The sequence below is a fragment of the Triticum aestivum genome, chromosome 4D, assembly GCF_018294505.1.
Source record: "Triticum aestivum cultivar Chinese Spring chromosome 4D, IWGSC CS RefSeq v2.1, whole genome shotgun sequence".
In the NCBI taxonomy this organism is placed as follows: domain Eukaryota; kingdom Viridiplantae; phylum Streptophyta; class Magnoliopsida; order Poales; family Poaceae; genus Triticum; species Triticum aestivum.
In genome coordinates this window covers 189,344,754-189,416,842 of record NC_057805.1, presented here as the reverse complement: position 1 = coordinate 189,416,842, position 72,089 = coordinate 189,344,754, and positions in this window count along the sequence as shown.

The window sequence follows — 72,089 nt, the reverse complement described above, 5'->3', positions numbered from 1 at the left end:
ATGAACAAAGTGTTTATGGAATTTCTGGATAAGTTCGTCGTTGTGTTCACTGATGATATTTTAATCTTTTCCAAGAATGAGGAAGAGCATGAGGAGCATTTACGATTGGTACTTGAGAAGCTCAGAGAACATCAGTTATATGCCAAGTTCAGCAAATGCGAATTTTGGCTGAAGGAAGTTGGATTCCTCGGACATGTTATTTCTGGAGAAGGAATAGCAGTAGACCCTGCCAAGGTTGACACAGTGACAAGTTGGGAATCACCCACGACAGTTGGAGAAATCCGGAGTTTTCTTGGACTTGCAGGATACTACCGGAGATTCATCGAGAATTTCTCGAAGATTGCTAAGCCCATGACTGAGCTATTGAAGAAGGACACCAAATTCAATTGGACTGAGGAATGTGAAGCTAGTTTCCAAGAGTTGAAGAAACGATTGGTTACCTCACCAGTGTTGATTCTGCCAGATCAACGCAAGGATTATGAAGTTTATTGCGACGCTTCTCGTCGAGGACTTGGAGCAGTGCTTATGCAGGAAGGAAGAGTTGTGTCATATGCTTCACGACAACTTAAACCCCATGAGAAGAATTATGCTACGCATGATTTGGAATTAGCAGCCGTGGTGCATGCATTGAAGACATGGAGACATTTTCTCATCGGAAACCATTGTGAGGTGTACACGGATCACAAGAGTTTGAAGTATATTTTCACGCAGAAGGAGTTAAATCTCAGACAGAGGAGATGGTTGGAGCTCATTAAGAACTATGATATGAGATTGCATTATCACCCAGGAAAGGCTAACGTAGTAGCAGACGCGTTGAGCCGCAAGAGTCATGTCAACACCCTCATGACAGGAGAGTTACCTCAGGAGTTAGCCGAGGACCTTCGCGAGCTATGTTTGGAGATAGTCCCAAGAGGCTATTTAGAGACATTGGAGATTCAGTCTACCTTGATGGAAAGGATGAGAGAAGCTCAGAAGACAGACAAGGAGATTGACGAGATAAAGGAGAAGATGAGCAAAGGAAAAGCCAAGGGATTTCGTGAGGATGAGCACGATACCTTATGGTTTGAGGACCGAGTATATGTGCCAAATGATCCGGAGATCAGGAAGTTGATTTTGCAAGAAGCCCATGATTCACCGTACTCGATACACCCAGGAAATACGAAGATGTATTTGGATCTGAAGAATACTTTCTGGTGGACCGGAATGAAGAAGGATATTGCAGAATATGTAGCAGTTTGTGATGTATGTCAGAGAGTGAAGGCAGAGCATCAGAAGCGAGCAGGATTGCTACAACCATTGCCGATACCCGAATGGAAGTGGGATAAAATAGGCATGGATTTTATCACAGGATTACCCAGGACTCGTTCAGGCTATGACTCAATATGGGTTGTAGTCGACTATTTGACGAAAGTGGCTCATTTCATTCCAGTGAAGACCACTTACACCAGTGCTAAGTTGGCAAAGATATACATGACCAGGATCGTATGTTTGCATGGAGTTCCGAGGACCATTGTATCAGACAGAGGAACGCAATTTACCTCGAAGTTTTGGAAGCAGTTACATGAAACATTGGGAACCAGGCTGGAATTTAGTACAGCTTTTCACCCACAGACTGATGGACAGACCGAGAGAGTCAACCAGATTTTGGAGGACATGTTGAGAGCTTGTGCACTAGATTATGGATCTAGTTGGGACGACAACCTGCCATATGCGGAGTTTTCTTATAACAACAGTTATCAAACCAGTTTGAAGATGGACCCTTTCGAAGCTTTGTACGGAAGGAGGTGTAGAACACCGTTGTTATGGGACGAAGTTGGAGACCGTCAGTTGTTTGGACCAGATTTGATTAAGGAGTCTGAACAGAAAGTAAGGTTGACTCGCGATAGGCTCAAGGTAGCCCAGTCCAGGCAGAAGAGTTATGCTGATTCTAAACGAAAGGAGACAGTTCACGAAGTCGGAGACAGAGTGTATCTTCGAGTATCACCACTTCGAGGAGTGAAGCGCTTCGGAGTTAAGGGAAAGTTAGCGCCCCGTTTTATCGGACCATACAGAGTTGTGGAACGTATGGGAGAGGTTGCCTACAAGCTGGAATTGCCCGAAGGATTGTCTGGAGTTCATGATGTATTTCACGTTTCCCAGTTGAAGAAGTGCCACGCAGAGATGGCTGAGATACCACTGAGAGATACTGTGCCACTGGAAGCGATTCACCTGGAAAGTGATTTGACCTAAGAGGAGAAACCAGTTAAGATTCTTGAGTATGCCAGCCGAGTTACCCACAGTAAGGTTATCAAGTTTTGCAAAGTCCAGTGGAGTCACCACACGGAAGATGAAGCCACCGGGGAACGAGAGGAAGATCTATGGAAGGACCACTCCCACCTGTTTTCTATCCAACCCGAATCTCGAGGGCGAGATTCATCTTAAGGGGGGTAGGTTTGTAACATCCCAAATTTTCAATTTGGTATGTTATACATAGATCATCATTGCATATCATATTTTATTGCATTTTGGCAAATCCTCGATAAATCCTAAGCAACTCAAGGACCCTCGGAGAGAGTTGGGGATTTTCTCGAATTTTCATATTTGATTTTCATCAAATAATAAGACAACGATTTTGGTTTTAATTATTATTTTCTCCGGAAAAATATTTCATTAAACAAAATAAATGAGAGGAGAAAATATGACTTCTCCAAAACAATTGAAATACTGGAGGAAAAACGTTAAAATCATCTATTGGATTTTATTCGGATTTTATTTGAAATTTTTATTGCATTAAAAATATTGCATGTTTTCAAAATATTTATTTTGTGTTAAAAAATGTTCACCCTATTCTAGATTTTCTAACTAGACGGGGAAAATTTATTTTATCTTTTTTGGACTTTTATTTATTTTTCTACGAATTATTTTCCGCGGAACGTTTTTTTTTTAAATTTGCGCCGCCCGACTGGGCCGAGCCAGGCCGCCGGCCCATCCCCGCGTCGCCCTCCTCGCGCACGGGAGCCGCCGCCGAGTCCCGCTCGCAACGGGAGCCACCGCCGCCGAGTCCCGATCGCACACGGGAGCCGCCGCCCGCCCCTTCCACAAGCCACCTCCACCCCCCATATAAATACCGCCCCCCCCCTCTTCTCTCACCCCTGCCGCCGCCGCACTTGCCCGCCCTGCCGCCGCCGGAGTCGAGCACGGGAGCCGCCGCCGCCGCCGTTTGCCGCCGCCCCTCGCCCCCCCCCCCCCCGAGCACCCCCGCACCCCGCCGCCCTCGCCGGAGCCGGCCAAGCCCCGCCGGAGCCCGCCCCCGACGAGGTACCTCCCCGCCGTTCGTCGCCGGTTTTTGTTTAAAAAAACTCTAGATCGGTTTTTTCGGTTTTGTTATTTTGCGAGTGTTCACCGAACCGTTCGTTTTAACGAACGCGTTCATCGGTTTTTCTCTGTTAACGAACGTCCGTTCTTTAACCGTTCGTCCGTTTTTCTTTTTCGTCGGATTTTTCCGCGATTATCTCAGATTCGATTTCTGATCGAATCTTCGTTTCTGTTTAACTTCTCGCTCGTTTATCGAAATCAGGCGATTCAAGCGCCTAGAGTTTCGTTTTGAAATTCTCTTTCCGTTAACCTACTCAAACAATTTTTTACTACAGTAAAATTTGACCTAGATCCAGATTAGTAAACTAAGCTTGTTTCTTTCGCCGTTTGACTTTCGTTGCTTCTTTCGAGTTGATTCTTTTTGCAAACCGGAGTTCTTAAGTTGAACTTTCTGGTTGGATCTTTCATTCGAGTTTTACCTGAGATGAGTACTTATTGTTTGCTTGTTTGTTTGCTATAGAGTACCCGGAGTGTGCCGCTTGTTACTTCGAATCGCTAGGTTTTGCGGATCATCAGCAAGGCAAGTAACACTTTGATCATACTTTCCATACCCAGTTTTATTGCATTAGATCTATTCCTCAAACAATTGCATGATTAGGATCTGATTAAATTGTGGGAACTGGGAAGTAGTTGAGGTAGTACCTATTACCTGTTTTCTTCTCAAACCCTTGGGAGTTACTTCTACGTTGCTATTATATTGCCATGCTATGCTCGTAGACGTGGATTGGGTTTTGAGAGATATTCATGACAGATGTGAGATGTTTATTAATGGTTCAACTTAAGGTGGCAACTAAAACTCACATCTGGGTGGATTGAGGCACCTGGAGAACCCAGTGTTTGATTTTATAAGGTCCGCCACCCAGGCTCAAAGGGGTCATAAGATTGTTCATGCTAGAAACTTCCATGTGCAGCCACAAGCTATTATGGGCTCTAGCATAGTTGAGTAGGTTACATGATCTCTTGAAGAGGTGGGCTAGCAGATGTAGGGGAAAGTAGGTGTACGGGTCCATCCAGAGTAAAGAGTGATTGTTTCTGAAAGACTGTGTCTCGGTCATCCGTTTCTCAAACACCATGCAGTGCGAGAAATAAAACGGAGGCGATCGAGTCTTGTGGGGAACAGTGCGCAAACCTCTGCAGAGTGTACAAACTAATCGTGGTTAGCCGTGTCCCCGGTTATGGACAACTTGAGTATCTAGTACCTGGATTATCATTTGAATCTCATCACCATGTTACTTTTAATTAATTTTGTTGGGTTAATGATGACACTTAATTGGGATTGAGTTGGAGGTACCTTCTCAATGTTTAACAACCACCATGATAGTTAAATAAAATTTATTCCTTTGCAGTAGGGAAAAATTGGCTTTACGCATAAACTTTAACCGTAGAGCTTTCCACCAGCCATATATGCATGTAGTATAGCATTATTATTGTTCATTACTCTCTATGTGTTACATTGACAGCATATTCTATGTGCTGACCCGTTTTCGGGCTGCAACGTTTCATGTTGCAGACTTTTTAGACGACGTGTAAGGTGCCTTAGGTCGTGGTCTTATACTCAGTGATGCCGCTGGAGTTGATGGACTCACTTATCTTCCAAGTCTTCCGCTGTTATCGTTTTTAGATGGCCTTAAGCCATGTTTATCATACTTAATCTCTTCGGAGATATTCGATGTAATAAGTGTGTGATTGCTACTCTGTTATAAATCCTCCATTTGTACTGTGCGTGTCAGCATTACTGATCGAGGGATGACACTGGTGCACAGCAGCACAGACCATTTGAGGTCTGGTCACTACATTATGCACATTGCCCATGGTGTTTGCTTCATTGATTCGGTGGACTGCTCCCGTGACAGAAAAGATGGCAAATACATATTTGACTTGGTGGAAAATGCATAGAAGATATAGGTGAAGAAAATGTTGTGCAAGTGGTGACTGATAATACTAGTGTGAATGTATCAGCAGCTAGTATGCTAACAACAAAGAGACCATCCATATTTTGGAATGGATGTGATGCTCACTGCCTAGATCTCATCCTGGAGGATCTTGGGAAGCTTGGACCAGTTGCAAAAACTATTTCAAGTGCAAGAGAAGTGACTAGCTTCTTGTATGCTCATACAAGGGTATTGGATTTGATGAGGAAATTTCTTGGGAAGGACTTGGTTCGCTCTGGTGTTACTCGGTTTGCCACTGCTTACTTAAATCTGAAAAGTTTGCTAGACAACAAGAAGGAGTTGAGAAGGCTCTTCAGATCAGATGAGATGAATGAACTAGGTTCATACTTGAAAAAGGCAAAGGGGAAAAAAGCACTCAAAGTGGTGCAATCTGAAGTTTTTTGGAAACATGTTGACATGGCTGTTAATTTCTTCGAGCCAATGGCTAATGTGCTTCGCAGAATGGACAGTGATGTTCTTGCAATGGGATTCTTCCATGGATTAATGCTTGAGGCAAAGAAACATATTGCTGAGAGGTTTGATAATGATGAGAGCAAGTACAAAGTTGCTTGGGACATCATTGATAAAAGGTGGGACAGCAAGCTCAATACTCCTCTCCACTTGGCTCGCTACTATTTGAATCCTCACTATTATTACCCAAACAAGTTAGAGATTGAGCATGATGGATCATTTAGACCTGCTGTTATTACCTGCATTTGCAAGATGATTGAGGACGAAGAAACCCAAGACATTGTAATTGAAGAACTCAACATGTATCAAGATCAACAAGGATCTTTCAGCCATGAGATTGCTATAAGGCAAAGGAGAAACAAGAATTTTAATCCAGGTTAGTTATTGTAGCTAATATGCTTGATGAATAAAATGCTTCTGTTTCCATTTCTTGAACTATTAACTTGTATAATGTGCAGCAAAATGGTGGCTAAACCATGGCACCAGCACACCAAAGTTGAGAACTTTGGCATCTAGGATTCTTAATTTGACATGTAGGTCATCAGCTTGTGAGAGGAACTGGTCAGCTTTTGAAGAGGTAACAAATTATATGTTTGCAGTTTATACAATTGGGTTTTCTGTCTTCTACATTTGTTATAAGTATTTAATTTTTATGAACTTTTAGGTTCATACAAAGATCCCATAGAGAAAGGAACAAGAGATGACAGGATGAAAGGAACAAGAGAAGAAAGGAACTTTTAGGCTGCTGCATGACAGGATGAGGGATCTTGTGTTTGTGAAATTCAACTCTAAACTAAGGAACAAGAGAGAGAACAAAAACAGAGATCCCATAGAGAAAGAAGTAGATGATGTTCTTGCTGATTAGGAAAATGAGTTTATCACTGGGAAAGAACCAACTTCAGAAGCTGATCAAGAACAAGAGAAAGCTCATGAAGATGCATCAGAAGAGGCACCAAACAGGGCATCATCATCACAGGGACAAGCCAAAAGGAAGAGGAGTTCTCGGCCTAGTAAGAAAATCAAGACCGTGAGCCTGCAGTCCTTGATGGCTATGCGTGTTGAAACAATGCCGCAAGCTTCTTCTTCTTCTGAATCGGAGTCTGATAAGTCTCCTTCAGACTCTGGAGAAGAATAGAAGAGAATGCACCATTACCTTTATGGATTATTTATCTGCAAAAATTACTAGTTCATCTTTTTGAGGTAGTCAATGCTCTGTTATATAGTATGTCAGTCTGTGTCCAGTGTCGAACTATTTTCTTTGTCGCTTGAGATGGTCCAATGTCTACCGAACTATTTGCTTTGTCATTTGAGACAATTGCTGAATGTTGGCTTAATGGATTATCTTATGGTTCAGTTATTATGTTCCTGTTTGTCTCAACTATTTAATCGATGCTGAATTTCTGTAGTTTGACATGTATCTTGCAATTATTTCTTGCATGTATTCTGCAAAACTGCTATTTGGCATAGCGGAAGCTATTGCTAGCAATAGCTGCTCATTGCTGCCGCTAGTGGGTGGCGCTTTTTTCAATAGCTGGCAATTTTAAACATTGGTGGTCCCCCTCTATAACAGCCCCAAAATTGGGTTATCAATTTTTGTGCTGTTATTCCTTCCTGGCAATCATTTTTCAAATTTTTCTCCTGAGTTTGCTGGATTACTCTGACAATTCTTCTCATTTTGAACCCTTCAAAACCTTGCTCATGTCTTTGTTACACGGCAAGACCCCATTTGCATCATCTCCAATCCATCAAAACCCTAATTCCAATTTTTGGAATTTGAATATTTCCTTTGTTCTTACAAAGGAGCCATCATTTCTCTTGATCTGTTGATCCTCCCAATTGTTCCTAGAAACCCACGTACCTTTCCGAACCTTGGGTATGCAAAAATATTGCTAAGTCCTATGCAATATTTTTCATTTGTAATTTATTCCTTTTCTTGTCTATCTGAGGAATAAAATCCAAAGGCATAGCTAGTCATCTCCTAAATTCATGAAAATTGGTGGAGATGATATTTATGTCTAATCCTAGCTCTGGCAAAAATATTGGGCATAATTAAATAAGTAAAATTGCCTTTTCCTATTTTAAGCCAATATTGCATTTCTGCCATTTTCCAAAGGAGCTACCATTTTTATAGTAAGGAAAATTCCCAAATAATTGGTGCAGCTTGTACTTGCTATATATTCACCATTTCCATCTAAACCCATGCTTCAAAGGTCATAATTTGAGCCCATGATCCAATGCAAGTTTCTGCCCCTGTCTGAAATTGTTGCAAAGGAAGTGCTTGAACCCTTGATCCATTTGAGCTGAAATTGGTGATTAACATTGATAAATCACGTCTGGATAGCAAAATCCAGCTCAATCCATCTATCCAATCTTCCTTGGCAATTTTCTCAAGTTTCTGTTCAGATTGCTTGTCTATGAAGGAAGTAGCCTCATAGATGATCAAAATGAGCGGAAACTTTTCCAGCACACTCTAATGACCATATCATCACCCTCCTCGAAGATTCATCTCATTCCATTGAACTATGTGAGCACAGGAGCAATTCTTTGTTTTTTGTCCAAATTTTCAGTTTGTGAAGCAAGTATATTTTATCTTGCTCCATTATGTCAGAAAGTTTTCCCAAGTCTTCTCCTACCCATATAACCTATCTCCACAAAATTTTGGCTCATTTCAGTTAGCCATTTTTCCTGAGGATTTCTCTCAAGTTTCTGTGCAGAAATAATAGTTGTGAAGGAAGTACCTTTTTCGAAAGTATATTTGGTATGATATTTGTTCAGCATCTATATATATATATATATCCAAATCATCAAGATGTGCCAAGTTTCAGCTCAATCCATCACAACTGGTGAGTGCCCCTTCCTCATTTTGTTTCTGGACCAGAATTAGTAGTTGCAAAGCAATTATGCTAAGAACTTGCCGAAACCAGCTCAAAATTAGCAGGACCGTAGTCCTTCCAACCCTAAACCTCCCTGAAAACAATTTTACTTTTTAACCTCCCTGGTTTGATCTACAGTGCGCTCGTGGCGTCCTACAGCACCTCGTGGCGTCCTCTACTCCCTGGACCTCTCGCCCCCTCCATTTTCTTCTCTGGCGAGTCGTTCCAATGGCCACATAGTGCGCTCCCGTGGCCATCGTCTGCTTCCTCCCCTCTGTCCTCTTCATCCTCTTGTCCGCGAGCTTTGCTCTTCTCCATGAGCCTCTGCGCCGCGACCGCTTCCCCCTCGTCGGCTTCCCGTGCCTCCCCGTGACCTCTGGGCATGACTAGAGTCGCGGCTAGACGCGCTCGGCGGTGCCCGGCTCGGGTGCTCCTCGTCTGGCTATAACACTACAAAAAAAGACACTTCCGTGATGATACGTGTTTGTCACAGTAGGTCACGTTTTCTGTCATGCATGTACATCCATGAAAAATTTATGACAGAGTCAAGATAGTCATACCTATGTTGTCATACAAGTGTCCACTTCCATGATGATGAATCACGCGTCATAGATGTGCTTTCGTCAAGGGTGTCCGACATGTGGCATCCACCGTAACGGGACACCGTTAAGTTATCGGGTCCGATTTTGGATCCGATAACCCGCTAACAGCCATGACCAATGATGATTTTCCACGTGTAAAATTCTCATTGGCTGACGGAACCACGTGTCAGCTCAGCGTTGGCACATCCAAGGGGCGAGATGCGCCTATGATACGTTGACACGTGGACCAACCCAAAAGTGGCACATAAAGATTAAATGGGCCGGCCCAACAAAAGTCCCACAAGATTTAGCGGGCCATAATGGGCCAGCCCAGCTAAAGGCCCACAAGATTTTGCAGACCATAATGGGTCGGCCCAGCTAAAGTCCCCAGATTCTCAGTTAAGGCCCGTACATCTAGTGTCAAATCGGCCCGTCAACGGCCCGTCCTAAACTTGTCATCATCGCGGCCCATGGTCACTTCTGGCCCGTTATAGTTCACTAAGAATTTGGGACAAATTACGGCCCGGTGTGTTTCCGGCCTGTTAAAGTTCCTGCTTCATTTGGGCCCATTTATAGGCCATCGAAACTTTCGGCCCATAGACGACCGTGAAGGATATGGGTCATATTCGGCCATGTCTGACATCCGGCCTGTTAGAGGCCCACTACAGATTGGGGCCACTTTCAGCCTATTGTGACTTTCGGCCTGTTAACGTCGGACGAAATCCATGGGCCATATGTGGCCCAATGCCACATCGGGCCTACTAACGGCCCATATAAAAATGACACTAATCAAGCCCGACCGAACTTCCGGCCTGTTAAAGGCCCGTGTAGTAGGTCGGCACATTTATGGCCCGTCTGAATTTCGGCCTATGGACGATCCGCATTGTAAATGGGTCACCATTTAGGCCTGCTAAGACCAGTGGGTTATTTGGCACAATCAGGGCCCAATCTTAATTTTGGCCTATTAAAGGCCCATGTTTTTTATGGGCTCGTGATATTTACATATGTAAACGGCCTATTATTACTGAGGGCCCAAATTATGTTTAGGCCTGTTAAAGGCCCACTATGGGCACAGGCCTACCAGAAAAATATGAAAGCTTATGCTGATTTAGGCCCAGATATTTTTAGTGGGCTACATGCAAATTTCAGCCCAGAATTGTTTTTAGCCCAATTGGAATTGGCCCGACGAATGTTGGCATGTTGGGCTCCTACGAAGCTTTCAGTCCAATACATTACTAAGATAAACCTACACTATACAAAAATAGCGTCGTAAATACTACAACCTTTGGCAGCATCATAAATGTTGTATCACAACAAAATAAATTCCAAACATACAACAAAAGGCCCGTTGGCATAAAGTTTACAGTCCTTGCAGATAAAAGCACCATCAGATGTATAGAAGCGCAGATCATTTGACCTGAGTGCTGATGTTTCAGGCTGTAGGATCTGATGGAGCAGCACGATCTTCCCCTTTTTTTCTACCAATGCTCTTGAACAACGAAGCAAATATCTGATAGTCTGGTTTCAAAACCATTCATATCTTCACAACATTTGTCAACCACTATTTTTGTTTCCGACACAATGTCCATTACGGATTGGACTTGTGTCTGGAGCACAGATATATCACTTTTTCTAGCCGGAAGATTTTGTTCAGCAGGCGATTTGAACAAGGTTACCTTGACAACCAACCTAGAATTACGCAGGAAGGTGCTTTTTGCACTGTTAGTGGAGAGATACTGACGCACTGCAGCAAGAGGTGACATTGTGCTTGTGGTAGCCTCATCACCTTCAGGTGGTTGTGGCTGTTCAATCATTTGTTCCATAGCTTGCAGAAAGTTTGAACTTGTAGATTAGTGTACCAGATAAGTTACTAATGAGACAAAAACAAACAAAGTAGGTTTCACGTTTATACATAACTTATTTTGGTGAACTACTGTAATACATTAGCATGTATTGTATTGCCAACTACATAATAAAATCACTTTCGGAACATATGTCCATGTAGCATGCCTACTGTATTGTCTATTTCCACACATTCGTTGACATCTAAGGATAAAGAGACATGGTTTAAAGTAGGATGAACATAGTATGACATCATTCATATCATGGGCAAACAGATATAAAACAAACAGGCTATTGTATCATTGTGTGCGCACGTGAACATCACAACTAGAATACAGATCAAGACCAAAAGAATATCCTTCATCTCTTTTAAACCATGTAAGGTGAAATGATACGTTAAGACAACTACGTATAAAAGTGAACAGAGTAACTGACATTGGCTGCAAACCAAGCAGTTAAATGAACACATCACAGTACCAATCAGTTCAAAGGCAGGAGTAATGACTTACAACTGCAGCCTGAACTGGTGTGCTAATGCCCTTCATCTTGCTGGTGTGGCAATCCTTGAGGATTTGCACTACATTAGGTTCAGGTTCTTTTTGGTCTGCACGGGTTTTCCTCTGTATTTGGAACAAGCCAATATAGATACAATAATATGACATAGAAAAAAGAAGGAAGTAGCACCTATTTATAAGAGCCTCGTAGTGTGCAATATAGCTACGAGATCCTGTTGTCTGTTGGAATTTCACTTTAGAAAGGTTGGTCTTGTTCTTCAAACAGATAGCCTAGAAGAAGATACACTTGTAAGGCACATACATAAATACAAGTTCAATATGTGGCATGATCAAATACATATACCATACCTGATACTTTGGATTAGACCAGTGTTTAACAAGGGATGTCTAGTCTTCATCTGTAATATATTCCACTTGAGATGCTTGGGCGACTTCATTGTTAGCCTTGCCGTCAAAGTGAGATTTTCTAAGGTGCTACCGATACTGTCGCAGAGCAAACTGAAAAACATGAGTGCATGCTTATTTAGTTGCATAATCTTTCGGATCCAACTTGAACCTCATCTGTTGAAAAAAGAATGTGAGTCTTATTAGGAGGAAGCTAGAAAATATGGCACAGAGCAAGACAATGTTACAAATTGCGATGAATAACATTACTTACGGATAAATGGTCAAGGAAGGTGTTAAAATGGGTATTGTCTTTCTCATTCCTATACTGGATCCACGTTGGGAGGATACGTGCATGACACCTAACGGCAATGGTTGCCTCTGATACTAACTTGGCTGACTCTGTAGCATCACGTGGCCTTTTTAAACCTGCCTCAAAATGGATCTCCATTCTTCCTCCTTTAGATTTTGATAATCTGTCAAGCATTATCCCTTATGTCTATTTCCGCTTGCGCCGTGGTGCTAGTTCAACAAGGAATATGGAAAGTGTTAGTGCATATCAAACTGTGAGAGTACATATAAAGGAGCATGCAACTGCAACTTTACTCGGTCATGTACCATCTTGGTGTTGATACTCATGAGGTTCATCTGATCTTGCCAAGTCCTGTTGTGTCAGCAGTGCTACAGAAGTAGTGTTAGGTGTGAATGCAGCTTGGGAACTGGCCAGTTCCGGAGCAAACGAACGAGTAACTCGTTGAGATGCTGGTACAGTTGAAGCGGATGCTGCAGCTGCTGGAGCAGGTGATACTGTGTTTGTAGATTTAGCCGGTGGACTTGGACCTTCTACTGCACTATAAGTACCAGCAGAATCTCGAGGGCAGATCCTTTTCCGTTTCACCCGACGAGTAACACCATTCCCTACTATATTATTTTCCTTGCTCTTTTTTGACTTTGCCATGTCAAGGCATACCCACAACACAAAAGAATAAAATCGCTCTTTAGAACTCATTGATGCATGATACAGACAAGCAATACTTTGATGTAAGAAAACCGTACGAGGATGTAATATGTAAGAAAAACAGGACGGCGTGACATATTCACAGCTACGATGTGTAAACTAAGTAGAAGGATTTTCAAGAAAATAGAAGTAAGGCAAGCTAGGCACCATATGAAAGATGCAACCAATATCACTCTACCTAGTTAAAAGTGTCTTGTCATCAGTGGCATTTCGAAAAATTAGAAGCAGTACAACGTAGAAATCAATGCAAGATGCAACCACTATCAAAGTGCGATGTTAAAAGCGCCCAATCATGAGTGACCGATGTGGGATACACAACAGTAGTACTTTGATGTAAGAACATGAAATGATTGATAGATGAAGTGTATTCTAGACACAGAAAGGCATGTCATATGCACATGTATAACGTATAAACTCAGCAGGTGCAATTTAATGAAAATAGAAGAAATATAGGCTAGACAACATATGCAATATGAAACCAATTATCACACTGTCAACTTAGAGCAAGCACCTGCGATGGTGGATTACGGGAGATGAACTCATGTAGACTTGGGACTTCAACTTCATTAGCAGGAGAAGTGGCAAATCTAGAGAGTCTCTGTTTGCGTCGGTCTAGAGGACCACCAACATCCCCTAACTTACTCTTTTCCTTCCTATTTTCTGATATTGCCTTATGAAGTCAAAACCAAAAGAAGATGAATAAAATTAGCTCTGCATAACTGGTTGATGCATGATACAGACGAACACTACTTTGATGTAAGGCAAGCGCAGGATAGGAGGATGTAATATACACAAAAAAAGACAACATTGCATATTCAGACGTACGATAGGAGGATGGAATATGTATGGAAAAAAGTAAGCAGAAGGCATTGCAACAAAATTAGAAGAAATGAAAGCTAGGCACCATATGAACATGCAACCAATATCACTCTATCAGGTAAAAAGTGTCTCGTCGTAAGTGCCATTTCAAGAAATAAGAAGCAGTACAAGCTAGAAGACAATGCAAGATGCAACCTACATCACAAGCCCAAGTTAAATGTGTCTTACGGGTAAGTGAATGTTGCAGGTATAAGTTGTAAGCTACGCACATGCAATTCAACAAAATCCGAAGCAATATAAACTAGACATCATATGGAACACGCAACCACATATAACAGTTCCAAGTTAGAGCAAGCACCTATGATGGTGGAGTAGGGGAGATGTGCTCATCATCTACACGTATGTTGTAGAAATAGGAACAGGTGTCATATTCACTGGATTATGTGTAAAGTAAGCAGATGCAATTCAACAAAGTTAGAAGCAATACAAGCTAGACATCATACACAATATGCAACCACATATAATAGTGCCAAGTTAGGGCAAGCACCTGTGATGGTAGACTAGGGGAGATGTACTCATCATCTACACAGCTACGTTGACTGTACAAGCTTGTGTTGTCTTGCGAATCTTGTTGGTAGGACAGCGGAGTAGAATTTGTAGAGACCCTCTGTTTGAGTTGCTCCAAAGGACCACCATCATCCACTGCCGGACTAATTTCCTTCAGCTGTATTGATTTTGCATTGTGAAGTAAAACTGATTAGAAAAAGGAATAAAATTCGCTCTTCAGAACTCATTCATGCATGATACTGACGAACACTACTCGGATGAAAGGAAAACACATGATACGAGGATGGAATATGTACGAAAAACAGGACGGCGTGACATATTCACACCTATGATGTGGTAACTAAGCATAAGGCATTTCAACAAATTAGAAGCACTGTAAACTAGACACCATATGAAAGGTGCAACCAATATCACTCTGCCAAGTTCAGACTGTCTGGCGTTTCAACAAATTAGAAGCAGTACATGCTAGAAATCATATGCAAGACACAACCAATATCACAGTGGCGACTTAAAATTGCCTTATCATAAGTGACTGATGCGCGATATGCAAGAACACTAGTGTGATGTAAGAACATGGTGTGATCAGATATAGTATGTTCTAGAAATAGGAACACGTGTCATATTCATAGGCATTATGTGTAAAGTAAGCAGATGCAATTCAACAAAGTTAGAAACAATACAAGCTAGACAGCATACGCAACATGCAACCACATATAATAGTGCCAAGTAAGAGCAAGCACTTGTGATGGTGGAGTAGGGGAGATGTGCTCATCATCTACATAGCTACATTGACTATCTAGCCTTGCATTGTCTTGCGAATCTTGTTGGGAGGATGGTGTAGTAGAATCTGTAGAGACCCTCCGTTTTAGTTGCTCAGAAGGACCACCATCATCCAATGCCTTACCAATTTCCTTCCGCTTTATTGATTTTGCATTGTGAGGTCAAACTGACAAGAAAAAGGAATAAAATTCGCTCTTCAGAACTCATTCATGCATGATACTGACGAACACTACTCTGATGAAAGGCAAAGTCATGATACGAGGATGGAATATGTACGAAAATCTGGACGACTTGACATATTCACACCTCTGATGTGGTAACTCAGCAGAAGGCACTTCAAGTAATTAGAAGCACTGCAAGCTAGACACCATAAGGAAGGTGCAATCAATATCACTCTGCCAAGTTAAAACTGTCTCGTCATGGGTGGCGTTCATCAAACTAGAAGCACTACATGCTAGAAATCATATTCAAGACGCAAACCAATATCACACTGCCAACTTAAAGGTGTCCCATCATATGTGACTGACGCAGGATACACAAGAAGAGTAGTTTCATTTTACAACATGGTGTGATCGACAGATATAGTATGTACCAAAAACAGGAAAGTGTGTCATATTCACACGTATCATGTGTAACCTAAGAAGATGCAGTTTACACTAATTAGGAGCAATACAAGATAGACACCATATGCAACATGCAACCAGATATCACACTACCAAGTTAGAGCAAGCGCCTTGGATGGTGGAGTAGGGGAGCGTAGACTTGGAACTTGTAATGCACTAGCAGTATAAGGAGAATCCGTACAGATGCTCTGTTTACGTTGCTGCAAAGAACCACCATCATCGCCTTCCTTACTCTTCTCCTTCCTCACTTTTGATTTTTCCTTGTCAAGTCAAACCCACAAGAAAAAGGAATAAAATTTGCTCTTTAGAACTCATTGATGCATGATACTGACGAGCACTACTTTCATGTAAGACAGCCGCATGATAGGAGGATGGAATATGTATGAAAAACAGGACGGCATGACATATTGACATGTATGATGTATAAAGTGTAATCTAAGCACAAGGTATTTGAAGTAGTTAGAACCAATGCAAGCTAGAAACCATATGAAATATGAAACCAATATCACTCTTCCAAATTAAAAGGGTGGCCTAACAAATGTATTTGACCAAATTAGAAGCAATACATCGCAACATGCTTGAAATAATATGCAGTATGCAACAAATAAAGGTGTCTCATTGTATGTGATTGATGCAGGATACAGAACAGAGGTAGTTTCATGTAAGAACATGGTTAACACATAGATGTAGTGTGTACCAAAAATAGGAAGGCATGTCATATTCACAGGTATAATGTGTAAACTAAGCAGATGCAATTTACCCTAATTAGAAGCATTACAAGCTAGACACCGTATGCAACATGCAACCACATATCACACAGCGAAGTTAGAGCAAGCACCTACGATGCTGGTGCAGGGGAACAGCGGTCTTCAAGTACAGAGCTACGTTCAATATCTTCATCTAGGCTTGCTGTTTCTTGAGAATCATGTGGAGAGGATGAAACTGCACTCTTTATAAGAGTAGCGCATCTCATACTAACCCACGGGCGTGACTGTCTCATCATAAGCGATAGATACAGGATACACAAGAACAGTAGTTCGATGTAAGAACATGGTGTGATAGGCAGATGTAGTATGTACCAAAAACAGGAAGGCGTGTCATATTCACATGTATAATGTGTAAGCTAAGGAGATGCAATTTAACAAATTAGGAGCAATACAAGCTAGGAACCATGTGCAACATGCAACCAGATATCGCACTGCCATGTTAGAGCAAGCACCTGGGTTGTGGAGTAGGGGAGATGAGATTTGGAACTTGCACTGCAGTAGGAGTAGCAGGAGAATCTGCAGAGATCATCTGTTTCGGTTGCTCCAGAGGACAACCATCATTTTGTGCCTTCATCCTTTTAGATTTTTCCTTGTCAATTAAACACACAAGAAAAAGGAATGAAATTCGCACTTCCAAATTCGTAGATGCATGATACTGACGAACACAACTTTTATGTATGGCAACCACATTGTAGGAGAATGGAATATGTACAAAAAACGCTAAATAGAAGGCATTTCAACAAATTGGAAGCGATGCAATCTAGACACCATATGAAAGATCCAACCAAAATCACTCTACCAAGTTAGATGTGTCTCATTATAAGTGGCACTTCAACAAATTATGGGCAATACATGTTTGAAATGATATGCAAGATGCAGCCAATATTACACTGTCAACTTGAAGGTGTCTCGTCAGAAGTGATTGATGAGGGATACACAAGAAAAGTAGTTTGATTAAGAACATGGTTAATAGAAAGACATAATATGTACCAAAAACAGGAACGCATGTCATATTCACAGGTATAATGTGTTAACTAAGCAGATGCAATTTACCCTAATTAGAAGCATTACAAGGTAGACACCATATGCAACATGCAACCACATATCGCACTGCCAAGTAAGAGCAAGCACCTTCGATGGTGGTGTGGGGGAATTGCGGTCATCAACTAGAGAGCTACGTTGACTATCTTCATTTAGCCTTGCTATTTCTTGAGAATCATGTGGGGAGGATGACACTGCACTCTTTAAACGAGTAGCGCGTCTCACAGTAACCCACGGGGGTAACAATCTCATCATAAGTGATTGATGAGGGATACAAAAGAGCATTAGTTTGATGTACGGACATGGTTAATAGACATATGTAGTATGTATCAAAAACATAAGGCATGTCATTATCAAACCTATAATGTGTAAAGTAAGCTGATGCAATTTAACCAAATTGGAAGCAATACAAGCTAGACACCATATGCAACATGCAACCACATTTGACAGCGCGAAGTTAAAGCAAGCACCTGGGATGGTTGTGTGTGTCAATTGAGATCATCAACCGTAGAGCTACGTTTGTTGTCTCCATCTGGTAGCACTGCACCCTTTAGAGCGCTGAGACACTTAGTGCTTATCTTCGAATTACACTGGAGCGACTTCTGTCTTTTCTTTTTTGTATTCATCAACACTACGTCAGAGTCTGAAATACTCATGCATAAGAAACATAGTGTGAGTATGGGTGAAGTGCGTGCGCAAGTATTATAGTGTAAAGGTAGCAGATAGCTGGTCGATGAGAAATAAATGATGGGAGACATATGATAGCTCTACAACATGCATGGCAGACAAAATTACTAGATTCTAGGATTTTGAAATATGACCACAGGGATGGCTGGGAAATGGAGATACTCCTCTAGCACACCAAAAGGTGTTGTCCTATGAAAATAACAGTCGACTGAAAACAAATAGGTCAGTCCATTTTTTCTACACCGTCCGATGTACAAAGAAGGAGCAGATCGCCTTCATCTACCTCCAGCCAGCCAGTGTTACGATCTTCCTCGAAACGCCAGCGACCACCGGCCCAGTCCCCTGCCTCCGCCCTCCCCTCGACCTCACCGCACCGACGTGCTTGGCACTGCCCCCCGGCCATCCTTTCAAGCCCCGTCGACCTCCAGATCAGGCGCAAGCAGCTCCTGCACCCCACACACCTATGATAGACACCGATGTGCCGCTTCCCCGGTGAACAGGCGGACTAGGTGCTCCACACGCCTAAGCAGGTGCTGCTTCTTTTAATTGCGATTTGACTGACCCTGAATTGAAATCCAGGCGGGCTACTGACCTCTAGCAAAGGTGAAATAGTAAATGGGAGGAAACCCTGTGCATTTAGTATCACGAAGAAGATGCAGTATGAAGCGCTCAACTAGTTTCTTTTGTGGGATGAATACGGTGTGAACAGAGACATAAGATTTGCGCGAATAAGGGAAGAGGTGTACCACTTTCTGCTGGCAGTGTTGTGTCCTCCTTCTATTTTTCCAACGATCTTCTTGTGGTTTGCTGGAAACGGGAAGTTGTGTGATACGTCTCCAACGTATCTATAATTTTTGATTGTTCCATGCTACTATATTATCTGTTTTGGATGTTTATGGGCTTTATTAAACACTTTTATATTATTTTTGGGACTAACCTATTAACCCAGAGCCGAGTTCCAGTTTCTATTTTTTTCCCTTATTTCAGTGTTTCGAAGAAAAGGAATATAAAACGGAGTCCAAATGGAATAAAACCTTCGGGAGAGTTATTTTTGGAACGTAAGCAATGCATGAGACTTGGAGTGCACGTCAGGGAAGCAACGAGGTGGCCACGAGGCAGGGAGGCGCGCCTGCCCCCTGGGCGCGCCCCCACCCTCGTGGACCCCTCGTGGCTCTCCTGACCAACTTCTTTCGCCTAATTGTGTCTATATACACTAAAAACATCGGGGAGCAGAATAGATTGGGATTTCTGCCGCCGCAAGCCTCTATAGGCACCAAAAACCAATCAGGACCCTGTTCCGGCACCCTGCCGGAGGGGGGATCCCTCACCGGTGGCCATCTTCATCATCCCGGCGGTCTCCATGACGAGGAGGGAGTAGTTCACCCTCGGGGCTGAGGGTATGTACCAGTAGCTATGTGTTTGATCTCTCTCTCGTATTCTTGATTTGGCACGATCTTGATGTATCGCGAGTTTGCTATTATAGTTGGATCTTATGATGTTTCTCCCCCTCTACTCTCTTGTAATGGATTGAGTTTTCCTTTTGAAGTTATTTTATCGGATTGAGTCTTTAAGGATTTGAGAACACTTGATGTATGTCTTGCATGTGCTTATCTGTGGTGACAATGGGATATCACGTGATTCACTTGATGTATGTTTTGGTGATCAACTTGCGGGTTCCGTGACCTCGTGAACTTATGCATAGGAGTTGGCACATGTTTTCGTCTTGACTCTCCGGTAGAAACTTTGGGGCACTCTTTGAAGTTCTTTGTGTTGGTTGAATAGATGAATCTGAGATTGTGTGATGCATATCGTATAATCATACCCACGGATACTTGAGGTGACATTGGAGTATCGTATAACTTTACTTGGAGCTATATTTTTATTCACCACATGATATGTGTTTTGCTTGGACCGTCATTTTATTTTCTTTAGCTTTGCTTGCTGTTTGAATAAAATACCAAGTTCTGAAATTCTTAAATGTTAGAGAATCTTCACATAGTTGCATAATTATTCGACTACTCATTGATCTTCACTTATATTTTTTGGAGTAGTTTGTCGCTTGCTGTAGTGCTTCACTTATATCTTTTAGAGCACAATGGTGGTTTTATTTTGAGAGTCCTAAACAGCATGGTAATTTGCTTTGGTTATGAATTTAGTCCTAATATGATGGGGATCCAAGATGGGTATAATAAAAACTTTCATATAAAGTGCATAGAATACTATGACAAGTTTGATTCTTTATGATTCTTTTAAGATATGAAGATGGTGATATTAGAGTCATGCTAGTTGGGTAGTTGTGAATTTGATAAATACTTCTTCTAAAGTTTGTGATTCCCGTAGCATGCACGTATGGTGAACCATTATGTGATGAAGTCGGAGCATGATTTATTTATTGATTGTCCTCCGTATGAGTGGCGGTCGGGGACGAGCGATGGTCTTTTCCTACCAATCTATCCCCCTAGGAGCATGCACGTAGTACTTCGTTTTGATAACTAATAGATTTTTGCAATAAGTATGTGAGTTCTTTATGACTAATGTTGAGTCCATGGATTATACGCACTCTCACCCTTCCACATTGCTAGCCTCTCTAATACCGCACACCTTTCGCCGGTATCAAACACCCACCATATACCTTCCTCAAAACAGCCACCATACCTATCTATCATGGCATTTCCATAGCCATTCCGAGATATATTGCCATGCAACTTTCCACGGTTCCATTTATTATGACATGCTCCATCATTGTCATATTGCTTTGCGTGATCATGTAGTTGACATCGTATTTGTGGCAAAGCCACCGTGCATAATTCTTTCATACATGTCACTCATGAGTCATTGCACATCCCAGTACACCGCCGGAGGCATTCATATAGAGTCATATTTTGTTCTGAGTATTGAGTTGTAATTTTTGAGTTGTAAGTAAATAAAAGTGTGATGATCATCATTATTAGAGCATTGTCCCAGTGAGGAAAGGATGATGGAGACTATGATTCCCCCACAAGTCGGGATGAGACTCCGGACGAAAAATTAAAAAAAAAGAAAAAAAGAGGCCATAAAAAAGAGAAAGGCCCAAATAAAAAAATAAACAAACAAAAAAGGAGAGAAGGTTCAATGCTACTATCCTTTTACCACACTTGTGCTTCAAAGTAGTACCATGATCTTCATGATAGTCACTTTCATCTACTAGTGGGAATTTTTCATTATAGAACTTGGCTTGTATATTCCAATGATGGCTTCCTCAAAATGCCTAGGTCTTCGTGAGTGTGACGCCCCGATAATTACGCTACAATAATTCTCTGCTAATGGTGCCACGTCACTAAGATTACTGTTGCTAATCTCGCGTTGGTTCGAAACCGATTCAAATTCTAATTCAAAATCAAGCAAACAATAAAATTTTCAAATATTAAAACTAAATGTTAAGAGTGAACCAAATATTGCATAGGTAATTATGGTGGAGAAACCACACCTTCATAAAATGCTTAAATACTATAAGATGAATAAAACAGCAGTAAAATAATAATTTAAATACCTTTTGTAATTACTAAAATGTCAAATTAATTTATTTGAGGAATGGACTTTTTGTGACTATGGACTAAGTTGAAATACTAATTTAGGTGCTACGTGCATATTTTACTAAAACTAAAATTAATAAGAAACAAAACTAAAACAGAAAAAGTAATATAAATAAAAAAGAAAAAGGCAAAACAGAAAATAAAACAAGAGAAAAAGAAAACCCCCTCCCCTGGGCCAAGGCCCAGCTGGCCAGGCCAGGCCGACCCACTCCCCACGTCGCCTCCTCCTCTGTTCACAGATGGGGTCGTGGGCAGAGCCGATGCCCGCCACGGCACCGGCCGACGCCGTGGCTGCCATCCGGCCGGCTACCCCGGCCTACAAGACCCCGGTGCCCCTCTCTAAACCTAGCCGGACCCCCACTCCCCCTCCTTGCGCCCCCATCTCCCTCCCCTCGTCTTCCCCGCGGTGACCCGACGCCATTGCCCGAAGCTGCTCTCACCATCGTTGCCGTACACGTGGCCATCGGCCACTGTTCGTCGTCCGTTGGCATCCGGGAGGTTCGCCATCGTCCCCTACGTCATCTACGCACCACCGTTCGAGCCCGAGGCCACTACATCGAGCGGATCGAACTCTCCTTCAACCTCGGCCACCGGTGCGCCTCCGTCGACTCTGTCGTCGTCCTCCGCTCCGGGCCCTCACCGAGCCTTTCGTGCGCTCCCCGGTGAGCTCCTGCTCAAAAGCCCTCTCCCTAGTTCTCGAATCCGTGTCCGTAGCCGCCGTTCTCGTCGCGGCCAAAGCTCGTCGTCGCCGGCCATGTCGTCGCAAAGCTCACAGCTGCTGTCGCTCGCACCCGTGCTTGGTCTCGAGCTCCTGGTGCTCCCACGAGGACAACGCGCTCACTTGCAGCTCCGGCCGTGCTCCATGCCGTTGAAACCAAGCTCGCCCGAAACCGCCGCCCCTTGTCGTCGCCGGAGTGCTCAACTCTGGCCACTCCAGCTGTTGTAACCACCACCGTTAGACGCGGCTCCCGCATAAATTCGAACACGACCAGGCGCGTGTCAAATGGGCGCCTGTGGCGCAACCCCGACGACCCCCGTACACGGGCGCCGTGACAGGAGCTCCGCTCCCACTGCAAGCCCTCGCCCGCGAGCCCCTGTTGCGCCCGGGCCACGCCCTGACATCCCCGGCCGCACGCGCCCCCACGCCGCTCGCGCCCGCCTCGTCCGCTCGTACGCTGCTGCTCCTCTCTGCTGCTACTGCGCTACTGCTCCCGTTGCCGCCTGAAGCTGCTGCCTGCCGATGCTATGCTGCTGTTTTGGTGCTGCTGCTGCTCCTAAGCGCTGCTCCTGGCTGCTAGATAGTGTTGCTTGCCGCTGCTGATTCCTCCTACTGCCGCTGCTAATTGTTGCTCCTGCCAATGCTTTGCTGTGCTTGTTAGCAAGCTGCGCCTACTGCTACTCTTTCTGCTACCGTTGCTTAGGTGTTGTCAGTGCCATTTTTGCTGCTCTAAATAGCTGTTGCTGACCATGGCCGTGTTGTGGTGTGTGTTGAGTGCGTAAGTGTGTATGGAGCCGGCCCTATGTAATTGCATTAGCTTGGTTTATTTGTTGACTTAGTCGAATGTGTAGATGACACGTGGCCCCCCAATTAACGAAGTTAGTTTCTAATTAATTGTTTAGGTAAAGTCAGTGACATGCGGGGCCCAGTGGTCCTTTGACCAGTCAACAGTCCACTGTAGACTGCTGACTAGGCAGTCAACAGGCCCCACCTGTCATCCCCTATAGTGCCTTGCTGTGTACACCTCAATGTGTGCACATAGAATTTTGCTATTATTTTTTTTATTAGTATTAGAAATTATAGAATATTAATAAAACTTTGAAAATTAATAGAAAATAAACCGTAACTCGGATTAAAATGTTTTATACATGAAAGTTGCTCAGAACGACGAGACGAATCCGAATACGCAGCCCATTCGTCCGCCACACATCCCTAGCATGGCAAACTTGCAAATTTTCCCCTCCGATTCATCCGTCCGAAAACGCGAAACACCAGGAATACTTTCCCGGATGTTTCCCCCCTTCGCCGGTACCACCTCCTACCGCGTTAGGGCACACCTAGCACCGCGCATTGTCATGTCTTCCATCGTCATGCTTATGTTTGCATTATATTCATTATTTCTTTCCCCTCTTGTCTCCGGTAGACTATGAGACCGACGCCGCTGCTGCTGCGCCGTACGACTACGGTGTTGACGACCCCTTCTTGCCAGAGCAACCAGGCAAGCCCCCCCTTGATCACCAGATATCGCCTATTCCTTCTCTCTACTGCTTGCATTAGAGTAGTGTAGCATGTTACTGCTTTCGGTTAATCATATTCTGCTGCATAGCCTGTCATTGTTGCTACAGTTGTTAACCTTACCTGCAATCCTAAATGCTTAGAATAGGTTGCTAGTATTCCATCAGTGGCCCTACACTCTTGTCCGTCTGCCATGCTATACTACTGGGCCGTGATCACATCGGGAGGTGATCACGGGCATATGCTTTATACTTTATACTGTTACATTACTTATGATACTATTCGGAGATGGGGGCTGAAGGGGCAGGTGGCTCCATCCCGGTAGAGGTGGGCCGGGGTTCCCGACGGCCCCCGACGTTACTTTGTGGCGGAGCGACAGGGTTGGTTGAGACCACCTAGGAGAGAGGTGGGCCTGGCCCTGGTCGGCATTCGCGGATACTTAACACGCTTAACGAGATCTTGGTATTTGATCTGAGTCTGGCCACTGGCCTATGCGCACTAACCAACTACGTGGGAACAGTTATGGGCACTCGACGTCGTGGTATCAGTCGAAGCCTTCGTGACGCAGCGATTGAGCGGCGTGCGCCGGATTGGAACGTAAGCCTGCTCTTGTATTAAGGGGGCTAGTTCTGCTTCCGGCCGCCCACGCAACGTGCAGGTGTGCAATGGGTGATGGGCCCAGACCCCTGCGCCATAGGATTTAGACCGGCGTGCTGACCTCTCTGTTGTGCCAAGGTAGGCTGCGACGTGTTGATCTTCCGAGGCTGGGCATGACCCAGGAAAGTGTGTCCGGCCAAATGGGATCGAGCGTGTTGGGTTATGTGGTGCACCCCTGCAGGGAAGTTTATCTATTTGAATAGTCGTGTCCCTAAGGAAAAGGATGACCCGGAGTTGTACCTTGACCTTATGACAACTAGAATCGGATACTTAATAAAACACACCCTTCCAAGTGCCAGATACAACCCAGTGATCACTCTCTCACAGGGCGACGAGGAGGGGATCGCCGGGTAGGATTATGCTATGCGATGATACTTGGTGAACTTACCATCTACTCTCTTCTGCATGCTGCAAGATGGAGGCTGCCAGAAGCGTAGTCTTCGACAAGACTAGCTATCCCCCTCTTATTCTGGTGTTCTGCAGTTCAGTCCACCAATATTGCCCCTTTACACATATACCCATGCATATGTAGTGTAGCTCCTTGCTTGCGAGTACTTTGGATCATTACTCACGGTTGCTTTTCTCCCTTTTTTCCCTTTGCCTTCTATCTGGTTGTCGCAACAAGATGTCGGAGCCCAGGAGCCAGACGCCACCGTCGTCGACGACTCCTACTACACCGGAGGTGCTTACTACTACGTGCAGTACGCTGATGACGACCAGGAGTAGTTTAGGAGGATCCCAGGCAAGAGGCATGCGCCTCTTTCGATCTGTATCCCAGTTTGTGCTACCTTCTTAAGGCAAACTTGTTTAACTTATGTCTGTACTCAGATATTCTTGCTTCCGCTGACTCGTCTATGATCGAGCACTTATATTCGAGCCCTCAAGGCCCCTGGCTTGTATTATGATGCTTTTATGACTTATTTATGTTTTTAGAGTTGTGTTGTGATATCTTCCTGTGAGTCCCTCATCTTGATCGTACACGTTTGCGTGCATGATTAGTGTATGATTGAATCGGGGGCGTCACAAGTTGGTATCAGAGCTAGCTGCCTATAGGAATCCCCCTTCCACACTCCTTGGCCGAAGTCGGGTCTAGACTTTATAAAACTTTTACTAACATGGCTGTGCGGCCCATGGGCCCACGTCACCATTGGGTGGTATTAGGATCTTTTATTCCTCGTCTATTCTCTGGTATTCTGATCTCTCTTCTATTCGGGTTAAATGATTTTACTAACTCTAACTCTAGGATCTCGTGATCGCTTCCACCCAGAGAGCCCCTAAATACAGATGACCGCCCTGCTACACCAGAAAATTCCGAAGATACTCTCCGATGTTCTTTCGAGACTTTGTGACCACCGCTTTTGCTATTCCCGACCACCGATAGATCCTTAAGGATAACTACTTACACTTGTCATGCATACCTTCGTACCCAAATGTCCTTGTTATTACTTGATACCCTGAAAAATTCTCCGATATTCTGAGAATCCTTTGTGTCTACTACTATGTAGCTCTTTTCCGCATTAATACTCATACGGGTAATTCCTCGCACTTACTGAGTGTCCACTCATTCCCAGTTGTTCATGTGTTTCACAAGAGACTTTGAAATACCATTCGATCTTCCGAAACTCCTGAGCAGCTATTGTTCTTGAATTTCTTCCTTGCTTCCATCATGGTTAATCCCATAAGTCTAGTAATCATTATTGGCATCCCTTGTCATTATCATTTTGAGTCCATTGATTCAATAAGTTGCGAATGCTCGCAATCCTTAATCATATCCTATAATTCATCCTTTCGGCTCAGACGTCAGTTTGAACATGAGCTGGTTGTCAACCAATTAAATTGATGTCCATTGTACCCCTAAGTCTATTCAACTTATCCATCCTTAATCAGAGCGTTTGCTTCTGATCCCGTGAATTTAAAATCATAATTCCTTTACCTTTGAGCTTTGAATTAGTCAGTTGTTTCTATAATCCAATGCCCTTGCATTGTTTCTTCCTCTGATCGTGCGTCGATGCTCACATCAGCTCCGTTATGGACCATCGGATCCTTTGTTGAATATCATCCGACAGTGTCCTTTGTATACGAAAATCTCGAGAAGTTCTTTCCCTGATACATAGTGCCATTGGTAAATCCTATTCTCGGATTTGGCCAACCATGCTCTGTTTTCGAGTTGGTGATATTTACTATTGAAGCTTGTGGTATATGTTTCCACAATGCCCCGGTGGGTTGAACCTATGCCTTCCTTTATATGTGTGAACTCGAAATTTCACGAGCCGTACTCTTCTGGTATTTTGCCAGATAAAATTTCAACACTACAACTTCATCGAACGCGAGAAGTGAATGAAAGGTTGTGCATTGGAGAAGTGGGAGTCGACCTTGAACTTTGTGTTCATGCCCATGGACACGATGTACATCTTCGCATCGAAGCTTCTTTTAAAATTAATTATTCCCTTGGTATAAGTTCATCTTATATCTGGGATCTGGCCTTTTGCAATCGTGGTTCCGACCATGTTCTCCTTTAAATACCATTTCCGGTGCAAGTGTAAGCACTTGTCTTCTATAGAGCAATACCCCAGTCCAAGCTCTACTTTGATCTGTCGTCGAGTATTACCCCTTGGTATTCCGAGATTATCAGGGAACTGCATAACTTCTTATGAGCTCTTCATCAAGTACTACATTCTCACTGATTCCAATTTTTCATGGGCTCTGAGTTACTAAACACTCAAAGACACCGATAACTGAACCGAATCCGCACTACGGTTCAACAACTCTTAGTAATCTTCTTTACATACGAGTTTGTACCCGATCACGTCATTCCTAGCCTGTTTGGCTATGTCATTGTCGTGGTGATTTTAACTGTGCTACCTGGTGTTTATTCCCGAAGCACAATTTTCGATGATGAGCTAAGCTTACGTCGATCTTCCTTGTCATATCGTATTGCCTTGAACAACAAACTTGATTTCGAGTTTCTGATGTACCCATGGTTGCAATAACCTTTCGCTTCATCATTCTTTTGACTTGATGTCATCACCAATCGATTAGATCTTCATGAAACCTCTCGAAAAATTTGTCGTGATAATTTTCAACAATTTGACTTCTTCCAAGTTGTGTGCCGAATTCTGGATGAGTAATACCACCCTTGCCCCCTAGATGATTTGTATTAGCATCGACAACATTCTCGCATTCCCTGCGACACAAACTTGGTCATGTTTTGTGTATTTTCCTTTCTAGCCAACTTATATTATGATTCTATCTTGGAGTATTACCATATGTTATGTCAAGAATGTTGAGGGAATTACCTCAACTATTAATTCTTGATATAGTAATACTTCTCACCATCACCATTCTTTTCTTGGTCCCCATGTTGGTTCTAACCGGGATACCAACAGGTGAACGGTGCTGTTTGGATTCTGCCCTTCTAGCAACCCTATTGCTTTGAAGTTAATGGTCGACCGTTCATTCTTAGACTATTGATTATTGAATCACCATTCTAACATTGATCATGCTACCTAATGCCATATTTCGGGTGCACCTTTCAACCAATGTTTAATTGCGTATGTTTTCCTCGAGCATACCTCATTATATCATTTGATCTGACAAATGTTATCTCCTTGATCGCATAATTGTGGAACTTTATCTGTTGGAAGTCTCGATGAATTGTCGCTGAGTTCATCAGCCACCTCCTCATTCTCTCCTTAGTTTAATGATCAACTTTTGTTTCGGAACTCGCTTCCATAGTTCATTTCCCGATAATCTTACAATGTCATCTCGTCAATTTGTGTCGCACCTTTTTCTTCTCAGGCATCCTGACTCTGAGGTATCCTGACACCAATGATCTGAATCTCGGTCAGATATGACGGTTGGGACATATTTCCATGAGATATAACATTGGTCTTTATATCTCCCGATAAGGTGATGTCATGCCTAGCAAACCTGGTCGGAGGACGTATTGTAATACTTTCCTTTTTAGCAAGGTTAGCCATTCTTCCATGAGGAAATTGTAAGACTTATTTTAGAAGTTGTTCCTGATGGATCCTTTGTGTATCCAAAATCTGACCCTTACTTGATGACCATGTCAGTCCTATCTCGAAGCATGTCTGTGGTACTCCGATCATCAATAAGAACATTTGAAGCACAATGCTAAATTTTCTTTATCAATTTATTCAAACACCGTTGTATGGATAATGCCATGAAAATTCCTCTCCCATTACCTAAATGGTTTTCTACTTTCTATCCTGTCATGGATATCGTGCTCTGCTTGTCCTTGGGAAGGATATACCCCTGGAATATGTGATTTAACACATTTTCCTTTCCATTGTTCTGTTTAATCTGCTAATCATATTTTCCTTTCCAGTGTTTGGTTTAAACTTTCTTGTGATCTATATGATCTAAGCAGTAATATTCTCCTGCTTATGTAAACCCCTCGTTGTACAATTCTGTCAGCAAGACCCTGTTACTATTGTTGATGACATTCCGGTAGCCATCGATGGACGAGAACTTTGCCTATTGGTCCGCCTCGTTTCAACGAGCAGGAAAATGGTTCTCTTCGTCCCTCGCCCTTGGTACCGACGTTGTTGCCAACATAATCGACAGGCTACCCTCTGACCTGCCTTGCTATCATGACCATGCAAGATGTCACGGCTCCTCCTACTTTTAACCCACATGGTGGGCCCATAACCCACAGTTCCACAGGATCGAAACCTGACTCTCCTGTAAACCCCCTATTTCCGTAGTTATTCCTCGTGCGTGGCCTCGTATGTAATTCACGAGCCACCTTCCGAGAGATCATCAATTCTGGTATTAGACACAATACTTATTCCCGTTGCTTTGAGCCCATTTCACGCCATGTTTCAGGCATCGAAATGTTGCCTGCCCGCTCGAAACTTCGCATGATATCTCATTACTTGACTCTCGATAATTTCTTAAGTTTCGATACGAGAGTTACTTTCCGCCACCTTCCCCGATGTTATCGACCAGATAGTCAACCTTGCGGAGGTCCGTTCTCTCGGAATACTCCCCCTTTATTCTTTCATAAGTACGATGGAGTTTCTGAAGAAAGGACGATAACTTCATCATGATGCATTGATGCATAGGAAAGAAGACATCAACGCTATGTATTGAGCTCTTTGAGAAGAGCAACCAAGACTGATAAGATTCGTTAGAATTTCGTAACCATGCCTTTCTCCCTTATACCGCCTCTTAAATCTCGGGACGAGATTTCTTGTAGTGGAGGAGAATTGTGACGCCCGAATAATTACGCTACAGTAATTCTCTACTAATGGTGCCACGTCACTAAGATTACTGTTGCTAATGTCGCGTTGGTTCGAAACCGATTCAAATTCTAATTCAAAATCAAGCAAACAATAAAATTTTCAAATATTAAACCTAAATGTTCACAGTGAACCAAATATTTCATAGGTAATTATGGTGGAGAAACCACACCTTTATAAAATGCTTAAATACTATAGGATGAATAAAACAGCAGTAAAATAATAATTTAAATACCTTTTGTAATTAATAAAATGTCAAATTAATTTATTTGAGGAATGGACTTTTTGTGACAATGGACTAAGTTGAAATACTAATTTAGGTGCTACGTGCATATTTTACTAAAACTAAAATTAATAAGAAACAAAACTAAAACAGAAAAAGTAATATAAATAAAAAAGAAAAAGGCAAAACAGAAAATAAAACAAGAGAAAAAGAAAACCCCCTCCCCTGTGCCAAGGCCCAGCTGGCCAGGCCAGGCCGGCCCACTCCCCACGTCGCCTCCTCCTTTGTTCACAGAGGGGGTCGTGGGCAGAGCCGATGCCCGCCACGGCACCGGCTGACGCCGTGGCGGCCATCCTGCCGGCGACCCCGGCCTACAAGACCCCGGTGCCCATCTCTAAACCTAGCCGGACCCCCGCTCCCCCTCCTTGTGCCCCATCTCCCTCCCCTCGTCTTCCCCGCTGTGACCCGACGCCGTTGCCCGAAGCTGCTCTCGCCATCGTTGCCGTACACGTGGCCATCGGCCACTGTTCGTCGTCCGTTGGCATCCGGGAGGTTCGTCGTCATCCCCTACGTCGTCTACGCACCACCGTTCGAGCCCGAGGCCACTACATCGAGCGGATCGAACTCTCCTTCAACCTCAGCCACCGGCGCGCCTCCATCGACTCCGTCATTGTGCTGCGCTCCGGGCCCTCACCGAGCCTTTCGTGCGCTCCCCGGTGAGCTCCCGCTCGAAAGCCCTCTCCCTAGTTCTCGAATCCGTGTCCGTAGCCGCCGTTCCCATCGCGGCCAAAGCTCGTCGCCGCCGGCCATGTCATCGCAAAGCTCACAGCTGCCGTCGCTCGCACCCGTGCTTGGTCTCGAGCTCCTGGAGCTCCCACGAGGACAACACGCTCACTTGCACCTCCGGCCGTGGTCCATGCCGTTGAAACCAAGCTCGCCCGAAACCGCCGCCCCTTGTCGTCGTCGGAGTGCTCAACTCTGGCCACTCCAGCTGTTGTAACCACCACCGTTAGACGCGGCTCCCGCGTCAATTCGAACACGACCAGGCGCGCGTCAAATGGGCGCCTGTGGCGCAACCCCGACGACCCCCGTACACGGGCGCCGTGATCGGAGCTCCGCTCCCGCCACACGCGCTCGCCCGTGAGCCCCTGTTGCACCTGGGCCACGCCCTGACATCCCCGGACGCGCGCGCCCCCACGCCGCCCGTGCCCGCCTCGTCCGCTCGTATGCTGCCGCTACTACTGCGCTGCTGCTCCCGTTTCCGCCTGATGCTGCTGCCTGCTGCTGCTACGCTACTGTTTTGGTGTTGCTGCTGCTCCTAAGCGCTGCTCCTGGCTGCTAGATAGTGTTGCTTGCCGCTGCTGATTCCTCCTACTGCCGCTGCTAGTTGTTGCTCCTGCCAATGCTTTGTTGTGCTTGCTAGCAAGCTGCGCCTACTGCCACTCTTTCTGCTACCGTTGCTTAGGTGTTGTCGCTGCCGTTTTTGCTGCTCTAAATAGCTGTTGCTGACCATGGCCGTGTTGTGGTGTGTGTTGAGTGCGTAAGTGTGTATGGAGCCGGGCCTATGTAGTTGCATTAGCTTGGTTTATTTGTTGACTTAGTCAAATGTGTAGATGAAACGTGGCCCCCAATTAACGAAGTTAGTTTCTAATTAATTGTTTAGGTATAGTCAGTGACATGCGGGGCCCAGTGGTCCTTTGACCAGTCAACAGTCCACTGTTGACTGCTGACTAGGCAGTCAACAGGCCCCACTTGTCATCCCCTATAGCGCCCTGCTGTGTACACCTCAATGTGTGCACATAGCATTTTGCTATTGTTTTTTTATTAGTATTAATTCCAGAAATTACAGAATATTAATAAAACTTTGAAAATTAATAGAAAATAAACCGTAACTCGGATTAAAATGTTTTATCCATGAAAGTTTCTCAGAACGACGAGACGAATCCGAATACGCAGCCCGTTCGTCCACCACACATCCCTAGCATAGCAAACTCGCAACTTTTCCCCTCCGATTCATCTGTCCGAAAACGCGAAACACCGGGAATACTTTCCCGGATGTTTCCCCCCTTTGCCGGTACCACCTCCTACCGTGTTAGGGCACACCTAGCACCGCGCATTGTCATGTCTTCCATCGTCATGCTTATGTTTGCATTATATTCATTGTTTCTTCCCCCTCTTCTCCCCGGTAGACTACGAGTCCGACGCCGCTGCTGGTGCCCCGTACGACTACGGTGTTGACGACCCTTTCTTGCCAGAGCAACCAGGCAAGCCCCCCCTTGATCACCAGATATCGCCTATTCCTTCTCTCTACTGCTCGCATTAGAGTAGTGTAGCATGTTACTGCTTTCGGTTAATCCTATTCTGCTGCATAGCCTGTCATTGTTGCTACAATTGTTACCCTTACCTGCAATCATAAATGCTTAGTATAGGATGCTAGTATTCCATCAGTGGCCCTACACTCTTGTCCATCTGCCATGCTATACTACTGGGCCGTGATCACTTCGGGAGGTGATCACGGGCATATGCTTTATACTTTATACTGTTACATTACTTATGATACTATTCGGAGATGGGGGCTGAAGGGGCAGGTGGCTCCATCCCGGTAGAGGTGGGCCTGGGTTCCCGACGGCCCCCGACTGTTACTTTGTGGCGGAGCGACAGGGCAGGTTGAGACCACCTAGGAGAGAGGCGGGCCTGGCCCTGGTCGGCATTCGCGGATACTTAACATGCTTAACGAGATCTTGGTATTTGATCTGAGTCTGGCCACTGGCCTATACGCACTAACCAACTACGTGGGAACAATTATGGGCACTCAACGTCGTGGTATCAGTCGAAGCCTTCGTGACGTCAGCGACTGAGCGGCGCGCGCCGGATTGGAACATAAGCCTGCTCTTGATTAAGGGGGCTAGTTCTGCTTCCGGCCGCCCACGCAACGTGCAGGTGTGCAATGGGCCATGGGCCCAGACCCCTGCGCCATAGGATTTAGACCGGCGTGCTGACCTCTCTGTTGTGCCTAGGTAGGCTGCGACGTGTTGATCTTCCGAGGCTGGGCATGACCCAGGAAAGTGTGTCCGGCAAAATGGGATCGAGCGTGTTGGGTTATGTGGTGCACCCCTGCAGGGAAGTTTATCTATTTGAATAGTCGTGTCCCTAAGGAAAAGGACGACCCGGAGTTGTACCTTGACCTTATGACAACTAGAACCGGATATTTAATAAAACACACCCTTCCAAGTGCCAGATACAACCCGGTGATCACTCTCTCACAGGGCGACGAGGAGGGGATCGCCGGGTAGGATTATGCTATGCGATGATACTTGGTGAACTTACCATCTACTCTCTTCTACATGCTGCAAGATGGAGGCTGCCAGAAGCGTAGTCTTCGACAGGACTAGCTATCCCCCTCTTATTTTGGCATTCTGCAGTTCAGTCCACTGATATTGCCCCTTCGCACATATACCCATGCATATGTACTGTAGCTCCTTGCTTGCGAGTACTTTGGATGAGTACTCACGGTTGCTTTTCTCCCTTTTTCCCTTTCCCTTCGACCTGGTTGTCGCAACCAGATGCCAGAGCCCAGGAGCCAGACGCCACCGTCGTCGACGACTCCTACTACACCGGAGGTGCCTACTACTACATGCAGTCCGCTGATGACGACCAGGAGTAGTTTAGGAGGATCCCAGGCAGGAGTCCGGCGCCTCTTTCGATCTGTATCCCAGTTTGTGCTAGCCTTGTTAAGGAAAACTTGTTTAACTTATGTCTGTACTCAGATATTGTTGCTTCCGCTGACTCGTCTATGATCGAGCACTTGTATTCGAGCCCTCAAGGCCCCTGGCTTGTATTATGATGATTGTATGACTTATTTATGTTTTTAGAATTGTGTTGTGATATCTTCCCATGAGTCCCTGATCTTGATCGTACACGTTTGCATGCATGATTAGTGTATGATTGAATCTGGGGCGTCACAGTGAGCAAGCGAGTTGGATGCACACCCACTTAGTTTCTTTTTGAGCTTTCATTTACTTATAGCTCTAGTGGATCTGTTGCATGGCAATCCCTACTCACTCACATTGATATCTATTGATGGGCATCTCCATAGCCCGTTGATACGCCTAGTTGATGTGAGACTATCTTCTCCTTTTTGTCTTCTCCACAACCACCATTCTATTCCACCTATAGTGTTATGTCCATGGCTCACGCTCATGTATTGCATCAAGATTCAAAAAGATTGAGAACATCAAAAGTATGAAGCAATTGCTTGGCTTGTCATCGGGGTTGTGCATGATTTAAATATTTTGTTTGATGAAGATAGAGCATAGGCAGAGATATGATTTTGTAGGGATAGCTTTCTTTGGCCATGTTATTTTGAGAAGACATGACTACTTTGTTAGTATGCTTGAAGTATTATTGTTTCCATGTCAATATTAAACTTTTGTTTTGAATCTTATGGATCTGAATATTCTTGCCACAATAAAGAAGATCACATTGATGATTATGTTAGGTAGCATTCCACATCGAAAATTCTGTTTTTATCATTTACCTACTCGAGGACGAGCAGGAATTAAGCTTGGCGATGTTGATACGTCTCCAACGTATCTATAATTTTTGATTGTTGCATGCTATTATATTATCTGTTTTGGATGTTTATGGGCTTTATTAAACACTTTTATATTATTTTTGGGACTAACCTATTAACCCAGAGCCCAGTGCCGGTTTCTGTTTTTCCCTTATTTTAGTGTTGCAAAGAAAAGGATTATCAAATGGAGTCCAAACGGAATAAAACCTTCGGGAGATTTATTTTTGGAACGAAAGCAATCCAGGAGACTTGGAGTGCACGTCAGGGAAGCAACGAGGTGGCCACGAGGCAGGGAGGCGCGCTTGCCCCCCTCGGCGTGCCCCCACCCTCATGGGCCCCTCGTGGCTCCCCTCACCGACTTCTTTCACCTAATTATGTCCATATACCCTAAAAACATCGGGGAGCAGAATAGATCGGGAGTTTCGCTGCCGCAAGCCTCTATAGCCACCAAAAACCAATCGGGACCCTATTCCGGCACCCTGCCGGAGGGGGGATCCCTCACCGGTGGCCATCTTCATCATCCCGGCGCTCTCCATGACGACGAGGGAGTAGTTCACCCTCGGTGCTGAGGGTGTGTACCAGTAGCTATGTGTTTGATCTCTCTCTCTCTCTCGTGTTCTTGATTTGGCACGATCTTCATGTATCGCGAGCTTTGCTATTATAGTTGGATCTTATGATGTTTCTCCCCCTCTACTCTCTTGTAATGGATTGAGTTTTCCCTTTGAAGTTATCTTATCGGATTGAGTCTTTAAGGATTTGAGAACACTTGATGTATGTCTTGCATGTGCTTATCTGTGGTGACAATGGGATACCACATGATTCACTTGATGTGTGTTTTGGTGATCAACTTGCGGGTTCTGTGACCTCGTGAACTTATGCATAGGGGTTGGCACATGTTTTCGTCTTGACTCTCCGGTAGACACTTTGGGGAACTGTTTGAAGTTCTTTGTGTTTGTTGAATAGATGAATCTGAGATTGCGTGATGCATATCATATAATCATACCCACGGATACTTGAGGTGACATTGGAGTATCTAGGTGACATTAGGGTTTTGGTTGATTTGTATCTTAAGGTGTTATTCTAGTACGAACTCCATGATAGATCGAACGGAAAGAATAGCTTCGTGTTATTTTACTACGGACTGTTGAATAGATCGATCAGAAAGGATAACTTTGAGGTGGTTTCGTACCCTACCATAATCTCTTCATTTGTTCTCCGCTATTAGTGACTTTGGAGTGACTCTTTGTTGCATGTTGAGGGATAGTTATATGATCCAATCATGTTATTATTGTTGAGAGAACTTGCACTAGTCAAAGTATGAACCCTAGGCCTTGTTTCCTACCATTGCAATACCGTTTGTGCTCACTTTTATCATCAGTTACCTTGCTGTTTTTATATTTTCAGATTACAAAAACCTATATCTACCATCCATATTGCACTTGTATCACCATCTCGTCGCCGAACTAGTGCACCTATACAATTTACCATTGTGTTGGGTGTGTTGGGGACACAAGAGACTCTTTGTTATTTGGTTGCAGGGTTGTTTGAGAGAGACCATCTTCAACCTACGCCTCCCACAGATTGATAAACCTTAGGTCATCCACTTGAGGAAAATTTGCTACTGTCCTACAAACCTCTGCACTTGGAGGACCAACAACGTCTACAAGAAGAAGGTTTCGTAGTATACATCATTGTGGAGGACGGTGGAGCCTTGGACGAACCCATGGCCAAGTTGTTGAGTGTGGTGCGGTGGTCGTCTGTCGTCGACGGGGAACCAGATCCGAGGAGGAGAACGACGGCGTAGTGGGAACAGCTCCGGTGCGGTGGACGATTGCGACAGTGGAGCGGCATCGGTGAGGCAAAGGACGGTGTGGTCGAAGTGGTTCTGGTACGGCGCACATCGGCGTCGGCGTCGTGGAGGCAGCTCTGCCTCGGCTTGAGCTGCTAAGTCCTTGAGGGTGTTGCGGTTGCGGTTGCGTTGGACGATGACTTCGGGGTACCGGCTCCGGCGTGATGGAGGAGGGTGGTGGTGGATTGGGCGCGATGGGGTAGAGGACGGAGAAGGCTGGGGTTTCGCAGCTGGTGTAGAGGGCGTTTTGGCGCCCACTGGGTATGAATGGGGAAACGGAGGGAGGGGGACTAAGGGTGAACAATGTTTCGGTTTGGGACACGCTTGTTTGAAATTTGGGCAAAGTTACAAACTTTGCCCCCATCTAAAATTTCGGACATATTGCGGGTTGGGGGTAGGACAGTAATCTCAAGTGTCCCAAATGGTGGGCGAGATAGATTTTGGTCGAGCGCATGGGTGTTTAGGCGCCCACGGCGTATGAATGCTTCTCGGAAGTGGTTGAGACTCGCGTCTTGGTGAAGTTACAAACCTACCCCAGTTTATACCTTTGGACATCGGCCGCTAGGCTACATGTGCCACAGTCAGGACAGTAATTTCCTACCACCGAATATTAGTCTCGCGCGGTTTTGGGTGACCAGAGGCTTATTTGCGCTTCATTCAATATTTGGGAGCAGAAGCATTAACGTTTTCGGTTCTCTTGAATTGAACTTTCAGGATTTGTCAAACTTCACAAATCTTTACTCTTGAAAATCCTAAAACTACGATTATTTTGGAATGGAGGGGGTACATTTGAATATACATTGTTCACGAGTACATATTAAAAAATATGCAACTTACCTTAGTTCATGCATGGTTCCAATAATCTCCTTGGTTGCAAAAAAATAGTTAGACATGCGTATGAATATATAGCATGTTCAAACGCACAACAAAGATTGATGCCCCCTTTTAGATTTGATTTACAAAGGCCATTATCTAGGGTTCAAATAGATGAATGCACTTTCTATGAATTCGAATCTTCGAAACCCCCTTTATGTTGAATTCAACATGTATTCTATTTTGTAGCTAGCAATTTGGAATGCATCCATGTAAGTGGCAAATGTATAAAGTGCTTCACACTAACAACATGGAGTGCACTAATTAATGTTTATGTATGAATTGCAAAAGCAATGCATTGCCTGTATTTCAAACCGCTCTCACTCTATTGATCGATAATATGAAATAAACACATGCACATGTTACAATTCAATAGAGTATGAGTGTTTGATAGACCGGTTTTCGTTCATACGCAAATTGCAAAATTCATGATCTCATCCAAAAATAATAATGCCATTTATATTTTAATTTAATGTGTAGAACCGCCTTTTACACATAGATGCACTATGCCTCGGCCCGTTCTCACAAACGTGCTATCACTACTAGGGAAAAGCCTAGCAGCATCGCGGGTTTTAGGCCTATCAGTAGCGCGGGCAGGGGCGCTCCTGGTACGGCGCTACAGCTAAAGTGTAGCAGTAGCGTGCGTTAACCCACGCTACTGCTGTATCGACTTAGTAGTAGCGCTTTCTCCGAAGAGCGCTACTGGTAATTACGAGTAGCGCTTCTCCCTACCCGCGCTACTACTATTATTTCGTATTTTATTTCATGTTGTATTCATACACCTTTATACAAGTTTTCATACAACAGGAATTTAGAGATTGTTTTTACATCATAATGAGTTATTACATCACGGGGTGAAAGAACCGTGGACTAGTTTCAAGTGGATGGACATCCACTTGAAACTAATCCGCGGTTCATTGACCCAATGATATAATAAATATCATCATCATATCATATCATTAACAACTTATCATCATAATACATCATTGTCATATAACACCTCCTCGTGATCATCGTTTTCATCAATGAGACATCACATAGCAAATTGGTCACTAGTCATAATCACAACTCCTCCTCATCATCAACTCTAACACATTGTACCACATAATAAACATATTGTACCTCATAGGACCTACTACATTCCCTTAGGACCTACTATATTCTCTAAGGTAAAATAGCAAAAAACAAGATAGCCCCTGAATCTCCATTATGGAGAATGGAGATTATCCTGTCTCCAATTCTTGCCTTTCTCTTAATGTTGCTTCTAAGAACCTCCTTACGACTGTCCAAACATTTTTTCCATTCTTTGATTAGCATGTGTTCACCGGTTTTAGAAATCCGATATGCACAGGTGAGATCCGTAGGATGACCTGGCTGTATGTCCAGAACTTCAAGGCGACTATTCTGATACATCAGATGAGGCACACAATCCATCGGGATTTTCTGTTGAAAAACATAGTAATAACTTCGTAGTTAGCAATGATGTACTAGTTTTAGAAGTATGCAAAAGATGCACGGATGTCGTAATAGTAAAAAATCTTCCCAGGGTATCTCCATAGAAGTTACCGTGGTTCAACACGTGTACTAGTGGCACGTATTCACCATAATTTGGAGGAGTTCAATAATAGGTATTGTAATTCTCAAGATAAGTACAAAATGCGATCAAATGATTTTTCTCCTTATAAGTTAGTTCGGAGCCATCGGTGTAGTGGGTTTTGTTTACCATCTTCCGCACATTCTTTGAAGAATGAAAATAAGCTGTCAATGGAAATAAGTTGTCAACTATTTTGAAATAAACAATATAAATTAGTTAATAACTATGTTTGAGAAACTCACATAGAAGTAGAATCGAAAGCGTATCAACAAGGACCCAAATGTCCATATTGTCTTGCTCGATGTCAGGATCACCAAGATCCATGGTGACAATCATACCCTCATAAAAACCATACATTTTGCGAAGTGCTTCTCAATTTTGGCAACCAAAATGGGTTACGCTCTGAGAATTGTACAGATTTAGTTCAAAATCCATATCATGATGGGTCCTTAGGTGTATTTTCTTTGTTTCAAAATTTCATGGTCTTCACAACCCATCCTTTCCAAGACATAGCGTCTTGCATGGCATGGGATAAGCTAGTCGAATTGTAAAATATGAAAATTAGACGTTGAAATAGTTGAAGTCGTGCTTAATTACGAAAAAAACACTTGTCGTCGTTGCGTACCATTTCAACATCGAAGGTCTCCTCGAGCTTAATGCTGAAGCGCCGATCTTCGTCCAGGTGAGGGCACATGTCGCACCGACCTCGATCGTCGTGGCACCAGCTGCACTCCCCCGGGAGACCTTCGTCATCCGAGTACGACATTTCCTACGTTCATAATTCAAAGATTAAACTTGTACAATTAAATATATATATGTACTAAAAACCTAAATTAGATCATTATTTTTTCGAGAAAATCCAGGCCACTCGATATTTCCTACATATTCTAGCACAAGTCATGCCAGAATTCACGGAAAAATCTGGCATGACCTTTGCTAAAAAAGGACATATCAAGCGCCTAAAATTTGCCGGAACGGAAATTAATCAACACTCTGGCAAAACATAGGCCACTTGGAGGTGTAACCTGAACATGACCGGCCACTTGGGCAACCACATATCCTATGTGAGCAACACAAGATATACATGTTTTTATCTACATCATATCTTATAGGACTCATATTGACATGGAGATTTGGCTGGTCTCACCTCGAGGTCGGAGGGGGTCGGTGACGGGGACGACGGCGGGGATGATGGAGGGGTTCCTTGATTTCTGCAAAAGCAAAACCCCTATAAGTTATCACTAATACATCCCGACTAATTGCTTAAACTAAAAAATAATAAAAAATATGACATGTTCAACTAGTTCTATTAATTCAACTAGTTCTTACTAAATATAAACTTACTATAAATAGAAAAAAAAACTAGTTCTTTCTAAAAATAAAGTAGTTCAACTAGTTATATTAATTTTCTTACTAAAAATACATTAGTTCTATTAATTCAACTAGTTCAACTAGTTTATTAATTTACTTACTAAACTAGTTCAACTAAAACTAAACTAGTTCAACTAGTTTATTCATTTACTTACTAATTATTTGAAACACTTACTAAAAACAGTGAAAAAAACTACATTATACAATAGTAAAAAACATCTACTATTAATCATACTGCCCTAATTAACTAGTACCATCACTACTACTAATTAACATCTACTACTACTAAAAATCATTATCTATGAACCCTTTATTAGCATCTACTACTACTAAAAAACATCTACTAACTAAGCAGAGAGAGAGGGGTGGGGGAGGGGTGGGGGGCTTACAGAGAGGGGAGAGACGGTGGCGGGGAGGTGCTCGGCGACGGAGAGGTAGGGGCGGCGAGGGCGGGCTCGGGATCGGGAGGCGGCGGTCCTGGGCGGGCTCGGGTGGCGGCGGTGAGGTCGAGGGCGGCGGCGGTGAGGTCGAGGGCGGCGGCGACAGAGGATTAGGGGAACAGGGGGGGAGGACTTAGCAAAATTTTGAGCCCGCGGGTGGTTAAGTCGAACTAGGAGTAGCGCACTTTAGGAAACACGCTATAGCTAATTTACCTATAGCGCGTTTTAGAGAAAAACGCTACTGCTAAGTCTAAGCATGCATAAAAATATACATTGGTGATCATTGATCTTTTTGTGTAGAATCTAAATAGTCAACATGAATCCTCACAGTACCTGTATAGGCACTGGTGAAGATTCATATTGCAGCCACAAATCCTACACATATAGTTCAATGAAGACCAAGTGCTCGAGATAGTTTGAGAAGTAACATATTTAAGGTGGTAAACACCTTGTTCGCTTAGCAGTATGGGACTAAACTTAATTAGGTGCAATACTTAGCAACAACGAGTTTTGAAGAAAAACGCTGCTACTAAGTACTTTAGCAGTAGCGCATCCAGGGAAGGGCGCTAGTACTATATCTAGCTTGGAGGCAACGCCGTGGCAATTATAGTAGTAGCGCTTGTTTCACCTAGAGCACAACTGCTACCGGGTTATTAGTAGCGCGGTTTCCTCAAGCTCGCTATTGCTAATTAGCAGTAGTGTTTGTTTTTAAACCGCACTGCTGCTAAGATTCTATGTATAAGGTTTTCCCTAGTAGTGTATATATCTCTCTATCTAACGCATAAGTGCACAAACTTTATATACATCGGCATTTCTCTTTCACAGATGATCACAATCTCTCCCGGGGTGTCGGGGTGTCTCACGCACAAACTCCCTCTCTCTCTCTCTCTCTCTCTCTCTCTCTCTCTCTCTCTCTCTCTCTCTCTCTCTCTCTCTTTCTGACTACTATGTACCACTCTTTTCACTAATCTCAGTTGGAAAACATTATTTCTCTCACATGCATATATACACATGCACGGTCTCTACTAGCCCTCTATACGCACATATATGTGCCTACGTGTCTCCCGCACGCACACTATATTTAGGCCTCTCTTGCACACATTGCCCCCCCCCCCTCCACAGACACACCTCTCTCTTAGTAGTTGGCAGATATGATTCCATCAGATCATTCGGTAGGATATCCCTGACTATTAGGCTGGATGGTAATACGAGGCAAAGTTTTACTTAAGTTCGGACCCTTGCATTTGAGGAAAAAGCCTACTCCTGGTATTGTATATTAGTGATAGGGGTGTGTACAAAGTACACGTGAATACCAGGCATTGTGCGCGTGTGTATACTATCGACGAACTAGCCCCCAGGCTTCTATAACATACTCAGGGCCTAGGGTTACAAATCATATATAGTTGGCTTATCACCAGTTGAGATTAGTCCTCCACGACTCTGGTAGCTTCGTGTTGTACGCTGAGTCCTCCACATGGGTCTTCGTATAATGCGTCTCGGTCCAACCTATGTGGTGCAGGATGGAACCGAACCATGAGTCCTCATGTTGACCCACCATAACTAGAAATGATGTGCCCACCACAACTAGAAATGATGTGCCCACCACACCACACACGCAATCGGCCACTAAGAAAATAAGCATATACAATAGTACAATGTTATACATGAAAGTTAATTGCATGGTGCATCCAAAAAAATTGTTCTGCATTGTGAATGTTTATATTTTCTCCTAAAATATTATTCACGGGAAAGAGAAACGAAGGGCATATCTCTCCTTGTGTCCACCGGACACCCCGTCTTTCTACACCACTTTCACGTACGCACATAAACTATCTCTCGGCCCTCTAAAAGTATGCATGGCCATGACACATTCACGCGTGACAGTCACTGTATTTCAAGCGAAAGCACTATACGGTCGGTGGACTTCAGAATATGCTCATTACGGTCACCTTATATATTCTCGTGGTGATCATACGGTATCTAGCTCACGATATGTCTCCGTATTTTGTTGATGACACTGACGGACATTGTATTTGATGCGTGCTCCGTATTTTGCCGATGACACTTACGGTCATTGTATTTGAAGCGAAAGCACGATATGGTCACTGGACTTCATAATAAGCTCATCACGGTCAGCACATACATTTTGTGGTGCGAACCAACCTGTGGTTGCATGGTTAGGAGGACAGTGGTTTCTCGAGCCCACCTGGGTTAAAGTCCATGTGCTCGCATTTATCCTGGGTTAATTTCAGTATATTTTCGGTGATGTGCGTTCAGTGGGAGGAGACGTTCCAGTCGACTACGAGGCACCTATGGTGACTTCGTGAAATCTCAAGATCATATGCTGGCTCACTCTCTCGAAGGTGCTCATAGGGGTAGGTTCTGCGTGTGTGCACTTATAGCGGTGAGTGCTTGCGCATATATATGAGCGCTTGCGTCTGTACCGTGTCAAAGAAAATAGATGTCATGATTATATGGTCACTGGCTCACTCGTACAACTCCGTATTTTGTTGATGACACAATCAATTGACCAGTCAAACGTTCCATGTGGCACAACTAGTGTTGCAACATCGGGGCGCGTAACCATGGGGCCCACCTGTCAGCGCATATATGAAAGAAAGAAATGGTAGTTTGAGTCTGGACTGTGTTAATAAAATACATTTTATGGTGATCATACGGTCACTGGCTCACCATACAGCTCCATAATTTGTTGATGACACGATCAATTGACCAGTCAAACAGTCCACATTCAGTAGTGCACATTACCATAGGGCCCACCCATCAGCGCGTATATGAAGGACAGAAATGGTAATCAATTAGTGGTCGATGGGGATTCAAAGTCGTGAGACCTCGGGTTGGAACTCGCCGGCGGTGGGGGGGTGGCGCGGTGATAGGGCGGTGGCGTGGGGATCGCCGGAGAAAAAGCTCAGCGCGGGGGGGGGGGGGGCTAGAGGGATGGCCGGGGCGACGGCGGACCGGCGGTGGGGAGTGGTTTCGGGGCGGGCGGGGCGGCGTGGCCGCGCAGGCCGGCCGCGGGTGGCGCTGGCCGGCGGTGGCTGGCGGCTCAGAGGGTGGAGGTTGAAGATAAACTGCAGGCCCTTGATTTCGTATCCAACGGCTGGAAAATCTACTGACCAGAGATGAAAAAGTCAGTCAACTAACATGTAGCCTCACCCGCACGTACACATGCACGCACGCAACACTCGCACGAACACACGCACGCATGCAGGCATGCAACACTAACACGTACACATAACGAACACACGCACGCATGCAGGCGTGCAACACTGACATGTACACATGCACTCATGAACACACGCACGTACGCACACATGCATGCAACACTGAAACGTACACATGCATGCAGGCAACGCTTGCACGCCTGCACGCACAACGCACAAGATGCAAGACACACGCTCAACCTATACGTGCATGCACCCTGCATTGGGTCACTGACATGCAGGCCATGTACCCAAAGAGCCCACACGTCAGTGGATGGACGGTGCGGTGTCGTACGTCAGAGTCGAGGGCGCCACTCGATGCACGCTCGGCTGAACACGCCTCCTTGCCGCATTCAAACGCCTCCATGAAACACGTGTGGAAGCCGCGAAACCCACTCTGGATACACGTCCGTTCATGACCGGGTCGGCATTAAATGCAACGCTGGCTGAACTCCTCCCGTCCGCCGTCTATTAAATCTCCTATTTAAACGAGGCCAAACGCCGACCAAGAATCGCACCCCTCCGCCGCTCCACTATCTCCTCCGTCACCATTTTGTCCACTCTTACAATGGCTTACGAAGAGTAGTTATCCCGCATCCAAGCCGCCTGGGTGGCCTGCCGAGCCCATCGGATACGAGCTATACAGCTTGCTGATCCACCTCCCTCCCCTCGCCCGACGGAGCTAGTTGCTGCCCCAAGCCGACGCGCGGTTCAGCAACTCGCCGCTCCAGGCCAGCTCGACGAGGAGCGGCGCACGGGCGTCGTCGCTGCCGTCCACGCCGCCGCCTCGTACCGCGCCTCTCGTGTCTGCGACTACGTCTCCCGTTTCTGTGGCCGAGACTCCCATGCAGGTGGCCGCGCCATGCAAGCAGAGATAGAAGCCGGGTGCGCGGAGAGCAACGAGTCGGTGGCCAGCGCCTCCGTGTCCGCCGCTATCATCGAGGAGAAGTAGAACACGGGAGGCCACCGCCGCTTGGGTCCCATGAAGGCCACCGCGGAGGCGACGCCAGCGTACACAACAGGTGTCTTGCCAGATCCTTTTGTTGCGAGGACCTTCATCAACCCCGCATGGGCTCCACGGAAGCGGAGAAGCCCCCTTCCACCATCATCTTGGGCATCAGCCAACCATATCACTTGGGCAGCGGGGAAGCGAGCCGACCTTTGCGCTGAAGCATATACCTCCGGGGCTCCCGGCAGTCCGGTGATCGTGCTACCGGACATGAGGAACACAAACGGATCCGTGGGCGACCATTTAGGCCAGGTATTATATACCTATGCTGTCCAGACCTAGCACCGCTTAGTTGATTTGAATGTAATGAAATCCGTCATGTTTGTATGAAAATCTGGTATTTTATATGAATTCCAGCGTGCGCGCTGGAGGATGCATGAGCACCCGAGCCATTCCTCGTTCATCGGTTGCAAAGGCACCGGTGGACAAAAGGGTCGCCAATATTTTGGCTACCCCGGGCAAAATGCAAACAACCCCTCCCAGCGGATTGAAATCCCTCCTTCACCGTAAATTTTTCCATGTGTTGTTTTCATGGACTAGCAAGATGATCGTGCATTGCACGGAACATCAAGATGCATTTTTTTTACAAAACACATGTTGTGATTGACCCATGAAGGAGTAATCCCATGTGTAAAAACTAAGGGAACTAATGATATCTCGAGAATTTTATCGAAAAAATGGTATCTCGAGAATTTCATCGAAAAAATGATATCTCGAGAAAGATGAGATATAAGGTGAGGAGTGGGGCGTGGTGGTGACTGGTGGTCAGACTGGGCGGAGGCATGGGGATGGACGGCGCATTATGTCTAGGTTTGTATCTCTCTCACACACACACGTAGGTGGGGGACGTGCACAAAGAGAAGAGGTGCACGCACAGCGCACGTACTCCCGTCTCTTTCCCAACCACACCCGCGCGGGTAAACGGTGGAGCTCATTTTTGTACGAAAAGGCAGCCCACGTGGTAATTTGACACGTGTACTGGTTGTCCACTTGATGGAGGACCGTCTACCACGGGTGAACACACAAATTGCGACTTGATGCGTCATGTGGGCCCTACCTTAGAGGCAAGGTTCTATACACTCGAGATGCTCTGTACGTATTACTTTTGATGTGTCCCGTCAACTCGTAGAATGAGGAGAAGCTTGCTTACTACGCCATCAGCCCTGACCACGGGTGCGGTGGTTCGCAGGACGAGGTGAAGCTTGCTTAGAGCATGGTTAATAGTATAGCCAACAGCCGGCTATATGATGTTGCCACCTCACATATAGTCAACCTAATAGCCAACATGTATAATAGCTAGTTGCTAAGTAGTACTACATTATAAATGCATGACCCATCTTACACTCTCACAATGTTTCTTGGAGTCCGTGCTGCAGCCGGCTGTTAATCTACAACCCGCTTCCCTTCTCTCTCCTCTTTTCTCTCATCCACCTCAGCAAAGATATAATTGTGTAATCCTTGCAGCCTGCTGACTGTACCTTATTATAGTTGGTCTTACTACTCCTAGAAACTACCTTCGTCCTGGTTTATTGGTCCCCATTGTATATTGTGTCAAATTTTGACTATAGATTGAACTAACAAAATGTTCGTGCATGTCACCAAAAATTATATCATTGAAAACTATGTTGAAATACGAATTCAACGATACAATTTTTGTTGACATGCATTAACATTTTGTTAGCTAAATATTTGGTCAAAATTTGGCACGAACTACAAAGGTGACCTATAAACCAGGACGGAGGTAGTAGTACTACGCCTTACGCCCACTCCCTCGCCCACGGGCGCGGTGCCTCGCAGGACGAGGAGAAAATTTTACTACTCCCTCCGTTTACTCCTCGTCCCTACCTTGGTTAGAGAGATTATCATATTGTTTGGAATATATGTCTTTTAGCAGTAGTCCCTCCTTTCCAGTTTATGGCTCAACTTCCTTGGACTAGTATATAGGAGTAGTACTACTACAGCAATTTCCTTGGAGTCTGTGGTGCAGCCAGCTACCCTAGGCTATGCTACTACTCCCTCCTTTCCAGTTTATGGCTCAATTTCAAAATCTCTCCAACCAAGGTATACGATGAGTGGAGGAATTAATTTCATAGTTTGCACAAGTAATGTACGCTCGTTTTTTCTCAAGAAGTTATGTTTACCGAGGCATTAATTAGAACGAATGCATGCATGAACACTAAATTTCCATGAACTTCTACATGCATTGGTGAGTTTTCTCTTGACAATGCTTGCATCAGGTGATTTAACGCACCTCGAAATCCAACATGTGATGGTACTATTACAACAAGTAGAATTGAGACTTATAAAACAGAAAAACAAATTTTTTTAGACGAGCCCTATAAACCGGAAAGGAGGGAGTAGTAAGTAGTATACTACCTCCATAGTGGGTGCGTACTCCGTAAAATAATATTTTCCCAAAACTAAGTCGCTCAACCTTTATTTGCTTGTTTCCCTTCCTGCCTCATTGCCTCGAACAGACTATGCCAAACTCCCCTGCCTGCCGCGCGGGAAAAGACCCGCCCTCTCCTTTTTTTAGCCCAGGTTTGTATCGATGGATCGCGCGAAGGAGCAAAAACCAAGCCGTGTCTTGTACTCCTCCGTCGACGCTCACTTTCATGAATTCTGTACTTCCTCTCACCGACATGTGGGACATATAGCAACCGGGTCGACGTGTCATGCACCAAATAACAGTGCAGAACAGCAGGGGGACGCACCCCAGTCGTACCGCCCAAGTAGTAGTAATGAGCAATGAGACGTCAAATCACAATGCCACACCTTCCTGGAAGGACGAAGCAACCATTATTTCACACGTCGCTTCGCCATCATCTCCTTCAAGAAAACCATGTAATATTGCTTCTGCCATTGTTCTGCCTCAAGGACACACGCATCGCCTTGGTACATCATGACATGTGGGACCGCATGACAGGCCATGCTCCCCCGCCCATCGCTCGGTAAAATCACCTCATTTTTACTACTTCCTCCGTATCGGTTTACAGGGCATGCATGTCGTTCTAGTTGAGAATTTAACTGGCTATATATGTGATGAACAGTACATGTTTAGAAACTACATCCGCTTAAGAATCGAATGATATACTTTTTGTGACATAGTAACTCATATTTAGTTTGTCAAATGGATGACCGAGAACTACGTGCGCGCCCTATAAACCGAGGCGGAGAAGGTAGTACAGTACGTATCATTTTAGATCAATATAGTCGGGATTCACCAAGGAGCAAAAACAAGTGCTAGGCTGCTCCTGTTGTGTTGGCGTAGCAACTCAAGTAGGGTCAGTCCACACACGAAATGGTGACACACTTAACAGGACCCCTTTTGACCGACATGTGGCTCATCCACCGTCTAGTTCCATGTGCGATGCACCAAATTACAGTTCGGAGCAGCGGTTGGACTTGGAGGCACCTCGGTCGTAGCGCCGCAGTACTAGTAAATGAGCGATGAGGGGTCGAATCACAAAGCCCCACCTTTCCCGCATTAAGCTGGATGGACGAAGCAACCATCATTTCACTCTGGGGTGTAAGAGCATAAAGAAAAGAGAAAACCAATGATGTGTGTGGAAGCTACCTAGGGCACTTTAATGCCCACGATGCGGCTATATCTCCCACGTGTCGAGGCACGACTTAGAGGCATAACCGCACTGTGGTATTGTCGCAAGAAGGGTTATCTTCACACAGTCCCATGTAATGAACAAGAATGGGATAACGAGAGTTGGCTTACAATCGCCACTTCACACAATACATAAATATAATTCATACATCATCCAGAATCCACACATAGACCGACTACGGTCAAAATCCAAATGAAAATAAGATAACCCCAAATGCTAGATCCCCGATCGTCCCAACTGGGTTCCACTACAGATCATCAGGAAAAGGAACATAGTAACGACCATGTTCCTCATCGAACTCCCACTTGAGCTCGGTTGCGTCGTCCGCACTGGCATCGTCAGCACCTGCAACTGTTTTGGAAATATATGTGAGTCACGAGGACTCAGCAATCTCGCACCCGCGAGATCAAGACTATTTAAGTTTAAGGGTAGGAAGGGGGTGGTGAGGTGGAGCCGCAGCAAGCACTAAGCATATATGCTGGCTAACATACGCAAATAAGAGCGAGAAGAGAAGCAACGGAACGGTCGTCAACTAGTAGTGATCAAGAAGTGATCCTGAACTCCTACTTACGTCAAACATAACCCAAAAGCCGTGTGCACTTCCCGGACTCCGCCGAAAAGAGACCATCACAGCTACACACGCGGTTGATGCGTTTTAATTAAGTCAAGTGTCAAGTTCTCTACAACCGGATATTAAGAAATTCCCATCTGCCACATAACCGCGGGCACGGCTCTCGAAAGTTTATACCCTGCAGGGGTGTCCCAACTTAGCCCATTATAAGCTCTCACGGTCAACGAAGGATATTCCTTCTCCCGGGAAGACCCGATCAGTCTCGGAATCCCGGTTTACAAGACATTTCGACAATGGTAAAACAAGACCAGCAAAGCCGCCCGATGTGCCGAAAAATCCCGATCGGAGCTGCACATATCTCGTTCTCAGGGCACACCGGATGAACAAGACGTCGAGTTGGCATAGACCCTGGTTGCCCAGGGGGCGCCGGACATCGCTCGGATTGGACCAGCACTCGAAGGAGAACTGGCCCGGGGGTTAAAATAAAGATGACCCTTGAGTCTGCAGAACCCAAGGGAAAAAGGCTTAGGTAGGCAAATGGTAAAACCAAGGTTGGGCCTTGCTGGAGGAGTTTTGTTCAAAGCGAACTGTCAAGGGGGTCCCATAAATCACCCAACCGCGTAAGGAACGCAAAATCAAGGAACATAACATGGGTATGACGGAAACTAGGGCGGCAAGAGTGGAACAAAACACCAGGCATAAGGACGAGCCTTCCACCCTTTACCAAGTATATAGATGCATTAATTAAGATAAGAGATATTGTGATATCCCAACATATCCATGTTCCAACATGGAACAAACTTCATCTTCACCTGCAACTAGCAACGCTATAAGAGGCGCTGAGCAAAAGCGGTAACATAGCCAAACAACGGTTTGCTGGGAAAGGTGGGTTAGAGGCTTGACATGGCAATATGGGAGGCATGATATGGAAAGTGGTAGGTAGCGTGGCATAGCAATAGAACGGACAACTAGCAAGCAAAGATAGAAGTGATTTCGAGGGTATGATCATCTTGCCTGAAATCCCGCTAGGAAGAAGAACGAGTCCATGAAGAAGACAAACGGATGTAGTCGAACGAATCCTCACAACTCCGGAACGAAACTGAAGGTAACGAGAGAAGCAACCCGGAAAGAAACAAACAACATAGTAAATAACCACCCCATACACATGGCATGATGCACAAACAAGTATGATACATGTCCGGTTTAATGAGGCATGGCATGACAAAATGCAACAAACAATACTACAAATTTAGTGGAGCTCAATATGCAACGAGTTGCATATTGACGAAACACCACATCAATTATTTAGTTATCTCTCGTTTATGTACCCAACAATGTTAAATGTTGATTAACAAGGCAATAGGGTGAAGCATATGAAAACTAACTATTTAGGCAAGTTTAAATGAGGCCGGAACCACAAACAACAATTCCGGAAAATCCTCATGTGCATATTTTAGATTTGGTACGGTTCTGCCATAAACACAATTTTAATGTTGTTAAACAGAAAAACAAAGTGCACCATGTTAAACTAGGCATTTTTCTACCCCATTTACATATAAAGTTTATTTAAATCCGAGTTACGGTTAATTAGTTATGAAATAAAGCATTTTAGCATGTTATTTAGACAAAATTAAACAAACAACAAGTTTAAACATTTTAAACATGGATGAAAGTGACATATTGTGAAACTAGATGAAAAAAGCATTTTTCATGTATGAAGTATTTTAATCCGATGCACGGTTTGTGAGACATTAAATGCATGAAGTGCAAGGGGTTTTCTGTAAAACTGGCAGTCTCTGGATAATTAGGAAATTCGCAGAACCAGGAAAAAAACATATACGGGCCGAATCTGCTAGCCCAACAGTGCACAGTGCCTGGGGGTTTCTCACCATGGGCCATGGCCCAGTCGGTGGAGGGGGAGGCCGGAAGGGGGCGATGGGCCTGGGCGCGGTCAACGCACGCAGGCGACGCGCGGTCGTGGCTTGAGGCGGTGTGTCGACCTCCTACTTCAAGCAGAAGCAGAGGAGGAGGCGGCCGGACTTGCACGGCGGCCTGGAGGAGCTTGGGGAGCGGCGGCGGCGAACTTGGCGGGGAGGAGGCCAGGAACGCAGGGCCTCGCCGGATCTTGCAAAGGCGGCGACGAGCGAAGCAGGGTGGTGGCACAGCTGTAAAACCATGGCAGGAGAACAAATTCAGAGAAGTGGCATAGAGGGAGGAAGGAGGTCGAAGCAGGAGAGGGACGGGCAGAGGGAGGCGGACCCGGCAGGGCTCGCGCTCCAGTAAGCTGCGGCTTGTTGCCGGCCGGATGACGACAGGTGGCCTCGGGACGGCGGGGACTCGTCGCGGCAGGGAGGTGTGGTCATGGAGCTCCAAGCGGCGGCTCCATGGTTCCCTGTGAGAGAAAAACGGCGAGGGGGTGGTCAGGGAGAGCTTCAGCGAAGAAGAGGAAGGGAAGGGAGTAGGAGCGACGAGGACGCCTGCTGGTTCGGGTGAGGAACAGAGCAGCTCCGGCGGCTGCGGGCTGGAGGTAGCGCCTCGATCCATTCGGGAACGAGCGCTCGGGCTGGCTGCACGACGGTCGTGGATGACGGCGGGACAAAGAGGCATAGGCGCTCGGGGTGGTGGTGGTTGGTCGGGCGAGTTGGTGAAGAGCGGCGACGAGGTGGTGGCTCAAGGCTCTGGTGGCGCGTGCTGCCGGAGTGGATGCAAGGTGGCGGCTGGATGGATGTGCCGTGGAGGCAGAGAGTGGAGGCGGAGGGGATTGGATCAGGGGAAACAGTGGAGGCGCTGGGTTCGGGCGAACAGGCAGGGGAGATCCTGAGGGGGATTTGGTGGAGTGGCGGCGGCGGGGAGGATTGATGGGACAGCTGCACTAAAAATTAGGGTTGGGTCATTATTTATAGCAGATGGATTTTTGGGTATGTGCTAATTTGGTCCCTCCGATTAAAATTGAGCGGTCGAGAACAATAGTCCGGTTCGGGTTCGGGGAAGTTTCGGACACGGGCGAGGGGGCGATGCACTGTGCAAAGAGGGACTTCGGTTTAAGCAAGAGGGAAGACGAAGAACAAGGTTGGTCTCGGAACGGTCATGAAAGCAAGGGGGAACGCGACAACTATGAGCGTGATGCATGTTTTAAAAACAATGACGGCAACGAGTGCCGATGCAATGCAAATGAAGACATGATGAAAGCAACAAACAAATAAACACACGACGATAACGAAAAAATAGGAAGGCATCTGGAGCGTCGGTCTCGGGGCATTACAACACTCCACCACTACAAGAGGATCTCGTCCCGAGATCTAGGATGGCACCGGAGAAAAACGGAAGGGGAAGAGGTAAAACGAAGTTGCTTCTTTGACAAACACGTGAAACCATGAACCTTGAGAGGTTAAACAATTTTGAGAAAAGAATACAATGACGATGAACGAGATTACAAACACTCCGTTAAAAAAGGGGAACAAGGAACATTATGAGAACCTTGTGGGTTGAAAGACATGAAACAAGGGCTTAACGAACCAAAAGAATATGAAACCACACCGGTATACGAGATAGCCAAGGAACAAGAATGACATAATTTTGACAGCACTCCGGTTGAAAAGAGAAGGAAAACTTGATAAGATGAAAAGAAATTGAGGAGATGACACAACACTCCGGTTAAATGGATAAGCACGAAAAGAACACAGTCTTCACAATTCGAGATGATAAGAGAAGAGAGCAACATCACCATGCCTCCGGAAGAAATAAGTAATAGAAGATAGATCATTGGAATAAAAGAATGGAGAATAAAATGACAACTTCTGCCACAAATGAGCTTGGAAAGCATCCTTCCAAGAAGGTTATAACGGAGTTGTTGGGAAATCAACAACGAAAAGACGCTTACTGTGGGCTTATGGAAAACATCCAACATTTGAGGTTATAACCAGCCACTAGCGGTATCAATTAATTTGATTGAGAACACCAAAGAGATGAAAAACTTCTTCCACCAAGATGAGAAGGAGAAAATTTGATCATTGATAGACACCACAATTAGCAACATTCCTTAGGGAAGACTTTAGGTGAAACATGACACAAGATATCTCCAACGAAGAGATTGGTGGATTTAAAATATCTCATTTCTTGACAACATGTGAAACATGGAACAAGGATGGAAATTGTCAAGAAGGACATAACACCACCTCAAAAGATAAGGTAGGAAGAATTGCACTTTGGAATCCGAGTTGAAGAATGCTTGAACTCCTCAAAACAAACATGTGTTGAGCACCATGTTTATTTTAGAGTATAGCTTGACGGAATTAACTTCGAGAAAAAAATCTTGAAGAACAATTGAAGAATGAAAGTAAACCTTGACGAACCACCATGTTGAGCCTTCGTGAGAACTCCGGTAATAAAAGGATGATAAAAAGAAAGAGAAGTCGAGAACACTAGGGGAAGCCTTGCGATGATTTAGATGGAGCTTCGCGACGAGATAATGCAGAAAGCTTGGAACTCCGGATTTTAGGTGAAGCCTTGCGATGATTTAGGTGTGTCGACCTCCTGCTCGAAGCAAAAGCAGAGGAGGAGGCGGCCGGACTTGCGCGGCGACCAGGAGGAGCTTGGGGAGCGGCGGCGGCGAACTTGGCGGGGAGGAGGCCGGGAACGCAGGGCCTCGCCGGATCTTGCAAAGGCGGCGACGAGCGAAGCAGGGTGGTGGCACAGCTGTAAAACCATGGCAGGAGAACAAATTCAGAGAAGTCGCATAGAGGGAGGAAGGAGGTCGAAGCAGGAGAGGGACGGGCAGAGGAAGGCGGACCCGGCAGGGCTCGCGCTCCAGTAAGCTGCGGCTTGTTGCCGGCCGGATGACGACAGGTTGCCTCGGGACGGCGGGGATTCGTCGCGGCAGGGAGGTGCGGTCATGGAGCTCCAAGCGGCGGCTCCATGGTTCCCTGTGAGAGAAACACGGCGAGGGGGTGGTCAGGGAGAGCTTCAGCGAAGAAGAAGAAGGGAAGGGAGTAGGAGCGACGAGGACGCCTGCTGGTTCGGGTGAGGAACAGAGCAGCTCCGGCGGCTGCGGGCTGGAGGTAGCGCCTCGATCCATTCGGGAACGAGCGCTCGGGCTGGCTGCACGACGGTCGTGGATGACGGCGGGACAAAGAGGCATAGGCGCTCGGGGTGGTGGTGGTTGGTCGGGCGAGTTGGTGAAGAGCGGCGACGAGGTGGTGGCTCAAGGCTCTGGTGGCGCGTGCTGCCGGAGTGGAGGCAAGGTGGCGGCTGGATGGATGTGCCGTGGAGGCAGAGAGTGGAGGCGGAGGGGATTGGATCAGGGGAAACAGTGGAGGCGCTGGGTTCGGGCAAACAGGCAGGGGAGATCCCGAGGGGGATTTGGTGGAGTGGCGGCGGCGAGGAGGATTGATGGGACAGCTGCACTGAAAATTAGGGTTGGGTCATTATTTATAGCAGATGGATTTTTGGGTATGTGCTAATTTGGTCCCTCCGATTAAAATTGAGCGGTCGAGAACAATAGTCCGGTTCGGGTTCGGGGAAGTTTCGGACACGGGCGAGGGGGCGATGCACTGTGCAAATAGGGACTTCGGTTTAAGCAAGAGGGAAGACGAAGAACAAGGTTGGTCTCGGAACGGTCATGAAAGCAAGGGGGAACGCGACAACTATGAGCGTGATGCATGTTTTAAAAACAATGACGCCAACGAGTGCCGATGCAATGCAAATGAAGACATGATGAAAGCAACAAACTAATAAACACACGACGAGAACGAAAAAATAGGAAGGCATCTGGAGCGTCGGTCTCGGGGCATTACAACACTCCACCACTACAAGAGGATCTCGTCCCGAGATCTAGGATGGCACCGGAGAAAAACGGAAGGGGAAGAGGTAAAACGAAGTTGCTTCTTTGACAAACACGTGAAACCATGAACCTTGAGAGGTTAAACAATTTTGAGAAAAGAATACAATGACGATGAACGAGATTACAAACACTCCGTTAAAAAAGGGGAACAAGGAACATTATGAGAACCTTGTGGGTTGAAAGACATGAAACAAGGGCTTAACGAACCAAAAGAATATGAAACCACACCGGTATACGAGATAGCCAAGGAACAAGAATGACATAATTTTGACAGCACTCCGGTTGAAAAGAGAAGGAAAACTTGATAAGATGAAAAGAAATTGAGGAGATGACACAACACTCCGGTTAAATGGATAAGCACGAAAAGAACACAGTCTTCACAATTCAAGATGATAAGAGAAGAGAGCAACATCACCATGCCTCCGGAAGAAATAAGTAATAGAAGATAGATCATTGGAATAAAAGAATGGAGAATAAAATGACAACTTCTGCCACAAATGAGCTTGGAAAGCATCCTTCCAAGAAGGTTATAACGGAGTTGTTGGGAAATCAACAACGAAAAGACGCTTACTGTGGGCTTATGGAAAACATCCAACATTTGAGGTTATAACCAGCCACTAGCGGTATCAATTAATTTGATTGAGAACACCAAAGAGATGAAAAACTTCTTCCACCAAGATGAGAAGGAGAAAATTTGATCATTGATAGACACCACAATTAGCAACATTCCTTAGGGAAGACTTTAGGTGAAACATGACACAAGATAACTCCAACGAAGAGATTGGTGGATTTAAATATCTCATTTCTTGACAACATGTGAAACATGGAACAAGGATGGAAATTGTCAAGAAGGACATAACACCACCTCAAAAGATAAGGTAGGAAGAATTGCACTTTGGAATCCGAGTTGAAGAATGCTTGAACTCCTCAAAACAAACATGTGTTGAGCACCATGTTTATTTTAGAGTATAGCTTGACGGATCTTAACTTCGAGAAAAAAATCTTGAAGAACAATTGAAGAATGAAAGTAAACCTTGACGAACCACCATGTTGAGCCTTCGTGAGAACTCCGGTAATAAAAGGATGATAAAAAGAAAGAGAAGTCGAGAACACTAGGGGAAGCCTTGCGATGATTTAGATGGAGCTTCGCGACGAGATAATGCAGAAAGCTTGGAACTCCGGATTTTAGGTGAAGCCTTGCGATGATTTAGGTGTGTCGACCTCCTGCTCGAAGCAAAAGCAGAGGAGGAGGCGGCCGGACTTGCGCGGCGACCAGGAGGAGCTTGGGGAGCGGCGGCGGCGAACTTGGCGGGGAGGAGGCCGGGAACGCAGGGCCTCGCCGGATCTTGCAAAGGCGGCGACGAGCGAAGCAGTGTGGTGGCACAGCTGTAAAACCATGGTAGGAGAACAAATTCAGAGAAGTGGCATAGAGGGAGGAAGGAGGTCGAAGCAGGAGAGGGACGGGCAGAGGGAGGCGGACCCGGCAGGGCTCGCGCTCCAGTAAGCTGCGGCTTGTTGCCGGCCGGATGACGACGGGTGGCCTCGGGACGGCGGGGACTCGTCGCGGCAGGGAGGTGCGGTCATGGAGCTCCAAGCGGCGGCTCCATGGTTCCTTGTGAGAGAAACACGGCGAGGGGGTGGTCAGGGAGAGCTTCAGCGAAGAAGAGGAAGGGAAGGGAGTAGGAGCGACGAGGACGCCTGCTGGTTCGGGTGAGGAACAGAGGAGCTCCGGCGGCTGCGGGCTGGAGGTAGCGCCTCGATCCATTCGGGAACGAGCGCTCGGGCTGGCTGCACGACGGTCGTGGATGATGGCGGGCAAAGAGGCATAGGCGCTCGGGCTGGTGGTGGTTGGTCGGGCGAGTTGGTGAAGAGCGGCGACGAGGTGGTGGCTCAGGGCTCCGGTGGCGCGTGCTGCCGGAGTGGAGGCAAGGCGGCGGCTGGATGGATGTGCCATGGAGGCAGAGAGTGGAGGCGGAGGGGATTGGATCAGGGGAAACAGTGGAGGCGCTGGGTTCAGGCGAACAGGCAGGGGATATCCCGAGGGGGATTTGGTGGAGTGGCGGCGGCAGAGAGGTTGATGGAGATCCAGCAGCACGACGGCGTGGTGGTGGAAGTAGCGGGATCCGGGCAGGGCTTCGCCAAGCGCAAGCGGGGAGGAGGGAGATGTGTCACGGGAGGGAGAGGGAGGCGCCAGGGCTTGGGTCGGCTGCCCTCCCTTCCCCCCACTATATATAGGGCCAAGGGAGAGGGGGGGCACAGCCTTGACCCTTCCTCCAAGGAAGGGTCCGGCCAGGGAGGAGTCCATCCTCCCCAAGGCACCTAGGAGGTGCCTTCCCCCTTTAGGACTCTCCTTTTACCTTATCTCTTGGCGCATGGGCCTCTTGGGGCTGGTTCCCTTGGCCCATATAGGCCAAGGTGCACACCCCACAGCCGATGTGCCCCCCCAGGGCAGGTGGACCCCTTGGTGGACCCCCGGACCCCTTTCGGCACTCCCAGTACAATACCGATAATGCGCGAAACTTTTCCGGCGACCAAAACAAGACTTCCATATATAAATCTTTACCTCCAGACCATTCTGGAACTCCTCGTGACGTCCGGGATCTCATCCGGGACTCCAAACAACTTTCGGGTTACCGCATACTAATATCTCTACAACCCTAGCGTCACCGAACATTAAGTGTGTACACCCTGCGGGTTCGGGAACCATGCAGACATGACCGAGACGTTCTCCGGCCAATAACCAACAGCGGGATCTGGATACCCATGTTGGCTCCCACATGTTCCACGATGATCTCATCGGATGAACCACGATGTCGGGGATTCAATCAATCCCGTATACAATTCCCTTTGTCTATCGGTATGTTACTTGCCCGAGATTCGATCGTCGGTATCCCGATACCTTGTTCAATCTCGTTACCGGCAAGTCTCTTTACTCGTTCCGTAACACATCATCCCGTGATCAACTCCTTGGTCACATTGTGCACATTATGATGATGTCCTACCGAGTGGGCCCAGAGATACCTCTCCGTTTACACGGAGTGACAAATCCCAGTCTCGATTCGTGCCAACCCAACAGACACTTTCAGAGATACCTATAGTGCACCTTTATAGCCACCCAGCTACGTTGTGACGTTTGGTACACCCAAAGCATTCCTACGGTATCCGGGAGTTGCACAATCTCATGGTCTAAGGAAATGATACTTGACATTAGAAAAGCTCTTAGCAAACGAACTACACGATCTTGTGCTGGGCTTAGGATTGGGTCTGGTCCATCACATCATTCTCCTAATGATGTGATCCCGTTATCAACGACATCCAATGTCCATGGTCAGGAAACCGTAACCATCTATTGATCAACGAGCTAGTCAACTAGAGGCTTACTAGGGACATGGTGTTGTCTATGTATCCACACATGTATCTGAGTTTCCTATCAATACAATTTTAGCATGGATAATAAACGATTATCATGAACAAGGAAATATAATAATAACCAATTTATTATTGCCTCTAGGGCATATTTCCAACAGAAGGCATCTGGAGCGTCGGTCTCGGGGCGTTACAGGCACCCTAGGGTAGGGGCCTCCACTCTAATCCTTTTTTTAAGTGCCTCCACTACAAATCCGCTTCTCCCTCGTCCTCTTGAAAAAAACCGATGATACATGCGGCGGTAGGGTTTGTAGGAGTACTACGGCGTGCGGGGCTACATCATAGTAAACGGGAGAGGGATTGAGTTCGAGTCGACGCATTAATATGTGTGGGCCGCTTGGTTTTACGGGAACGAGGCAACATTTTTGGTTTGGGGACCAGGGGAGATATACGTACATACAAAAAATTGTGGACATAGGTTCGACCGAAAGGCGATGATGCATGGGCCCTGCAGTTTGATATACCCGCGGCCGCGTGAAATTTGCTACCCTACTCAAAACTAGTAAGGTACACATGCATTGAACCCATGAGATTTGGAAACCAAATTATGAATAAATACACACTATAGCATGTAAAGCTTTGAGTCATATATGCATGATGTAGATGTTCGTTTAGTTCTTATAGTTAATCTCATTCGAAATCAATTAGTTTTATAAAAAGGTTAAGATTATTGGGATTGTGCATTGTAAAGCATAAAGTAAAAAACAAATAATGGCAATTCATTTAAAAAAAGTTTGGGCAATTATGATATGGAAGATTCTAGAACAAAGGAGAAGTTCTTGTGTTTTGGGAAAGCATGCATGACCCACATCTCTTATTGGTTGATATGTCACGAAACAAGAAACGAGGAGGGAGTTAATGTACCGTGCCAAAGTGTTTCGGGATTATTTGGTTTTCGGAAGATGACTTACACACCTAGACGGTGGGAGTACAAAGAGAAAAAATGAATTGCAGTTAAAAGAATAGCATTTCTAACAAAAATATGAATGGGAACTACATATGTGTGCACGTGACCAGCGCATACATTGTCAATGAAAAAATTAATGCAAGAAATAACTTATGAGTAACATGCACGAATTGATGATGTGGTGCTTGCATGCATAGAGTAGAAAAAACAATGTGATTTATGACTTGCATGCATAGAGTAGAAAAAACAATGTGATTTATGACTTGCATGCATGAAGTGTTCTTGTGCGATAGTTGCATGTCTAGGAAAAAAGCTACTAGTGGGTTGTACTAGCTATTTAGGAATAGAAGATGTATACATGGAAGTTTTAGGGAAAGAGATGACATGTATCTCAATTCCCATGAGTAGGGATTGGAAAAGAGACGTCATTTGGTTCACATCATAGGAAATTTTCTCTTGAATCTCGAGATGACATGTATCTCAATTCCTATGGGGAGGGATTAGAAAAGAGATGTCATTTGGTTCACATCATAGGAACTTTTGTATTGAATATACGCTAATGTATATTTTTCTTTGAAATTATTGGAGTATAGGAATCCATTCATATGAACCAAGTGGCTCTAAAGCTATAAAAATGATATCATGTTTATTTCCTTTGAAATGTGGAGTATATGAATCTATTCCTATGAACCAATTGGCTCTGAAGGAAAAAATCCTATAAAAATCATATCATATACAGTTCCTATGATATTCCTCCACACCAAAGGATGGTTGAAATTGCTCCAGGTGATACGACGGTCTTTCTTTGTAGAATCCTCCCCCATCTTTATAGTTACCTCTCGAAGATGAATGAAATGATATATACTGGGTATTCTATATGTGCATTTTGGTACACGAAAACTCGGTAAAAGTTTGCGAGGTTCGAATTTTCAGTAAAGCTATATGCACTGCATTTTGGAACGGAGGGAGGAGCGTACGGCAGTTGCTAACACTCAGGTGGAAATTTGTGTGTAGGAGGAGTGGCTGCTCTGTTAAATGACATGGCAAAACTGACATTGTCCGATGCCGATCTAACGGTTCTTACGGCGTTCGTCAGGAAACGACTTGTGGCGAACGTTTGTCGGATAATGATTTACGGACACATGCATTTCATTGATACGTGCCCCCTCTCTCTCACGCACACACGCACCCTCACGAGTCACGACTCTCCCGTCTCCTCTCGCACCCACCGTCTATCTGCATGTAGACGTCACACACATGTGTGCTCTTCACACCCTACCGTCAGAACTTCTAAAGAACAAAAGACGTCGTGCACCTTTTATTTTAGCTCACACGTCACACACTTATACTATTACTCTTGTGGCGAACGTTCTTTGGGCATAGTATATTGTACTCTCACGAAATGAAGCGGTGCATGCACGCACTAGTTCTCTCACACCCACTCGCGGGTACACGTAGGAGCCCATTTTTTGAAGCTGGTACAACAAAATCACTCCACTATATATATAAGCAGGAGCCTTAGCACTTGCTTTACTAGGGTTCCTCTCTTTCACTCTCTCATGCTCTCCAGATCTAAGCAATACATAGGTGGCCACACTCTCTCTTTCCTCACGGCTGGTCACAAATCTGGCAGGACCACCTCGAACGCCGCAAGGGTGTAGGTGCATCATTGGCGGCAAGGGAGGAGACCAACAGATGCCCGCGCGTCCCGATCGGCGGCCGTGCCGTTCTCTCCGAGAGAGCGCCTACTCGGGAGGGCCTCCGACCCCTTCTTCCTCCCTGTGGTATTGTGGCCAAGATGTGGCCTCCCGACGCCATCTTTGCCACATGCCAACGACCCTCAGGTATATATTCCTTCGAAACCAGCCTTGCTCTGCTGCCCCAGCTCCCCACGTGGCTGCGTGTGGATCTTTTTCTACTTTCGTCGGCTGTTCCAAAGCCACCTTGACTTCTACTATTATGAGAGGTAAAGGTAGTTCATACAGTCGAATTTAAGAGTTGGTTCAAACAGGAAAGAAAGTGGGAAAGCTGTAGCATGAATCTAGGACTTGGTTCTAAGAGGAAACGGGGGAAAGTAGTAGATACTGACTACCCAATCGGTCTATTGGTTGAAAAGGCAAAGAAAGCATGGTGGATGGCGAAGGGTGGGGGGAAGTAGACATGTCTCTTGGTTGAAAAAGGAAAGAAAGTGAGGGGTGTTGGGGGATAACGCAAATGAGAATGAGCAGGTCTAGATTTCCTGTGCTCACATAGGAAAATGTCGCCGAGGAGATAAAAAATGGGACAAATGCAGACATGGTGCCTGAGTGTTTGCTGTTCTCGACAAGCACATCTGTGTCACCACTTTATGCCCCTACTGTCCCTATGCCCATATCGCTACCATTAATGGTAAATCACATGAAGCATTAAGCAATGCCACCTAATGTCACTATAAGTAATGGTCTAGTGCCATCGATAAATTGAAGCAATGCCACCACCATTATATGAAGTGCTTCCGTCTTGCTTTATTTCCCAAGAATTGTCTTCTTGCAGCTACACTTAAATCTCACACCGCTGACATTGCTTCATCCCAGTGGAACTGCACAAACTTGATTGCACATTTACTGACCATGTGCTACTCTCATGACAACAATACTAATGCTATTGTTCTGCATGTTAATTTAGTGGCAGTGTTGATGCGATGTGATGCTACTTACTTAAGGGCACTTTCATACTGTCACTCTAGTGCCAATTATAACACAATAGATGCTGTTGTTAATCATACGCCACTGCAAATATGTGTCACTGTTTAAATAACCGTATCTCATATTTGCACAAATAGGGATGTGTGTCTCCAAGTCGTTTCTATCTGCAAAATCAAAAGTACACACCTCGGTTTTAGTACAACTGCACAAAATGAGATGGCTATTCCTAGCTGCCGTACTCTAACCACCAGTCTTCCAGGTATGACTACATTGGTAGTAACTAGGTAGAATGACCAATGTAATCTATAAGAAGCTGATTCGTACGTTTTACTTCGTGATTGCAGTGCAGGGACGAACGAAAATAACTGCATCCTAGTCCAGAATGCACTTTCTACGAGGTGATCCATGGACCGAGGACTAGCTGGCATGGCTGCACGGAGGTTTTGGAGACAGGTGCGCCGACAAGAGGCATTGTGGTCTTCTTATTTCTGCAAATAGCGGTGCTTAAATTTAGTGGAATGCACAAGAATTTCAGCTGGTCAGTACACTAAATGGTTCAGTTCAGCATTCCAGAGTGAACTCCAAGAAAAACCAGGGTGAACTCCAGGAAATTTAAGCTTGCCTAGGGAGGCCCTTTACTCAGAGAAGCCCTGCTTGATTTTTCCTGATTTGTAAACCTTCTCACAACTTTGTCTTTTGCTGTGAACTGGTATATGTTTGTTATGTTCTACGAATCATTGAGATGTATAAAATTGCTTAACTTATGCTTTTCAAGTTTTTTATGAAGCCGAGTTTAATGTGAGTGTTCCACATGAACGCTGGACTAGCGTGTGAACGCTTGGAATTTACATTGTGGCCTCCGTTAACTGCATGAACGACTGTAACAAGATACGTAGTTGCTTATATGTCAGACAGCAGATTATTGATTGTTAGCTGGTCGATAGCCTAGTGTTGAAGCGAGCTGAGCCAATGTGTCGTGTTTTGCACAACTGCTTACAAGTGGGGTAGCACCAATAGTGTTTACAAGTACTTATGTATACGTCGTCGCATATTTCTTGACAAGTACTCTATTTCACCAAACACACACTGCTCGTATGATAAACCGTGACAACTTATGTCTTACCATGCCATATTCATGAAAAAACTACTAAGGACGCATCTGTTTTGAAAACAATTACGATGGTTCTGACATGATAAACGGGCACACAAAAGTAGCAGTAGTCCCCATAGACGGATTCAAATAGAGTACTAGCCCAGAGGGCTCGATAATAGGCAAGGTTTAGATAAGTAGACACAATCCAAACTAGTATTAAACACTAGCTGGGGCAACTATTTCATGCTGCGATCTAATTTGTGCTGGACACAAGACGGACCTTGCCATGAACATCATCGAGGACGTCCGGCAGTAGCTCAATCCTGTGAACCTTCATGAAGATAACCTTGTGGCCTTGCCACTCATAAACTTGTTTGTGGAGGCATTCCACATCATCTTCCTACGTAAGCTCCTCAGAAACGAAGGAGTAGCTTTGAACTTCTTGTGCTTCAGTACACCCTGGGCAACACGCCTGACAACAGTGAGGCTGGAATACAACTCGACATTGGTATAAGCGCAAATGGCTTCCAGGATCTAACAGCCTAAGAACTCTGTTTTCCCAGTGCGTATATTCAGGTCATCCGCCTCATAGCGAGTGACATGTACAACCACACAATCCTTGTCTGCATCGGGGCTCTAATTGAAACAGAAACAAATTTTGAATTACTTTCCAGTATAAGAAACACAAGTTATTTAAACCACTCTGTATAGCATGGCATCGAAGCTAATAAATTTTGCATTATTCATCACCACATACTTAGATGAAAAACCACAATCGAGATTGCCAAAGAAGAAAATCTCCTTGGGCAGCTTAGGGGGGGCACATCCTCGAAGGGGGAAAACTGCTCCTGTAGTGCCACGGGGGCTGTAACCTCAAACGGGGCGTTGACCATCTCAGTAGTGGCCGTGAGCATATCTGGGGTCGGCTCGGTGGCTGCCTCCATCTTCTTGGAGCTCTCTGTCTCGTTTGGGTCAGCCTCCTGCGTCTGCTGCTCCAATATCGGCAGATCTTTGCCTGGTTCTCCTTGGTCCATCGTGAAACTAACGAATACTAGGAGACCACTGAAAGGAAAACACAATCGCAATGACAATGAAAGAAAAAAGAGAGTGAGGATAGGTTACTTCGTTGCAAAAGTTCTTTTTTTTCTCTGAACGAAAATATACTAATATCACGGATCCGCTTACCTTCCCTTCGTTGGGAGAGAAGAACAGTGGCAGATGCAAATGTTGGCTTTCTTGAAGACGGTGACGGAGAAGGGGATTCAGCGAAGAGTGAAATGAAGATTGCTTCGTCCATCAAACTTAGACTACGGGGAGGTGGGGTTTTGTGATACGACTTCTCGTTACTGACGCGCTACGACCGGGGTGACTCTCCGCCTGCATACTGCCTTCTAATTTGGTAGATGGCATTTGGGCCCGCGCGCGGCATGGCCTGCATGTCGGTGAACAAAAGTAAAACATCATTCAGTAGAGGGAGACGTTTCGATGACCTAGGAGGAGCCAGAAGCGGTAGTGTATCCACTATACTAGCAGTAATTGTTTTTCTGGTAGTTGTAGAGTGTCTGCATTGTACTAGTAGTAATTGTTTCTCTGGGCCCCAGACAAAACAGCCCATCCACCCTAGTAAATAATAAAATCAATTCAAAAGCCCATATATTTACTTAATGAGAGGCGCTACCCACAACCAGCACACCGCCCCCCAAAAAAATCTGGGTGCTCTTTTTCCTCCTCACTCCCACCCACCTCACGTCAGCTCGCTCCACTCATAACCCCAAATTCCTCAACTCACTCCTACAAAAAAAACCATCTCCCCTTCTTCCTCACTACTACAGAAAAACCCCAGCTCCCCTTCTTCTTCACTCGCACTACCACTAGGCTCGTCATTCGTTACTCTGCTCAAATCCGTGAGCGCGACGCGACGCCCTCGAGGAAAATGAAGTCGGCTGACCCCAGCGCCAAGAAGATGAGGCTCCCGATAGCAGCGACGCCTATTGTAGATCCCGCACCCGGTAGCGCAGGGAGAAGCGGCGACCCCACCCCCACCGAATCCCAGGAACCCGTAGAATCTCGGGTGGACCGCATCAGCGATCTCCCGGACGCCGTCCTTGGGGAGATCATCTTGCTTCTCCCCACCAAGGATTGCTGCTGCAACCAAGTCCTCCCAATTCGGTGGCGCCCTCTATGGCGCGTCGTGCCCCTTAATCTCGACTGTCGTCAGCTATCTATCTTCAATGATTTTGAAATCCCTAGAGCCATCATCTCCTCCCACCAGGGCTCTGTTCAAAGCCTCTGCATCCCATCATGCTACCTGACCAAGCATACCATGCCCTGCACGGTGGACGCCTGGCTGAAATCCCCTGAATTCACAGAACTACAGCTGCTTGAGTTCTACTATTCCCCTGGAAATCACCTACCAGATACCGAACGCCATCTACCTGTGCCCTCAGCACCGATGTCCATCTCGTGGTTTTCCTCCTCTCTCCACACCGCCACCTTTGCGCTATGCGACCTACCAGACAATCTGGTACTAAACCTTCGACTTCCATTTCTCTAGAAACTTTCACTTGTGTGGGTTCGTATATCGGAGGCCTCATTGCACAACATCATCCACTCCAGTTGCCCTGCCCTGGAGTGCTTGGTGCTTGTTTTCACAGTTAGAATCGGTTGTCTCCAAGTAAAGTTGCCTAGCCTTGAAAGGATTGGAATTTCTTTTGACGGAAGGCAGCTCACCATCCAAGATGCCCCTTCACTTCAAAGGCTGATCCTTGATTCTAGTTATTCACCATCGCAAATAACCGTCCTCTCTGCGCCTAAATTGGAGACCTTGGCTCCACACTTCTTCAGGTACTTTATATTATCATCTACACTTGTAACCATAAGCTGCATTTTAAATTTCTGCACAAAAGTTATATATCATCTTGGAGTACACAGTTTGTACTAATATTATGTTATATGCTCAATGAAGAGTTTCTCCATGGATAGCCTATCAATGGTGCTGGATTCTGTCAAGATCTTATATATCCAAATGAATAGTTTTGATCTAAACAAGATTATTGCCTTGCTGCAATGCTTTCCATGTCTGGAGAAGTTGTATATAAAGGTGATAATTTCACGCACATTGGAAGCCCACATATAGTGTACTAGAATTAACCATTCAGCTGTTGCTCTTTCCACACTCTTTTTTTAGAACTTAACTCTTTTCAATCTTCATGTCTATTTAGGCAACATGACGGGGTAAGAAAGTTATAACCAATCGGTGGATTCGTAAGCACCGGGATTTTCTCACTTCTCATGAAATTCGATTGAAGACAATAACGCTAGAACGATATGTAGCCAACCATGCAAACACTAGATTTGTCACATTCTTCCTGCTGAATGCGAGGTTACTATTGTCCATCAGGCTTAAATTTATCAGCAGCATGGTTTTGACGGATGGGTATGTCGAAGAGCAAAAAAAGGAGTTTCAGGTGGGAAAAAGAGCTTCTGAATGTGCCAGGCTTCTATTTATAACATATTGTGGTCATAATCCAGTAAATTTTACGACCCAGGATGTTCATTCTATGGATCTGACCGATCCATTTGAATGTGACTGCCGAAAACTGTGCAGGAGTTAGATGTTGTTGCCCTTTTCAACCTGGGTTTTGTCTAAACCCGATAAACAATTAACCGCTGTTCTTTTGTATAGTTTGTAAGCTGGAGTTAGATGTTCTTGCCCTTTTCAACTCAGCTGTGACTATCATATTTTCTTTGAAACAAGGCAAATGGCTTGCCATTCGTTTAATTTAGAGTGAAATATTGTAACAAATCCCAACCAAGGCAAATAACATCACTCTCGTCGGCTGCTTGAGCTCATTGTGCATTATAGAAGCCAAGTGATTAGCCCCCACCAACACCCACAAACTTATTTTTAACTAGCACACCAAATGGGCTGTAAATTTCATAGGAAAGGCTGCATGACCGTGACAGATTTGGATTCGGACATTTGGGACCCACGAGGAAATAGCCTATCCAAGGTGGTGTCGACTTACTAGCTAGTCAACAAACGATTCTGCCTACCAGCCGTTGGATTGACATCCAACATCTGTTGTGTATCTTCTATCTCTGGTCATCTTCCTCCAGCCGCCCAAACCAAAGCACCCCGTCGGCTCCGCCTACTCCTGCCTCCCATTGCTGGTTGCGCCTCCGCCGCCCTACCGTACCCTCCAATGTTGGCCAGTCCCTCCGTCTATTCCCCCACAAGTCCTGTTATTCTCCAGCGACGTCAGCCCCAACACGGACCCTCACCCGAACCAGTCAACCCTCATACTCCCCTTCGCCTGCGACTGGACCAGCATATCTTCCACGGCTCCTATTCGGTACGTCCGAGGTCTCGCCGTAGTCCTCGGCCTTAGTTCGCTCGTCGTGCGCGGTGCGCCGCCCTCTTGCGTTGTCAACGCCGTCAACAACTGAGAGGAACGGGCCGCAAAACGAAGGAAATGGACCTCCTACGGTCGAAACGGGGTCCTGTTGATCGGGAGGGGTGTGGCGTACCGCAAAATGGAGGAAACAGACTTGTGTTGGAGCGCTACGGTCAAAACGGGGGTCCTGTTCATCGGAAGGGGTGTGGCGTACTGCAAAATGGGACTCCACGGGATACTGTTCATCTCCACCGTCGACTGCCTCCATGGGCTACTGTTCATCCTCCGTCGACCTAATCCAGCCTCCACCTGGGACTGTTCATCCCCGGGCTCCTGTTCATCCAGCCTCCACTGCGCGCTCCTCCACTGGCTACTGTTCAACCAGCCCTGTCCATAGGGTCCTATTCAACCACCCCTCCACGGGCTACTGCTCATCTAGCCCTCCACCGGCTACTGTTCAACCAGCCCTCCACCGGCTACTTTTCATCCAACCCTCCACGGGGTCCTATTCATCCTGCCCTCCACGGGGACCTGTTCATCCACCGGCTCGATCGATCGGGGTACTGTTCATCCAGCGGCAACGGCCTCTACTACCACGGGTTCCTGTTCATCCAATCCCCCACCGGGAACTGTTCATCCAAACCCCCCAACAACGCTCACTGTTCATCCAGAGGCAACATCGATCGGCTTCAGTTAGTAGCAGTAGCAAAGGAATCACTCGGGTTCAGTTAACAGCAAGGGATCGATCGCTTGGGTTCAGTAACGTAGCTAGTGCAATCGCTCGGGTTCAGTTAGGGCCCAATGCCTCGCTCGGGTTCAGTTAGAGCCCAACGCCTTGCACACACGCGCGTACGTATGAGAGAAACGCGCATCGCTCGGCCCCAACCACCCACCGTAACCGGGAACTCCCCCGATATTTTCCTCGCCCTTGCTTCTACCATGGTTTTTTCCGTCATGGACGGCCCAAAGAATGTCATGCAGCTGTGTCTCCGGCCCGCCCAGGACAAAAAGCCCATTTTCTGTCATGATTTTTTGTCATAGAAGTAGGAGCCCACCACATCTATGATGATACCGGGTTTGGTCACAATTATCGTCATAGAAGTGTCATAAGTATGACAGAAAAAAATTCGTTCCGCCCAAAATGTCACTGATGTCTTTTTTTGTAGTGTAAATAGCCCACCCGAGACCATTTGGAGATCACCAGCAGCCCCTCCGCCTCTCCCCACGCCTCGACATACTCCTCATATCCTCCCGGAGCCATTGCCCGACCTCCACCACCACCATGGCCGCCGCCTCTGTCCATCTCGAATCCGATGACCTCGTGCTTTCTCCCTCGGCTCCTCCACCACCAGAGCATTCCCCAAGGTCCGGCTAGCCTCCCAGTAGCCTCGGCCCTTCCCCTCCCCGACCGTAGCACCTACCTCGCCAGCGGCCGAAGCCCATATCCGTCGCGAGCCCTGCTGCTCCCTTCCTAGTGCTCCTCGCCGGAAACGGAGACCACCCCGAGATGCGCCTCTTCCTCCTGAGCATCTGGGTAGGTCACCCGTCGCGAGTAGTGGCCGAACACACCGGCGATCCCCATCGGGATGGCCGCCTCCCTCAGCCATGCCCGCGCCCGAGCGGGAGGAAGAAGAAGGCCATGCCAGACGGGCCCCTCCCCGTGTGACCCCACCTGTCAACGACTCAGCCGAGTCCACGTCAGCGTAAGTGGAGACGCCCAGGCTAGAATACACTTTCTGTTCTCTGTAAACGCATTAGGTGTTATACGTTTTCTGGTAACTGAAAATGTATTGCCTGAAATACGCTTTCTACTCACTGGAAACGTATTTTCTCAAATGCGCTTTCTGTTTTCAGCCCCGCCGGCCGAAGTGGCTATATTGTGAGCGTTCACCCGTTAAGGCCAGAAATGGACAATTTTCTGTTTGTTTTCTGCCTAACGAACGAACGGCCACAACTTTGCAACCGTGACTCCGACTTAGGTGATTACAGTGCTCATGTTCTCTGTTCGTCGAGCTCTTTCTGATGGGACTATTTTCTTGATGTTTGCTCATTGTGAAAATACCTATTTTACCCTTGCCCTACTCCAGCCCCTCTAAGAGAGAACCGTTCTCCGGCAAATCTTTCCGCGATCATTTCACACTTCTTCCCGGCGTATTTGTCAACCGCGAGGCAAGCCAACCTCTTATCTTGAGCCCCGAACTTGCATGTTGACTTTGCTTGCACCTTGTGTGTGTAGTTGCAGTTGCTTCCGATCTGTTTCGTCTACAATTATTTCAGTTGGGGTATATGTTGTATTGCTTGCCATGTCATGCTTGTCCTCTATTATATCTTTTGCCATGCTAGACATATTTATTGATAATATCATGCTTCTGTTGTGGATTTGTTTCATGCATGTAGTATTGATGTTATGATGATGTTGTTACATCGTTGATATGCTAGTGCTTTGTTTCGATTTGTCCCATATGCTATAACTTCTCAATTGAAAAGTTTGGTATTTTGTTCATGCATGTGTATGCTGCATGCTCATTGTTGCATTCATATTAAATATGCTCATGATGATGGAGAAGATAATAAGGTGACTTAATAATAACAAACCACCTCCGTCATCGATGGGATCGAGTCATGGTGCCACCAAATCGAACTTCTTCAGTGCAGCCACATTTTCCTTTACGGGAAGGCCCTAATGCGATCTATTGTCATGCCTCTCACCGGTGCCTCCAACGAGGGAAGGTTATGGGCGCGCGCTACCCTGATCAGGTAGGCGGACATATGCTTTGTGTGCCCGGGTTTGTTTTTGTGCTCATGTCCCTATTTGGGACCATTTATGTTTTGCCACGACGGTGGCCGTTTTGCCACGACGGTGGCCTTGATGCCTTCGGTAGGCACGGGGCCACCCAGGACTGAACCCCAAGGGGGTGTTGGATGGAGTGGCCGGGAGAGTGTCATGGCAGTAGGTCGGTTTTGTCGGAACGTTGTTGGTCCACCCGAATGGGAGTGCGTGGCTATAGGTTCTGTGGTGTGGGTAAAGTGTGCTACCTCTGCACAGTGTTTATTAAGTCCATCGATAGCCGCACAGTTCGTAGTAGGTCACACTATCGGGTCTCGATCGAAAGGGGGGATAAAGCTGAAATAACTAAGTTGATAACTAATATGTGATAAATAATGTGATGACTTGGACTATGAGATAGTCATGAGAAGTGACTTGGACTATGAGATAGTCGTGAGAAGTGACTTGGACTATGAGATAGTCGTGAGAAGTCACGGTGATGTTTTGATATGATCACGAGACGAGGTCACGATGAGTGTTGAACCAAGTGTGGTTCTGTCTATGATCCGCGAATGATGACCGTTTGGTTGCGAGGCAACCCGTTGGGAAGAGAGTCCGAGAGACTCGGGGCACAAGTCTGGTTGCATTGCATGAGTAATATGTTTGCATTTAATGAACCATGGCAGAACAGAAGATGGTTGCATAAAGTTAACATGTTATGTATGCATTGGATATGACCAGTAGTTTATATTCAACATAGTTTCATGATGCCATGCCATGACTTGATTGAACTTATGCCATGCTTTGACATGCCATGTTATGGTTAATATGTGATTCTATGTTTTGTGTTGCCATATTAGAAGTAAGTTTGATATGCCATGTTATTACCATGATAGTAGTTGCCATGATGTTTTCCATGCTTATTTTGATCCATGTCTCTAGTTAATATCATGCCATGTTTAGCTTCTGCTATGAGATAGGTTGTTGCATGTGCTTGTTTCTTGCTTTGTCATCTGCTTGTTTGGATGCTAGGTATTTGGTTGTCTTGCAAGTATATTCAATGTAGTAACCTAGCGTGTCATGCCAGTTTGTAGCTCGTGCCTGGATTGTTTACTTGGTTGGTCGCGCTAGGCCGTAACCTTGCCAGTCCTATGAGTTGTGGAGCCCAGCCAGAGTTGATGAGCTGCCAAACCAAGACTTCGCCGCCATTTAGATATCCTTAAGAGCTATGCGAGATGATTGTATTCATCAATGACGTAATCTTCTATACATGTATTTGATAAATATTCTTGTACCTAGAATGCTGTATCATGGACCTGTCGTGCGTCGGGTGTTATCCTGGGCTAACATGCGAAGGCCCCCTCCTCCATGCGGATCGGGGTGCCACAGGAGATGGTATCAGAGCAGCCAGGCTGGCATAGGTTATCCTAGCATTAGATCACCGCTACCGTTAACCCGTACTGGCCCTAAAGGATTTGACCCATCCTTGGCCTCCGGCATGAACACTATTGAGCAACAGGTGGTGCGGCCGGGAATGACACGTCCCTACCTCACTGTCCCGCCTAGTTTTTTGCGGAGCGTATCAACCCTATCCATTCTAGTCGGCTGCACAGCGTACCCTTCGCCATTAAGGGAAAGGGGCCACGCCAT